Consider the following 56,222-nt stretch of genomic DNA (forward strand, 5'->3'; position numbering starts at 1 on the left):
GAGAAGAAAGATTATATTACTTGGAGCAAAGAAGACCGAGCGATTTGTCTTTGCGGCTATAATTGTTAGGGTTTATTTGTAGAGTTGTGTGTTATCAAAAGTTAAAAGCGATTATTGAAGAGAACCCTATATGAAAACTCGAGATAAACCGCTAAAGCTGCTTAGGCAGAGAGGGAAATGATGAAATTTGGCGGGGCATCATTTTATTATGTGCCCCAAATTTTATTTACATTAATTACTTCACTCTAATCTGAATATTTTATACTTCCCTCCGTTTCCTCTTACTAATCCCTTAATAGTAAAATAAAATTATTTTACTTATCTATTTTTAATAAATAAAAAAATCCGATATTACCTTTTAGAGCGTTCCTTTTCCTCTCCTCTATTTCATTTTCCCTCCTCTTTTCATAGTCTTCATTTTTATTTGTCAAAAATCAAATAAGAAAAAATGAATTAATATTAAACCAAATTTGATCATTTTTATTTTTACCGTGTTTCCTAATATGGCTAAAGACTGAACTTCATAAAGATGATCTTATTCTCTTTGTGCCTTTATAAAAAAACATAAATTGTATAACAAAACTTTGGGTTCACAAAATTTATTGTATGTTATTAAGGGATTTAATTCTTTCGCAGTAATCGAGGTATAAGATTAACTCCTCCCATGATAGAACGGAATTACCTTATTAGAATAATAATACTTCAAACTCCGGTATCCTCCAGATGCGATGAATAAAAATAAACTACATATGACTCGAGTTATTATTTAAATAAAATAATGTAGAAGATTTAAAAAAATTGCGTGGAAATTATGAGGCAAGGACTCTATATTTATAGCTAAAGGCTGGGTAAAAAGAAAAAGTGTGAAATTACTTTTCGAAAGTCTTTTTGCCTTTCTGATGCCTTTCCGAGAATGTCTTTTGCCTTTTCGGAACAAACAATCAAATACCCATTTTCGAAAAAATGAGACAGTTACATTTTATGAAAAAGGTGTAAAAAAATAATATAGGAAAAGAATCTTGGTTCAGAGCTAAATTCGAGCGAGTGACGAAAATCTCTTCATTTTCATGCCCTATACATTCTTTTCTTTTTCATATGCAGGACATAAAGGCCCTTCATTTCACATTTACAGCTTAACTCAAAAGTCATGAGATCAAATCACAGGCGAAATCAAAATTTTTAGTCTATGGATTCTATTTTTTTTTTTTTGTCACTAGGATCTGAATATATTATTTATAAATATAAAATGATTTTTTAATACAAATATAAAGTTTAAACCAAACTCATAACTTAAAGTGTGACTCCACCCTGGGTCAAACCTCAATCACTCTATAGAACCCAACACTTCATAACTAAATAATTCTAACAAATATAACTCCACTACAAAATTTCAATCGAATTTCATTTATTTGTTTTGGCGTTTGAAAAAGAAAGAGAAAGAGTGTTGAGATAAACTCTAAGTTATTTTGGACTCTTTGAAAGAGTTGCCACACCCGTGTCGGATCCTCCAAAAACACACTACTTTTGAAGAATCCGACATGCACTCGATGATATTTTAGGCGAGTTCGAGTAACTTAGAATAAAATGGAGAAGAGGCTTTGGATGAAAGAAACAAAATAACCAAAGAACTACTACAAATGTGAAACGGACGAAAATTTGAAGAAATGAAAAAAGTGTTAGATCGAGAAATTAAGAGTATTGACACGGAGGGACCACAAACGCACTTGTCAAAAAATAGCCCTCACACAACTTATTGTTGGCTGTGTCTCACCCATCATAAAAAATTTCTAGTTAATTGAGTTAAACAACATATACTCCTCTGTAACATATTACTTGTCCACTTTTTTAAAAATAAAATAAAAATCAAACTGTATAAATTTTGACCATCATTTTGAGATATATTTTTTCATATTAATATGAGATGAAGTGCAACTTTTAGTACTTTTCATATAGTTTTTGAATATACAAATTATAATTTTAAACTATTAAATTGATCTAATTTAATTTAGCTTCAAAATTAATCAACTTGACTCTCGAAAAGCAAAACAGGGCAACTAATATGGACCCAAGACTTTTGTAACCCAAAAATAAATTTTTGGAACCAAAATAACCCATTAAAAAAAAAAGAACCAAAAATAAATTTTGTGTGTAATAGGCCAAACAGTAGTTTTACACTTAAGTTCTTTTACACACAGAATCTGTGCGTAAAAGACATGAAATAAATCGACCCCTTCCTTCTTCCCCACCATTGGTCCCCCAATTAAAAAAAAAAAAATCAGTCATTAAAGGTCGCTTTCCGAGGTCCCACGCGATCAAAAACATCGTTTTCTTGTTAATTTCAAACCCAAAAGTCAATATTTTTTGTATATTGCCTGATGAACGTTTTGAATAAAGCGCAATAATTCAATTCAAAACTCAAAATCAAAGCTTCAACCTAGGTATTTTACTACGATTTTTCTATGACATTATTAACCTAAGCATTACTATTGTGTATTATTTACGGATATGGACCAAAAAAAACTTTTACTTACTTTTTTTGTGTGCAAAAGGGTTGTTTCTGCCCGTTTTTTAATTTTTTTAAATTTTTTTTTTATTTGTTTATTTGTTGTTAATTTGTTAATTGTTTATTTAGTATTTGTTAATTGTTAGATTAGTTATTTCAATTGTTAGACTAGCTAATTATTTATTTAGTTTTTGTTAAGACAATTGTTTATTTGTTAATAATTTGTTAATTATTTGATTAGTTAGTTAATTGTTTATTTATTAATTATATGCTAATTGTTAATTTTTTTGATTTTTTAATTATTAATTATTAATCTTTATATCTTTAATTTTTAATTTATTTATTTGCTAATTAGAAATTGAAAATCCTTAGGATTCAATCCTTTGTATAATTTCTCGGTAAAAGATTACATAACTAATACTACGTATTATAGATTAATTAAAAAAATAATGATTAATTTAAAATGCATAAAAAAATATACCACTTTAATCCTTACTTCATGTATTAATGATTAATTTAAAATGCCTAAAATAGATAGGACACCTCCATGGAGCTGGGCCCCTTCGACAACAGAGAGGTACTTTATCTACCGTGAGCATAGGTCCCGCATGTATGGGGGATGCGACCGCATCTCCCCAAGAGTGGTCCGTACCCGTTCGGGGAAGTCAGCATGGGATGTTCTAGAGGCTATTCCCTCACATCCTCGTGTCATAGATATACTACGTCGGGGCGGTATCTACCAGTGCATCGAGGTTGGTCGGCTTGTGCACGATAGGGCTCTAGTGACGACCATGATCGAGCGTTGGCGACCGGAGACCCATACATTTCATCTTCTCACTGGCGAGGCTACCATCACCCTGCAGGATGTCGAGGTGATTTATGGTCTACATATTAATGGACATGCATTGTATAGAGTGGAGCCTCCGCACCTATCGTATCCCCAGGAGTTAACTAGGCTCACTGGTTTCGTGCCTCATCAGATGGATATGCGTGGACGGAGTCGGGTGTTGTGGTCCTCCCTCCATGCCCACTTGCGCCTCGTACATCCGCAGCATCTGATTGGCGAGGCGACGTCTCAGGTTGATGTTGACCGACGTGCTCGCTTATATCTTCTCATCATATTCGGGGGCATCATGTTCTCGAACACGTCGGGCGCGGATATGAGCGCCGAGGTATCCGCTCTTTATCGAGGATCTAGACCCGACCGGGATGTTACGGCCGGGGGCGCCGTTGTCTCGGCTTACGTATGTACGTAGGATTTGATCGAGCCTCTACGGGAGAGGCTCGAGGTCATTGCATTTAGCCCTATTCTTCGTGTAAGATATTTAAGTGTGGGTAATAAAACACTAAATATATTTTTTCGAAACAACGATCGATAAATAATTTTTTTGATGACTATTACGATATGGGTGTGGACTAGGTTCGAGACCTTTCACCCCACAGTCGCTCAACCTTTTCGACTATGTTCCGAGGATATGCCATATGCGCAGATGGTCGCGAGGCCGTACGCAGGTACGGGAGACGTACGTGTATTCTCCCGTTTAGGGATCGGTTAGACGCGTGACGCGCCCCGAGGTATGTATAGAACATACCCGCGGCCACACATCGGGAGCACGCCACTATTCCGGGGACCCGGCGTTCGATCGACGGTGCGGTATGGCGGGCGCATACGCGCTGGGAAGTTGACGCACGGAACGCGAGGATGACGACTCGCGGCGGTAGGACACGACACTCCGATCCATGAGTACATGACGTGGTACACGCGTATCACTCGCTCCTCGATTGCCAACCCTCGACGTCGCGTCCCGACGGCCGGGGGATACGCATCGGCTCTCGAGCGTACGAGGCGCTGGTAAGTTTTATTAGTTTTAAACTTAATCCATCGTCTTATTATGTATTACTATACGAATTTATTCAATTCTTAAAATTTACAAATATATGCAGCTACGGATGACTCTGATGATACGTCATGAGAGCATTCCCCGTACGGAGTCCACCGACCCCTGGATAGTAGCATATGCAGCACGGATAGTTCAGTTTACCGACACTGGTATGACACGGGCACAGGAATGGCATCATGTCGATAAAGATGTTCCGCAGCTCGCTCCGCAGCCTCGTACCGCACGGTGTTCCGAGGAGGTGGTAGGGGATGCAGAGGTGGTCGGGCCGTCGCAGGGTCTAGTAGATGAGCACGACGATATAGCCCGTCGAGGCTCCCGTCGGCCACGGACATCCCTTCTTCATCCGTGCCGTCGACCCGCGCAGACCCGGATATACGCCGAGATGTTCCCACGTTACGATCCCGATCATCATTTCCACAGGTGCCGATTAGTGATCTACATACGGGAGACGGAGATGAGAACATAAACTTGGATATTATTTTCGATGACTACTTTCTTCGTTCTACGCTCAAAGCCTACGGCACCATCTCGCATCTCCAGCTCTGCGGGCCGCTCAGAAGCCCTCTGACATGCCATCTCAGGAGCCAGTCGACACACATGTTTGTTTTTTTACAATAAAATAATTTATTAATTAATTATTTTATTAATCTAAAATAAATTATTTACATGTATTATAGGTTCATTCTTCTCGCGCTCGTGGACCCGTCTCCTCTTGTTCGTATTGACCCATTTCCACCTCCGGCTGAACTTCGGGTAGCGCTCGGGAGACCGTTGAGGAGAACAAGGAACCCTCCGACCACCATCTCGGGAGGTCGTCGACACACGTGTTTTTTTTTTTTTTTTTACAAAGAAATAATTTATTAAATAATTGTTTATATGTTATTTCATGTTTAGTTTATGAAACATTAAATTGTTTATATGTTATTTCGTGTTCATTCTTTCTTTTGTGGTCCGGGTCTCCCTTCGATCGAGTCATCTCCCGAGGCATCTACCGAGGCTACCGGTTTCGACCGCCGTCTCCTATGAAACATATTTTCACCCGGTGGCTCGAAGAAAGGAAGAAAGGATAATCATGACATAAATCATCCTGTCGTTAAGAGGAGGAGAGAGGATCCCGATGATAGTGAGGGGTGGTGGGATTGGCCTTAGGCGTTAGGAGATTGTGTATTTGTAAATAAAATGTACATTTTATGTTAATATTATATATATTTTTGGTTTTTTTTTTTTAATGATAATTAGTTATTTTAGTATTTATTGTCGATTAATAATAACTCATGCGACGTCCTAGATTAATTAAAACCCTATAAAATATGACAATTAAACCTATAGATAACAAGTTTCCAAACTTACTTCGGAGCTGTTACACCTCGGAAAATTTTTCGTTGGTACGCAAGTGGACGAACTAGTGATGAGTGCGAGGAGTGCGAGTGTATAGTGTTTCATGGGCAATGTATGTAAACGGATGGGAACGAATAGAATAAAAAGTCTAGAAATGTGAAAAGTTGAAAGTTGGCAAAAACCGCCGCAGTCGTGAAGTCCAAATACGGACCGGTAAAGTGGAATACGGTCCGTAAAACCGGGCGATCGGAATCTGCCATGCAAGGCTTCGAGTTTCGCCGGTACCGAGAGAATGGTTAAAAACGACACGGTGGACGGACCGTAAAGTGAAATACGCCCGTAAACCATGGTCGTAAATCACCACGCATCGCCAAAGCTTCGGTTCGCTTAAGGTTAAAGACGACCACGAGGGACGGTCCGTAAAGTGAAATACGGACCGTAAACCTCCATGGACGACCACTGTTCACTTCAGCACAGATTTTTCAAGTCATTAAATATGAGGACCAAGACTTGTTTTATTTCATTTTCTACATTACACCACTTCTCTCTAGAATCTCTCTCTACATTTATTACACAAGTTTTCAAGGATATTTGAGGATCAACAACATTGAATAAGTGAATCTAGAGTAAAGGAAATCATCAAAGATCATCCAAGGCAAGAAATCCATATGGAGAAAAACTAAGGTTTTGCTCAAAGAGGGGTATTAGCAACCAAGGCTTGTTCCTAAAACATCTAAGGTAAGATTCATGATATTTATATGTTGTTTAAGGTATTTGGGAGTTGAAATACTTGGTCATTAAAAGAGAATAGCAAAATGGGTTATGAATGATGAATAGTGACGTTTTGAGACATAGTTGGAATTGAATCATAAATGTTGTTGGGTTGTGAGATAAATGTGTTATAAATGGTATTAAGAACATGAACTAGACAACTTTAGACGAATGGACAAAGTTGGGTATTATGACCATGAATATGGGTGAATTAGAAGCAAATTGAGAAACCTAGATAACGTGTATAACGTGAATGACTAATGGCCATTGTTATGATATTAATGAAGGTTAAACGCTATCATTGGAAGGAGTCGTACAAGCTAGAATAGTGTGACAAAAAGGTATGTGAGGCTAACCCTTCTTTCATAAGGCATGGTTCTTGGCCGATTTCCTAATTCCTCTATATGAATATGTTGTTTCCAAATGATTGATATACGAGCTCATAAGCTCACGATCCTTGATATGTACTTACGATTGTACTACGCACCTCATGCGACGAGGAAGCCTATAATGATGACGTTAATAATAATGATGGAAAGATGCTACGGGTTATTAGACGTATGTGTGCCTATGAAGGGCTATAATGAAACCTCAAGCCTATGGTGCCGGGTAGAGTATATGCTTATATTTATATATGTATGTATATATATATGTATAGAGTATGCATACGACGACGTAACGCGCGCACACCGCACAGTTAAGGTACGGATAAATACCCCCCCCGAGCCTTGGTAGGGCCGGTGTACGGATAACACCGAGCCTTGGTAGGGCCGGTACGGATAACATCGAGCCTTGGTAGGGCCGAGGTACGTATAACCTTGAGCCTTGGTTGGCCAAATATGTATAAAACACCGAACCTTGTACGGTCGTGTACGCTATGTATGTCTATATGTGTACGTGTTATGTATATGATATAACTATGAATATAATATGAATATGAATGTAGTAAGACTATGTATATGAACACGAATACGAGCACAAATTATGGCAACAGTACTATTATGGACTATGGATGATGACATGTGGGTACAAATACGTATGAGAAATGGAAAGTCCCTATGAAAAGCAAGTAAGTGTCATGATGATGGTATTGTTGTCTTCCTTCTACGTCCGCATATGTGTTCACCGTGCTTCTCTATATCGACGTTGATCATGCGTTCACATACTCGCACATTCTTCGCATCGGACGTCCTTGTCGCGACGCCGCGTCATGCCCGCAGGTGCATGGTGAGCACGTACTTGACCCATAGTCGTCATTCGCAGGTCGCACAACAGCCTCCATTTCTTCGAGCCGTAGCTTTTGGTACTCATTCTTTCGTGTACATAATGGGCGGGCATAGGGGTCCCCGTCCCGCCATATGATATGTCATACTTTGCAGAGGCTCGTAGTCACGTGTATGTGGATAGATGTGTCCGGCCTGTCGCCCATATTTTTGTATATCATTTTTTGCCGGCCTCGTCGGCCCATGTACGTTGTTGTGGCATGTACGCCCGTGATATGATATATGATGATTGTCGTCCAAGGACTATTATGGTGTATAAGTAGAATGCGCATGAAATGATTACGGCTCACCTAGATGTTATGTAGATGTATGCGAAGGGGTGCCGGGTGGGGGTAGCACCGGGTGCCCGTCGCGGCCCCCTAGTCGGGTCATGACAGGAGCACTTTTACAACCCCTAAAACGACGATTCAAACATATATGTATACTTGATGTAATGAGACGACATTATTGTACGCTAAAAAAAATATTAAGTTCTATATAAAATATTTATATTCCGTCATTTTAAAACGTGACTAATCTTCGGTCAAAGTACCAAAAAAAAAACTTAAAGATAACAAGTTTCCAAACTTACTTCGGAGCACTTTACAACCCCTAAAATGATGATCCAAACATATATGTATACCTGATGTAATGAGCTGACATTATTGTACGCTAAAAAAGATATTAAGTTCTATATAAAATATTTATATTCCGGTGTTTTGAAACGTGACTAATTTTCGGTCAAATTATGAAAAAAAGCTTAATTTTGAGTTTGATTTCCAAAGAATAAAAAGGTCAAAGTGCGGGGGAGGGGTTTAACCCGATTCTGCGTGAAAGTTCTTTTGATTTTTTTTTTTTTTTTTAACGGGTTAGTTTGGTTTTAAAATTTATTTTTGAGTTAGAAAAGTCTTAGGCTCCGAAAGCAATGACACTGTCCCACCCCCCACCACCCCTCTACTGCATAAACTCAAACCCCAATCTTAGGCCATTGATCTGGGTTGATACAAGGCTAAGCTTAAGGGAGGGACATTAAAGCAACGTCTCTTTTCCCAAAGAAAGGCACACACGTGCACTCCCCATTCGAAACCTGTGCCACCTTCTCATCCTTACCAACTCTAGCATACTACATTATTATAAGTTCACCAAAACACTTTGCAGCTGCATAATACCCATAATGAAAGGGTGGAGTGGTAAAGTTTTGGAGCTAGATCAGCCCGCAGCGCGCAAATACTCTTAATATGATATAATTTGCCCATTTTAAATCAAGCTAGCACAATTTTTTCAAAAAGCCTCATACTATTAAATTCCTACACCTTATTTATATATTCACTCCCAATCGTCTCAGCTAGTAATGTGGGATTTTGTGGTACACCCAATAGTAAATACTTCGTTAATTTTAACAAAAAAATTCGGGTTCAAGAATTGAGTATAAAGTAACCTTTATAATAAATGCTTTACCTTGAGATTTTTTGGAGCAATACAATTTTAATCGTACCCCAATATAATATAAACTAGCAATACATGCCCCTGAGATGCACGGGCCAAACATGTCTATTCACTTTAATTAGCTAGTCTTTAAGGTTTGTATTTTGAAAATAACTTTTAAAAACATTCTAATTGTTATTATATATAGCAACATATTATGTACCATTACTTTAGTTATAATTAAAAATGGAGTTTAAAAATTAAAAACATATGATGGAATTAAGTCTTTGAGACGGAAAGAATCGGACTTTTTTCTCATTGTCATGACAATGAAAGTTGTTCATCGATGTGAAAAAGAAAATTAGTAAGAATGTGAGGAAAAATTAATATTTTGATTCTAAATTTTTCTTTTAATTTCTTTAATATCTTATATGTATACCGACATGTTGATATCCATGTCAATTAATGTATATATTGAATTTTTTAAAAGCAAAACTAATAATTTTTTTATTAAATTACTTAAAAAATATATTATAATTTTTTATATTAACAATTATAGATAAAAAGAATTGTTACAAAGAAATCAAAATTAGAAAGATATATGTTACATCGTAAATTACTAAAATTTTAATTCCGAAATGAAACTATAAAGCAATACATTTTATAAATGTAAAGAAACAATAATCAGAAAATGCAAAGGAGAGTAAAATAAGTAAAGTATTGACATAAGAAGGAAAGCGGGGGATAAAAGTCACTCTCCCTTCACTTTTACTTATCCACGTTAACATATCCAGAGAAAGAAATTTTTCTTCTTATTATTTTACCCTTCACATTAATTACTCATTTTCAAATCATTTTCTGAGGCTATTGAGACTATACACCAATAAATACGAATATTATGATAAAATATATACTTCATTTATCAATTCTTAAAGAACGTGAAAAGTCAAAAGTGGATAAGTAAAAGTGCACGGAGGGAATAAATATGTGTCGGAGAATTAAAATTGAAGTGCATACGTGTATAAATGAGAAGAGAATAAATATTCAGTACTATGACATATATTCACGTGGGATAAAAAAGTCATTTAGTAATGTGGCTAAGTAATATGGGACGGAGGAAGTACTTCATTTATTAATTCTTAAAGAACTTGAAAAGTCAGAGTTAACAAGTATAAGTGCACGGAGGAAATAAATGTATCGGAGAATTAAAATTAAAGTGTATATGTGTATACATGAGAAGAGATAAATATTTAGTACTATGACATGGAGCACATGGCATAAGCCAAAGATCCCGGGACCCAATTGTTCGAAGAAAATTCTTGCAACTACGAAAACATGAATGTTCTTTTGGGAAAATGTATAATAATACACCTATCGAGACGAAAGCCAAAGGGATATGTCCAGTTTTTTAGTAATGTGGCCAAGTAATATGGGACGGAGAGGGTAAGATGAGAAAGATTTAATTAATTTTATCTTGGTTTTGTAAATGAACAAGTAATTTGGACATATATTTTTAGTAATGTTGAGTACTTCATTTGTTAATTCTTAAAGAACGTGAAAAGTCAAAAGTGAACAAGTAATAGTGCACGGAGGAAATAAATATGTATCAGAGAATTAAAATTAAAGTGCATAAGTGTATACATGATAAGAGAATAAATATTCAGTACTATGACATATGTCCACGTGGGATAAAAAAATAGTTTAGTAATGTGGCCAAGTAATATGAGACGGAGGGAGTACTTCATTTATTAATTCTTAAAGAACTTGAAAAGTCAAAAGTCAACAAGTAAAAGTGCACGGAGGAAATAAATGTGTCGGAGAATTAAAATTGAAGTGCATACGTGTATACATGATAAGAGAATAAATATTCAGTACTATGACATATGTCCACGTGGGATAAAAAAATTATTTAGTAATGTGGCCAAGTAATATGGGATGGAGGAAGTACTTTATTTATTAACCTTGATGAACTTGAAAAGTCAACAAGTATAAGTGCACGGAGGAAATAAATGTGTGAGAGAATTAAAATTGAAGTGCATACGTGTATCTATGAGAAGAGATAAATATTCAATACTATGACATATGTCCACGTGGGATAAAAAAGTAATTGGTTAAACTGTACAATTTATATAGCTTGTGGTACAAATTTGTATTGCTATGTTAGTCCTCTCTTCACACACACACACACACACACACATAAATAAATACATAGAATATAAATTTGTGTATTAAAATTGAACTGCATACGTCTATACATGAGAAGAGAGAATAAATATTCAAGAGAACGGAAAAAGTCAAAATCGAACAAGTAAAAGTACATGGAGGAAATAAATATGTTAGAAAATTAAAATTGAAGTGCATACGTCTAGATATGAGAAGGGAATAAATATTAAGTACTATGACATATATCCAAGTGGATTAAAAAATAGTTGAGTAAAGTGTACAAGTTATATAGCTTATGATACAAACATTAATTGCGTGTACAAGGTGTAAAGCTTTTGGTACAAGTTGGTGAAGCTATGTTAGTCCTCCTTTGGCACTTATATATAATAGAAATAACATGGAATGCTCCACGTACAATTTGTTAATGCTATGTTAGTTCTCCTTCGGCTATAGAATAGAATATAATAGAAATAGATGGGTACAACATGGAATGCTCTATGTACAATTTGTTAATGCTATGTTGGTCCTCCTTCGACACTTATATATAATAGAAATATATATAATATAATATAATAGAAATAGATGGATACAACATGGAATGCTCAATGTACAATTTGTTAATGCTATGTTGGTTCTCCTTTGACACTTATATATTACTATTTTACTATTATATATAAGAGGGAATGTGAGGACTTTTGTAGTCCTCACAATAATTTCCCAAATTTTTAAAAACTTTTTCATTAATTACTTTTATATCCTAATTTTATTTATTTAAGTCAATTTTTTTGTTTTTTGTTTTTAAAGTCACTTTTAGCTATCGAGCCAGGGACTTTTGTAGTCCTTACAATAATTTTCAAATTTTTTAAAACTTTTTAATTAATTACTTTTAGGTCCTAATCTTATTTATTTATGTCCATTTTTTTGTTTTTAAAGTCTACTTTTCAAAAGTTATCGAACCTCCTACCTCATTTTTCACGTTCTTTGATTTTCTGATTGGTGCTCGATATCCGCATTTGAGCTCCAATTAATCCAGATAATTCGTGACCGCATCGCGCCTATTCGGGGGGAACGCTTCTTCCAAAGATTTTTTTTCCATATCCATGTTCGAACCCCTAATCCCTAATTATAGAAGGCAGTCCATCCGTCGCACAAGTTAAATTACGTATTTGTCTTAAAAGTTCATTAACTATGTATAGATTATTTATTTAGAATTAAATAACTTCAGAAAATTAGGATACATAAGTTATAATGTCAAATTCTGGTTCCAAATTTGATTTGAATTAAATAATTTCATCAAAATGGAAGTTAAAATATTAAAAAGTGGAATGAAAATTTTGCTTTATATAACTACCCACTTGTGGGATTACAATGGGTATATAGTTTGTTGTTGTTATTGTACACTTGTACTAACATAAATTATATTTCTTTAGTTAAAATATCTGCTTTTATATCTTGAGTAAGCCCGGGCCTCACATAACTAGTATTATATATAAGAGCAAATGTGGGGACTTTTGTAGTCCTCACAATAATTTTCCAATTTTTTTAAAACTTTTTAATTAATTACTTTTAGGTCCTAATCTTATTTATTTAAGTCAATTTTTTTATTTTTTATTTTTAAGGTCTACTTTTCAAAAGCTATCGAACCTGGGGACTTTTGTAATCCTCACAATAATTTTCAAAATTTTTTAAAACTTTTTAATTAATTACTTTTAGGTCCTAATCTTATTTATTTAAGTCAATTTTTTTATTTTTTGTTTTTAAGGTCTACTTTTGAAAAGCTATCGAACCTCCTATCTCATTTTTTATGTTCTTTGATTTTCTAGTTGGTGCTTGATATCCGCATTTGAGCCCAATTAATCCAGATAATTCGCACTGTATCGCGCCTATTCGGGGGGAGCGCTTCCTCCAAAGATTTTTTCCATATCCATGTTCGAACCCCTAATCCCTAATTAAGAGAGGAGCAGCTCCATCCGCTGCACAAGTTAAATTATGTATTTGTCTTAAAAGTTCATTAACTATGTATAGATTATTTATTTAGAACTAAATAACTTCAGAAAATTAGGATACATAAGTTATAAATGTCAAATTCTGGCTCCACATTTGATTTGAAGTAAAATGGAAGTTAAAATATTAAAGGAGTGAAATGAAAATTTTGCTTTCGTATAATTACCCACTTGTGAGACTACAATGGGTATATGGTTGTTGTTGTTGTTGTTGTTGTACACTTGTACTAACACAAATTATATTTCTTTAGTTAAAATATCTACTTTTATATCTTGAGTAAGCCCGGGCCTCACATAACTAGTAATAGATAGAAATATCAAACACGATGAAATATAATTAAAAACAAACTATAAAGAACTTGGACCTGTATAACATTAAAATTTTACCAACAGGTTATATATTCCAATACGGAAACAACTTCAATACACTTTCTCGTAGTTTATCCCCCCTTTTGAAATTCTTTATACTTTAAATAATACATTAACGCATATTTGTTTTTTTACCTTTTTCTTTTTCTTTTTTTCCCCTCTGAATATCAAAAAGAGGCATATACCAAACCCGAGGTTTCGAAAATCTAAAAAAGAACATGAAAAAAAAAAAGGAATCTCGATGTTTGCCGGTAGCCTGTAACCCAACTCTATGCTGATGACTTGGAACGCGATACCGACTCAGCCAGTTTCCCGATTCTTTTAGCCGGTTTCTTCTCCTTCTCGGGTCGATAATCAAACCCGAGTGCGTAAGATACGTCTTCGGAGCTCCACCCAGCTTTACGAAGCGAATCCGAAAACCGATCCGCCCGCTTGATTATCTAACAATATCTTCAAAGAATCCAGATGCTGAAACTTGTACTATCTCTGATTCAGCCTCTTGATATTATCTACGTACTCGTCCGGATCAACCCGTTCAGAGTCAAATCTCGAATTTGTTATCTTTTTTGACATATAACAACATTAGGGAGATGGCGGAGGCATTGGCAATAGCAGTAGGAAAATACACATAACGTGGGTAAAGGGCCACCTGAAGCCATTGACGCACATCATATTGTGGTGAGAAGGAGTAGAGAAAAGGGTGTTCCAATTTATGCCTCTTTACTCTTCTCCTTTTTGCTTATCCCTCATTTCCCTTATTCCTAAAGGTAATATATTATACTCCCTCCCTCTGTCGCATTTCTAAAGTTACACAGTTTAATTTTGAATTAAACATATTTGAAAACTGTGTGAAAAATACATTAAGTCACAATAATTGACAATTCAAAATATCAAAAAGATATATGAGAAAAATTGCGGTGACTTGTTTGAATCTCGAAATTTGGAAAGTCAAAGTACCTTTGTTTTTAAAAGTGTAAGTTCATGTAGTGTTGGTTTCTATAATTATTTATTGTATAGGTATCTTTTGTGAAGTGTATTTTGTTTTTTTCTATTACAGGTAAACACAATCCCCTTCATTTGATTGCAATTGAGATCTGTATTTAAGCATTCTTTTGAATTCCATTTATTCGATTTCGGGTCGACCCGGTTTAAGATCAACCCCTAAAATCCCAGATCTAATTAGGTATGTAATCTTTAGTTTGTTTTGATACCCCTAATCGACATAATTTTGTCCTCTCTGAGCGGTTTATGGTATCTTTGTGTTAATTGATTGACTGCTTCTCTTTGAATGTTCTTTATAAACGTATAGATCTTTCTGTCTATATCATAAGCTATTGAGTACGGGTCTAGTTAGTACTGGTAAGACGAGATGCTTATGTAGAAATTGCTTTTGCTGAGGACTTGATTATTTATTAGGGAACAAATGTAGAAGCATAGAATTTATTGGAGGCTGCTCGTTATCAACATATATGTATACTTGATGAAAGGGCATATGTGACAGATGATTGTTTAGGTATTTTGAGGTTTTCTTTTCTTTTGGGAACCATGGGATACAGGATGTGGTGGGGTGTATACATGCTTCCTCTTTGCGCTTTTGTAGAACAAGTGCCGGTGCCTCTAGAATATAGGCTACTACTGGTTAGGCATCCGGGACAGCGTGAAGTTTCACATTGTCAGATCATATGCCCAAGTAATATGACATCTCAGGCCTTCCATTTATCTTAATTTATATTGGGTTGCTTTTCTTGAATGAGTTGTTTATGCTTTTGTTCTTTTGAGAATTTACCCTCAAGAATGCTTTAGTATTCCCATCTCTTTAACCAATCAAAAAAAGAAGAATGCTTCAGTATTCCTATTTCTTTAAGCTGAAATAGAGGTGAAGAATGGTTGATTTTACTTCCTTCCAAAAAAAAAAAAAATAGAGGTGAAGAATGGCATGCCTTTTTTTTACCTCAAAAAAGAGGAAAATGACCGCTTTCTTATTTTCACTTTGCAAAATTGCTTGAATATTTGCTCCTCCCCCTTCCTTTTCCCCCCTTAATTTGAGAAGGGTAAAAGGAAAATTTTGAATGATGCAAAATTGTTCTTGTTTATTTTCTTGCAGTGCGGGTCTGGAAGATCAGTTGCTCCCATCAAGGCTGGTTTTGTTGCTCGTGTTGGCCGTAGGAAAGCTGGGACCTGATCCGGCTTGGGGATTGTTAGGTGGACAATTTCTAATCCTAATTGGGAGTATGCTTTTGGACTTTTGTATGTTATGCTTTGTGTTTAACCTGAGGCAAACAAATGACGGTGTAACTTTGCTTATGAAGGAGAGCCCGTTTAGATTCAATTTGGTGAGATGTTTGTTGTCTCGTGTATTTCTGAAATATGGGTACACTTTGTATTTTTGGCTTACTTTCGCATGCTAGGCATGTAGCCGCATGCTAGGCATGTAGCCACATGCAAGGGCTGAAAATGGCGTGAGCCTTTCTCTGGGTAATAACTAGTATTCATTGGGAGACACCTAAGGTCACGATTTTTCACTTAGATCCCTTAATTTAGGGATGTTCCTATTGAACAGTGAATCACCTAAAACAGGCGCGTGAAAGACTCTAGTTTTGCAAATGATTTGTTTTACTGCTTCTTTTTCCTCCTCTTTCCTTCCAAACTTGCTCCACCGTACATCACCACCCTGCCACCGCAACTACAGCACCATATATCCAACCTTTTCCTCTCCTCTCATTCTCTAGCGTGGCAAATTAAATCAATAATCTATCAGCAAAAAAGGTAAAGCAAGGACATGGGACAGTTTCACCGGCCAATGGAAGGATCGAGATTGTCCAAAGAATTTGGAGTAAGCTGAGTGGAAAAGACCACAAAGCAAATGAAATTTGAGAATCTTTTAGATATCGATACGGGGGTCGAGAAAGCTGCCGTGTTTGTGCCAGCGCCGATAGAACACGCAAGCCGCGATGAGGGTAGGGGGATTTTTGTCGATTGCTTCTTGTTCTCCATAGAGGAAAGGAATTGGTAGGTCTGTGTCTTATTTTGTTTCTGTTCAAACCTTTTCAGGGCATTTCTTTAAATTAATTTTGATGCAAGACATGGGTTATCCAAAATAATCTTGTGTATAAGATTATTACTGAGGAGGAGATGGGGGAGATGGTCGGAGAAGAAAAAGAAAGAGGTGGTCGGGAGTCGATTGGATAGCTGCAAATTTTTTCCTTTTCTATTTTGTTGAAATGTTACCCTTTTTTAAAATTAAAAAAATAGGTTTTTTATTCACAATATTTTTTTTAATAATTATTTGAGTATATATGCCACATGTTTTCATTTAGTTCGTCACTTTGACACGTCATCGGCGAGTGTGTTACACATACCTTACATATTTAACTGAATGTACAAAAAGTGTGTAATTGGAATAAAATTCTGGTAGTCTAAGTGCTTAATAGGAACACCCCTAAGTTGAGGTATGTACGTGAAAGATCGTGTTAACTTTAGGTGTCTCCCAATGGATTTGGCCAGTTACTATGCTAATGAAAAAGATTTACTTTAAACGAAAGGTAATAAAGATATTTATTTTTTGCATATGCCAGTAAGCTTGTGAAGTGCAGCAGATGGCCACGAAATCTCAGTAGTGACTTGCCTCCAAAGATCATTTTGACATTGAAATTTGGATTATGAAATTGCCAAGCATAATTTTTGTTTGGGGTCAATAAAAGAGCTATGGATGAAGACAGAAAGTTGATTTCTAACGGTAATTAAATCTTTAATTTATTGTTGCGTGGACGAAATCATTGTTCAAACACATTAACAAGTAATGAAGTGACTAACCTACGCCACCCCTAATATGAGAAAGTGGTTTAGTTCATTAGTTGCACCACGCGTTTCGGGATAATTTATCCTATAGTTTGGTTTGTCGCAATAAATTGCCTACTCATTCTTCAGGTATTTTTACGTCTAGTTTAGTCGATTACAGTTAGTTTTTGGATGATATAATTGTGTTGAACCTTTACGATTGTTAATACTAGGGTTAATACATAGACAACTCCATAAATTTGCTAGCAAATTTCATCTAGATACTCAAATTAGGGTTGGTGAAATTGAGCACATAAACACTTATAAAGTTTTCCTATTAGATATTTTCGATTCTAGTTTCGAGGAATTGCGTCCACCGTTGAAAATGTTGGCTCCCATCCGGAAGGCTTTGGCGTGTCGCCATCAAATGTGGAGAATGCACGAGAGGCGATTACATAGGTTATACAGTATAATCTCAACCGATTCAATTTTTTAGTATAATTTTTTCAAAGACTAGTATTCTTTACATCTAAACTTGTAAATGGATGACATAGTTACCATATTGTCTTCACACATGCTTCCTGCAAAAGGCTAATCATATGAGCTGCTTACTGCATTGGAACCACTTTTTAAATTTTAGTTTCCTTTTCGATTACCTTGTAGATAAACCAGGCGCAGATACCAGAGTTCTACTTCCGGTTCTTTTTCAGATCTAACATGAGTGTGATTTTAAAGGGAGATATTATTAGCTTCATCAGTTGTAATCAGTATGTTGTCAACCTAAAACAGCAGCACAATAGGAATCCGCTATCTATCTAGTAATTTCTTCAAAGTACAGTTCTGCAAAGGCAATCTCTTCAAAGTTTAGTAATTAACATGTCGTAATCCAAACTTGTTGGAATTATTAATGAACTTGACAGAAATCACAGTTCACCGGAAAAGGAAAAGGTTTAGTTGATATATTGATGTTTTCCGGTGAATATACAAGATATACAAGTGTGTGTGGAAATATGAAAATGTAGAAGTATGAAAGAGAAAAGTGCAGATATGTTCACATGGGAAAGAGTGGCTGATTCAAAATTAAATTGGACACGTGGCTACACATTCAAGAACCTTCCAAGCAATTTCCACATTTACATATTAGTTTTCTTTTTTGTATATATCAAAATATAAAATCTGATATAATAATTAGTTTGTTAGAAGGTGACCAATTAGAATAGGACACTTGTACAGTTTGTTTTGCTATTTCATTCCATGTACTGCTATATAACGTGCACTGTACAGAACAATAACAACAAGGAAAATTCTTTCATCATTTGTCTTTTACATTTTACAGTTTTACATGGTATCAGAGCATTGAGATTTAATCTCAGCTCATCTTTCTTTTCCTTGTTTTTAGCTTCAATTTTTTCTTGCTGCAATGGGAGACAATGTTGAAACAGCTACTGGGACTCAAGTTCCCCTTTCAGCTGCGGATACTGGATCTAAAGAGGTCTTCAATACCTCTCACCCTTGCTTCATTTCACCATCAGATTCACCTGGGACACTGCTTGTCAATACAGTTTTTGACGGAAAAAGTTTTGGGGGTTGGAAAAGAGCTATGTGGATAGCTCTAACTGCTAAAAATAAGGCTGGTTTCATAGATGGTTCAACATCGAACCGTAACAGGAATGTATCTGCGTAATGCTTGGGGTAGAGCCAATAATATGGTAATTTCGTGGATACTAAACTCCCTATCTAGAGACATCTCTGAAAGTGTGCTCTATTATGCTAATGCTAAGGATATCTGGGAGGAATTAGAAGCCAGGTTTGGACAAAGCTCAGGAGCTAGATTGTATGACTCGGAAAAGAACTAAGCGACCTTATTCAAGGTCCAACTGATATAGCCACTTACTTTACTAAGATTAAACGACTCTGGGATGAATTAGATACTTTGGATTCGTTTATCCCTTGCTCTTGCATTTGTTCCTGCAAAGCAAAGGAGAAAAACATTAAATCTAAGCAAGATGAAAGGCTTGTTAAATTTTTAATGGGACTCAATGATTCATACTGTGGTGCTAGGGGTAACATTCTTATGATTTCACCTTTACCCACTATTTCTAATGCATATGCACTGTTAGTCCAAGAAGAAAAACAAAGAGAAGTTCACAACACACCAAAATACCCAGGAGAGTCATCTTCTTTTGTTGCTGCAAACCAGGGAAATTTCCCACAAAAACCCTTTGCTACTGATTTCAGAACACAAAAGACATATTATGACAACAAGAAATCTGGTAGCATTTGTAAGTACTGCAAGAAACCAGGTCACTCTATTGAGAAATGCTACAAACTTCATGGGTTTCCACCTAATTTCAAATTTACTAAGCAGCGAAATTTTCAGAACTCAATTCAGGGTAATGCAGTGTCTTCTAATGAGAATTCTGGGGAAGTGTTCATGTCTAATGCAGAAACAGGAGAACAAGGGAAACTTCTTTCTCCTGAGCAGTTGGCACAAGTAATGCAAATGCTTCAACATGTGAAAAATGGAGATCAAAGCACTGTTTCTGATGGTATGGCATCTGTGAATTGTGCTGGTATAACCCTTTGTCCTAGCCCTTTTTCTTTAAACTTAAAAGTTGATTCTAGAAATTATTCTAAGACTACCTGGATCATTGATTCAGGTGCAACTGAACACATGAGTTACAACAAGTCTTCCTTCTTTAATTTTAAACCTTTGCCTAAAATCATATCTGTTAGTCTACCTAATTCTCAGAAAGTTAAAGTTTCTCATATAGGGTCAGTCAAACTTTTCTCAAATCTTATCATTCACAATGTCCTTTATGTCCCCTGTTTTCATTTTAATCTTCTGTCTGTTCACAAGTTGTGCAGACAGCTTTCTAACATAGTATTTTTCACCTCTTCTCATTGTTTTATGCAGGGCCCTTCAATGAAGAGCCCAATGCTCCTTGGTGAAAGTCAGAATGGTCTTTACATCTTCAAGCATAGAATTCCAGTGGTTTCTTCTTCTACAGATTCCAGCTCTAGAGTTTCTAGTTTAGTTTCTAAGTCTGTTTTTAATTCCCAGAAGGATATTGTATCCAGTTTAGCTTCTAAGTCAGTTTTCAATTCCCAGAAGGATATTGTATCCAATTTATCTTCTAGTTCTTTTTCTGTTACTAAAAGCAGGTTGTGGCATGTAAGGTTGGGTCATATGCCCCTTTCAAACATTCAAAATATTAATGAAATTTCAGATGATGTTTGTTCTAAATTTCCTATTCCCTGCACTATTTGTCCACTAGCAAGACAACATAAGCTGCCTTTTACAAATAGCCAAATTTCCTCTAAAGGTATTTTTGATTTGATACACATTGACACTTGGGGGCCTTACCAAACACCCACCTATGATGGATATAGATATTTCTTAACCATAGTTGATGATTTTAGTAGAGGAACTTGGACATTTTTGTTATCTACTAAAAGCAATGCCTTCCCTATCCTCAAATCCTTTTTGATCATGATAGAGAGACAATTTCAGAGAAAAGTTAAAGCTATTAGGTCCGACAATGCATGGGAATTAGGATCAAGTTCTGAACATGCTAGTTTCTTAGTTTCTCAAGGCATTATTCATCAAACCTCTTGTGTGGCCACACCACAACAAAATGGTGTGGTTGAGAGGAAACATAAGCACCTTTTGGAAATCTGTAGGGCTTTGCTTTTTCAATCCCAACTGCCACATAAATTTTGGGGAGATGCTATTATGACTGCTACCTATATTATTAACAGATGCCCCACAAGACTGTTTTCTTTCTTAACACCCTATGAAAAATTATTTGGGCATCCTCCTAGTTATTCTCATTTAAGAAGTTTTGGTTGTCTTGCTTTTGCCTCTACACATTCACATGGCGGATCCAAATTAGCACTGAGCGTGCGTAACCTTGCATTTTCCTTGGTTATCCTTTTGGGAAAAAGGGGTACAAGTTATTGAGTCTAGAATCACAAAAATATCTGGTTTCTAGAAATGTGATTTTTTATGAAGATATTTATCCTTATGCTACTGCCCAGTCTAATGTTCCTATATTTCCTTTTGATGAACCCATACAATCTAATCTTCCATCTTCTTTGCCTTCTATGCCTGAGCCTTTAACTCCTACAGTTTCTACTCCTACAACTAATGCACAGCCTGATTCCCCTCTGTTACCTACCACTTCTCTACCTAATGATTCCTCACCTCTTACACCTAATTCCAATTCCAATCCCCAGAGTACACCACCTTCTTCTTCACCTAATGAGTCTTCTACTGCTCCAATCTCTCTAGTCCCTAATCCTATTATACTAAGACAATCTACCAGATCAGTGAAAACCCCTGCTTACTTAGAAGATTATATCTGTAACAGTGTTCGTCTCTCTAATGTTTCTGATGCCTGTTTTTCTTCATCTATCTCTTCTCCTCCTTTTGCATTTTCCGCACTTTCTAATGCTAATCAAGAATACATCAACAGTTTATCACAAATCAAAGAACCCTCAACTTTTTCTCAAGCTATTCTTTACCCAGGATGGCAGGATGCCATGACCAAAGAATTGGAAGCTTTGATCTCAAATGACACATGGGAAGTAGTCACTTTGCCTCCAGGAAAGCGAGCACTTCCCTCAAAGTGGGTTTATAAAGTTAAATTAAAATCAGATGGTACTGTTGAGAGGCTTAAGGCACGTTTGGTTGTGCGAGGTGATATACAACAAGCAGGAGTTGATTTTACAGAAACTTTTAGTCCTGTCGTCAAGATTACTACTATCAGATGTGTCTTGGCCATTGCAGTTAAGAAAAATTGGGGTCTCTATCAGCTTGATGTTAATAACGCGTTTCTACATGGTGAGTTAGACGAGGAAGTCTACATGAAATTTCCAGCTGGGTTACAAGTTGTTGATCCTACCCAAGTTTGTCGATTAAAGAATTTACGGGTTAAAACAAGCTTCGCGTCAATGGTATTCAAGACTAACAGCTGCTTTGAGTTTTAAAGGTTTCACACATTCCTTGAACGACTATTCCCTTTTTTACAAAGTTCATGGAACATCTGTTTCAATTTTAGCCGTCTATGTCGACGACATTTTGCTCACTGGCAACAACCCAGAAGAATTAAAGACTTTGAAATTGTTTTTAGACTCCGAATTCAAAATCAAAGACTTGGGGAACTTACATTATTTTTTGGGAATTGAGGTTATTCGTGAACCTCAAGGATTGATCCTTAATCAACGAAAATTTGTTTGAACTCCTTTCTCGAGTATGAGCTCTTCACTTGAAGCCTGCTACATCTCCTTTAGACCCAACTCAAAAATTACATCTTGACATGGGTTCTCCACTCCCAGATCCGACTGCATATCGACGTTTGATTGGTCAACTCAACTTCTTGACCCATACCAGACCCGATATCGCCTTCTCTGTACAGCACTTAAGCCAGTTTATGCAGTCTCCCCATCAAAACCATTTAAATGCTGCACATCATGTTCTTCGTTATCTACTCCTTGACCCGAGTTTGGGTCTTTTCCTTAATTCTTCTCCTTCGTTTACATTGTTGGCTTTTTGCGACTCTGATTGGGCCACTTGGATTCTCGCGGATCTGTGAGCGGATTTTACATTAGCCTTGGTGGTAGCCCCATTTCTTGGAAATCGAAAAAACAACCTTCCCTTTCGTTATCATCCGCCGAAGCTGAGTACAGATCGATGCGTCGGGTTGTTGCCGAGCTCACTTGGCTTGTCCGACTTCTTTCCGACCTAACTCTTCCACCGGATCTCCCTATTTCTCTTCATTCAGACAGCCAAGCAGCCATACATATAGCTAAAAACCCGGTCTTTCATGAACGGACGAAGCACGTTGACTTGGATTGTCACTTCGTCCGTCAACAATACCTTGCTGGCTTAATTTCCCTCTCCTTTCTTCCTTCTTCATCCCAAGTTGCAGATCTTTTTACGAAACCCCTTCATGGTACCTCTCATCGCTTTCTTTTGGGCAAATTGGGGGTTCGCCCCCCTCCAATTTGAGGGGGGGTGTTGGAATTATTAATGAACTTGACAATCACGAGTTCATAGGAAAAGGAAAAGGTTTAGTTGATATATTGATGTTTTCCGGTGAATATACAAGATATACAAGTGTGTGTGGAAATATGAAAATGTAGAAGTATGAAAGAGAAAAGTGCAGATATGTTCACATGGGAAAGAGTGGCTGATTCAAAATTAAATTGGACACGTGGCTACACATTCAAGAACCTTCCAAGCAATTTCCACATTTACATATTAGTTTTCTTTTTTGTATATATCAAAATATAAAATCTGATATAATAATTAGTTTGTTAGAAGGTGACCAATTAGAATAGGACACTTGTACGAGTTTGTTTTGCTATTTCATTCCATGTATTTGCTATATAACGTGCCTTCGTACGTAACAATAACAACAAGGAAAATTCTTTCATCATTTGTCTTTTACATTTTACAGTTTTACAAAACTCAAGATTGAACAGGTTAAGATAAGTTATGTCAATATATAAAATTTAATCAATTAAAAAATTGGGTTTAATTGAATCAAGAAAGGTTAAGCAATCGATCGAATTTAAAGACCTTTCTTCAAGCAAGTTTGGCTATTCGGGTCATAACATTTTTGTCTAAACAGAAGTGAAATACACAGGTTGATGGCAGAAAACATATTGATATAATATTATTATGTGAAGATAATTTGAAGCGTCTGACTATTGTATTAATGTGTTTTCATGATTTGTTAGTTATTCTTTTTTCGTCTTGCTTTGAATTGCTTGTAACACTCTTTCTATCATGGTAGAGGTAAAGTCTGCGTACATTCTACACTTCCTAGACCCCACTTTGTGAGATTTCATTGGGTATATTGTATAATTTGAAGCGTATAAGAAAAAAATGTTAAGTAAGGTCGCTTTTTCGCAGCTAGAGATTTTTTTAAAATTTCGAGTATTTCATATTTTTCCTTAACAATTAAAATTCGGGGAGAGGGGGAAGTGGCAATGTTATAGGATAGTCCACGACTCATTGTGCATTGTTGCCCTAATTTTTCTCCTTTCTCCTCCTCTTCCTCCATCCTTTTGAAGTTACAGAATTTTATCTTCGTCTCCGTCTCCTTCTCCTTTTCCTTCTCCTCCATTTATTTTCTTTTTAAACCCTGCGTTACAGTCTAATTTTTAGAGCAACTTCTTCATCTTTATCTTTTGTTGCTATCTAAATTAAGGTATTTTTCTAACTCATATAATATTGTATATTTATAGTAGATGTAGGATATCTGTTTGTCTTATATATCTTAATTGTTATTTTTTATTTGTGTTATTTTAATACGTATAAGATATATGTTTGTGTTATTTTAATTTGGACTTAAGATATGATTGTTAGAAGCATTATTATATAAAATGTCTGATTTGTTTAGTAGCACTTTTGAAGAAATTTGTCGTTATGTTACTGTTATTTGGTGGATTGTTATATAAAAGATCTGAATAACTAATTGTTTTTCATTGTACCTTTAATGTGATATTTATATAGCCAGAAAAGTGAAACTTAATTGATGCCTCAGTATCCAAAAAAAAAAAAGATACTTAAAATGTCATGATAATGCTTTATTATATGGGACCTAAGTGTAAGTGGGTGGACAATTATTTTATCTATACCTTATAGGTATTAATGTGGTCCACTATCAGTGGTTTCTAAATAAGGCTTATGGAAGTTAGCTTTATCTAGCAAGTGCATATTTGTTCTGCTAAAATTGGAATAATATTTTTTTTAATAGTAAGTTACTCCAAATAGCTTGATCTGGACTTTAATTTTTTTTTAATCTAAGGTATGAAGCTTCCACGGGTATGCGTACATCCGGGGCCAGAAGTGTACGATGTGTTAACACTCCAGGAGAAGCATCGATCACGGTCGCGGTGGGATGGTGCCTTGAGAGGACCGACCGGATGCCTGTTTCCACGCCGCGCGGATACCGAATTTTGGAAGCACGTGAAGCGTCATCCTCGCATCCTTGATTACTTTGGTCTGTGTGAATTTAGGGGAGTAGTAGAGGTAGGATGTGTATCATATGATTGGGCAGTCATCACTGCACTTATAGAGAGATGGAGTCCTAAGACGCACACCTTTCATCTGCGTACGGGTGAGGCGACCATCACATTACAAGATATTGAGCTCATGTTTGGCATGGTTGTTGATGGTAATCCCTTGAATGATGTTAATGCTAAAAATATAAGTATTATTGGGTGGCAACAATTAATCCATGAGCTTATTGGTTGGGCACACAGTCCGGATTGTTTTAATGGTGTTAGTAGGTTAGAACTAAATAGGGAGAAGTATTCAAAACACACTCCATTTGGCCAAAATTGCTATAACACACTTTAATGGTGTTGGACTATTTTTGTGTATTATTGAGGGTATTGTTGGGTGACGTGGACAAAAAAGTGAGTCCCTCAATATTGAATATTATTGAGTCCACGTCACCAATAATACCCTCAATAATACACAAAAAAATAGTCGGGGGGGGTCATAGGACTCCCGCAAAGTTGGAGTGTGTTATAGCAATTTCGGCCAAAGTTAGAGTGTGTTTTGAATACTTTTCCCAACTAAATAAATTAATTGAATATATTAGAGGCTTAGATGACATTACATATCAGACCCCAGAAATTGTTGTGCAACAGCGGGTTAGGTTGTACTTGCTATGGCTTTATGGCGGCACGATATTTCCGGATAAGTCCGGTGACTTACTTAATTTAGACTATTTGCTTGACATGCGTGACCTTAGAGCAATGAGTAGACAAGCTTGGGGAGCGGCTGCATTGTCATATTTGTATACTTGTTTATGCCGCGCTTCGTTGAAGAAAGCCAAGGATGTGTGTGGATTCATTTCCTTATTGCAGGTACGTGACCTTTAAAATTATATAATTTTATTTGGTTGTCCTATTTGATAGCTATAAGATTTTTATGTATTTATTTTAAATTTTTAATATAGGTTTGGGCTTGGGAGCGAATTATACCGATGCAGCCATCACCCAGGGCCCTTCATCCACACACAGCTCTTGCAAGAAAGTGGACTCATCGTAAAGCTCGCGAAAATGAGGCACGTGTTGTGCTACCCATATGTAGGGATGTATTGGACAACCTAACAGATGGTCAGGTATTTTATCATAATTATGGTTGTTAATGGCGTTTTGATATAATAGTTACGCTTATGTGTAATTTATTTATTTTATTATCATGTAATTTTATGTTCTTTCTATCGTAGTTTGTGTGGCAGCCTTATTTAGAGGCCATCATTAATGGACTCCCTGAGTGGTGTCGGCGTGGTCGAGTTAATTGGATGGCGTAGGTTCCCCTTATTTGTGGGATCTATCGAGAGTGGCACATGGTAGACCGCGTTCTCAGACAGTTCGGTAGGAAGCAACATATTCCGGGACCATGTGCTGAGATTGATCCTTCTCATTACAAACGTGACAAGCGGTATGCTATAACAGTGGAGGATCAACAAAATTTTACACAAACGGACTTTTTGTGGGAAAATCGTCGACAAAGGGTAATTCTGGCAGAGTATGAAACTCAAGACCCAGAGTCATTATCAGAGTATTTTTGTTGGTATCGACGTCACCGCGCACTTTCATAGGAAATCCGCGCATAATGTGGATAGAGGATACCAACACATGATCAGCGTGCACATGAGGCACCGATACGTACATTACATTCCATTAGATGTTTGATGTCTTTATATGTGTCTTAGACCACTATCAAATCTCGTATTTTTTTTTTTTTTTTAGGCTTTAGGACATCAAGAATCGTACAGGTTGGCTCAGGAGACTATCCAAGATCCAACCAAGTCTAATGAAGTGAAGGAAATAGCAGAGATGTTTAGCCACATTAATACAGAGTCCATGGCTGCTGCCTCTCTGGGGACGATGTTGAGTTTCGCTCCCAATTATACACCACCGGCAGAGTGTGTTGAGCCGCCTACTGTGCAAGTGCCTCGTCATCAACGTCCTAATACTCCTAATATTTTTTATTTCTGTTCGCATATATAACACATATTTAATTATTGCATGTGTTAAAATATTTATTTGAGTTAATCACTGAAATTAACTATATGCTTTAAAAATTAAAAAAATCAATAATTTTTTTTTATTAAAAACACAGCCGAATATGATTTAAATAGAGGCAACGTCTTACAAACTATTTGTAAAACTTTGGGGAGAAAAAATTAATGAAAGGTATAACGTGGACTGATCCACGTTATACAAAATTATTTGTATAACGTGGATCAGTCCACGTTATACCATTAAATAATTTTTTTTTTTTTTGTTTGTGATGTCTGACATGAAGAAAAAATTTGGGGTATAACGTGGAGGAGTCCACGTTATACCCGTTTTGGTATATATATATATATATATATATATATATATATATATATATATGAAAGGCTGCCCCTTTTATTGATTTTTTTACTCTGATTTTTACCCAGTATAGTTTCTTAAATTTGTCATGATAGGGATGCTACTTTGCTACATTTTTTTGTTCTGTTGGCTGGTAGAGATTGTGGTTGTCTGAAGCACTGGGGCTCATTGTCCAGTGCTCAGATGTTTTTTTTTTTTCTGCACTTCAAAGCTTACTTTGGTAATGAAAATCTTATTTACCAAAAAAAATAACACCACATCTATATATCATGAAGCTGTCAAGATCTAATAATTGATAGGGATGTTCACGCTTTTAAAACTAAAACCAAACGAAAATTTAACCAAACCGAATAAAAAAATTTGATTTTGTTTTGTTGGCTGGTAGTAAAAAAATAACCAAACCAAACCGATAATTATATACATAAAATTTATAATTATTTATATGTATAATATTAACTTTTCATAAATAATTAAAGATATTTTATACCTTTTAATTATTAATTTAATTTTGATCTACTGGGGCATGTCATTGTCAACAGCCCAACTCTAATAAGTCATGCTCAGATAAAAAGTAAAAATTATCTCTTTTCATTTGTCTTTCTCAATACGCAAGAAAGTTCGCAGCTTGGGCCGTAGTATTTGGTAATGATATTTGAATCTTACTAGTCGTAAAAAAAACCGAACCAAACCGACATCTATATATATTATTTTACTTCTGGTTTGGTTATATTTGTAGACATTTAAAAACCGATCTAATAATTAACCAATAACCGACCCAAACCGTATCAGGCAACTATGTAATAAAAGGATAATCAGTGGCCAAAAAGAAACATAAAAAGGTGATAAGTATGGTGATGCATGATGACATAAGGAAAGGGTAATTTCTTCCTTTTCAAATCCTATAATATTGCAACTCTGTCTCCAAAAGAACCAAGGAGGTATTAGATGTTATAAAACAATACTTTAATAAATTGTGCAAATTTAACGAACACCGTTCTTCTAAAACAATATTTACAAAAGTTCTCTTCCCAGCCAATATCCGGAGACCTGTGGAATAGTTAAAAGGATGTTGCATCCCATTATTTGCAATCAACCTTCATTATTTTACAAATCAGAATCACAATTGAGTATTGAAGAAGCCATAAAATATGCCATCAAGTGCATGCGTGAATGAATGTTAATGAGCTTCACAAGTATCTCCTATTTACAGTTGAATTTCATTGATCACTGAAAGCAACGCGACACCATAAAACCCTTTTCACATCCCCTAAACCAGTCGTGTCTGCAGATTGTATACGTACAGGGCATTCATGCAATAGCCATGAGACTATCCCTGCGTAAGGATTAAAAGGAATGAAATCAACATTGAGACGAACGATAATTTTTTTTCCTTCATTTTATTCAATCCATTGAGAATCAAGAACATTTGACTTTTTCTTTAGCAACTTTCCTACTGCTCTAATTCTCTAAAGTCTAAACTCACATTATAGCCTGCAGATACTGATCCACAGTGAGAGGTTTGGGACCACCAAACCAATTGATCATAAATATATCTTCAATCTCTAATTTGAAGATCTGGAAATTGTGACCCTTGGGCCAACCTGCCATTGGTTCAAAATAGTAAGCATAGGACGAGGGTAATACTTTTAGAATGGCAGCTCAAGAAGATGACATTTACCTTTCATCTCAGGGTGTTTTGTGAATAAAGCAGTTTGAGCAAAGCTAATTTCCTTTGGATCTCCATTAAGCACTTTCAACTAAAACAGCACAAAGACAATGTCTGATAATGTTACCAAGAATGTGGATGATATTTTTACAGTTTAGGACAAAGAAACTACAAAAGAAAGAAGCAACTATTAGTCTAGACAACAAAGCCATAAGTTTGCATATCAGCAGCTTGTTCATATGCTTACCAAGTGAATCCATCTACATCGTAATTGTTTCAATTAGCAGAACATAGAACGATAGCAAATATAGTGAAACACAGATTTTCCAATTATACATATTATGACATTTACAAGCATTGATTAGCAATTAGATCACATATTATAGTTTTTTAGTTCCCTTTTAGCAGTCTATTTCAGAATTAAATGTGTGCAACAACGTGCAAGTATTTTAAAATCCCCAGCAAAGCATAATATTGAGTTTTCAGGAAGAGTCAAAATTAAACAAAAATGTCAAAAACATGGTAAAAGTTGCCACCGCATATTCAACCTAGCATAAGGTTCAGAGAAGAGCATCAATATGTTGTACCATCCACAAATGCACAAATTAATTTTTACTGCTAAAGGGCATAGCAACTAAGCGTGTGTTCGTTATGGAGAAAAACATTTTCCAGAATATGTTTCCAATTTTCCATATTCAGTTGGCCAAAATTTCTGGAAAAAAATCTCTAGGAAAACAAGTTCTTAAAAATGAGGAAAATGACCTTCCTGGGGGAAGTAGGAAAATCAAGCTCCACAAGTGGCACTCCACGTTGATCGTGTCCACCCCACCCTCCAACAGACCTCATCTTCACCCCAATCACGTAACCAACATCCCCGCCCCCCCACCCCCCAAGTACTTGTCTAGATTATATACAACGCTTTTCGATAATATTTTTGCTTATGTAATGAACATAAGAAGTAAGTAAGAAACCCGCTTATTTTCCCTGAAAGCACTTTCCGAGAAAAAAAAAAATCATGGAAAACATTTTCCTTCGTACCAAACACACCCTAAGTGCCCATTTGGATGGGCTTATGACTTTTGACTTATAAGCTAAAAGCCATAAGTTAGGAATTTTGGCTTATGGCTTTTGGCTTATTTTTGTTGTTTTGACTTAAAAACAGGTGCTTCAAAGCACTTTTTTATTTTACCCAAACACTACAAAAGTGCTTAAAAGCTATTTTGGCTTAAAAGCACTTAAAATAAGTCAATCCAAACAGGCTCTAAATGTAGAAAAAAAGGGAACACTAAGGGGAAGCACTGAACTTTGGTGTGAAGAAAAATGGCCTGGAAGAGTGGGATTCAGAATACTCAATGAGCCGCTAAGAACTCTTGTTTAAAAGACAACTTCATCAAAAAAAAAAAAAAAAAAAACTCTTGTTTAAAGGAGAAGAGTTATTAGTGCAACCACCTTTCCCGTTAGGGTAATTTTGGCACAAGATGGGTTCTCAGGATCTTTCTTGCCACAAGTTCCAATCGCGTACTCACTGATTGTAAATGATGATCTCTCATCTTTTAATGCATTTCTAGCAGTGGGATCAAGCGTTGTTAAGTAGAAGTACGGTATGCCACGGCCTTTGTCTGGTAACCCATCACTAAATGAGACAACATTCCTGCACAATAGAGTATACTTCAAGAGACTCAAGACTATTAAAACAAGTTATGACTGGTGGAAGAACAGGATTAAATAGCATCAAATCCATAAAAGATCACATTTGACAAATCCTCCATCTCTAGTTCTAAAGTTTCTCAGGGTTCAAGAAACATAAAGTTCTATGCTGGGAGCTTCTTAAGATTTCAAAGCCTAAATCCCTTCAAAAATTGAAGAAAGAACTAATCCTCAATTAAAATTATCACCATTCAACATCCTCAATTAAAATTATCACCATTCAACTTTTTTTTATGTGGACATTTACTTTTCCTAGAGTGATTCTTGACTTGCGATCATGCAACTTTAGAACGCCATAAAAGAAATACTGTAAATTGTATGCTAGCAGTAATCATGAAACAAATACATTCCCAATACCAAATAACATGATGACAATCCTCTTGACCCCTCCCCCTCTGAAGTAACATGGGGCATTGAATTAAAAGAGCCTTTTGAGGCTTTTATTTAAGAGTCAAAACTCGAATTTTTAAAATTGGGTAGGAGGGATTCTTTTCTTAAAGACATCTCCAATCCTGCGCTTTTCCTTTTTTGTAGTGGTGTGGGAATTCTGAACATCAGGAAATACATGACTGCAGAAAAGCTTTTCAAAATAGTGTGTTTTTAGAATTTAAGACTATGAGATGAAATCGATATATCCATAAGCAGAACCTAGATGTGCAAAAGCAAAAGATATAGCTTCCGAAACAATGTCCAGAGATGTGGACTAACATACCCGAATGGCGCTCCTCCCATATCACTTGATATAGTACTGCAAAAGAAAGGTTACTATATCAGTTTCAGTTAAAATTACTTGGACTTTTACCAATCTGTTAGTATCATTTATTTTTTTCCATATACAACACCAGACTTTAAGCCAGTACTGTTAATCTGTTATAGCCAATAAGTTGACTTTAGCTGCCACAAATGACAGCATAGACAACAATCCAGCTGTCATGCAGACTTAACATGTTAATCGACAAAGGGGTGTCGAAGTTCTAGCCCCTCAAAAGGAAACAAACTTCCCAAGAAAAATGTGGCTTTACACTTAAATACTCCCTCCATCCCAAAAACAGTTGTCATGTTCCGAGAGTCAATTTGACTAATTTCGAAGCTAAATTGAATTAGATTAATTCAACATTTAAAAGTTAAAAATTAGGCTCAAAAACTATATGAAAAGCTACACCTTATAAGTTGCAATTCTTCTCATATCAATATGGTGAATTTAGTCAAAGTTTATTTAGTCTGAGTGTCGAGAAGTGAAATGCGACTAAGGATTTTAGGACAGAGGGAGTATCATTCAGTAATGACAAGATCTATCTAGGGTATGAACATTAATGAAGCTACATCTAACCAAAGCATAAACAAAATCAAGCAAATCAATCAACCAACAACACCTCGATCCCAAACTAGTTGGGGTTGACTAAAAAGAACAAACCACAGTAAAAGATTCAATCTTTCAGACAGAAAGATACCAATTCAAGAATCACACGCAAATAAATAGAAGTACAAAAACTAGAGAAAAGAAGGCAAATTCGTACTTGAGGACACCCCAAGAATTCTGAGAAACAAGCCATCGAGCAAATACAGCAACATCATCCGGCTTGGGTCTGGACATCGACAGTGAAAGAGGGCGCCCCTGAACTGATTCTTGGAAAAAAACCAAGAAGAACACTAAAGGAAGTAAAATCGAAGCTGCCCTGTTGATATTCATTTTGTTTACTGTATTCTAAGTAAAGACTCTAAAGAAAATGTATTGCTGTTAATGGATGAGAGTGTGTCTGGTATTTATACTTGCCCTACGCCAAGTACAGATAAGGATTACACTAGATTATAAGGATTTTGCAATAATGACTGCTTACTGAAAAAGCCAAACGGAAAGTGCGGTTTTTTCACAACTTTGAATCAGAACAGAGCAAAGAAGTTCCCGAGAGGAACAACATAAACGTTGGGTACACGAGAAAAAGTACATATTAGAACAGGCTGCCGGCGTCATCGGCACGTAACTATGAAGAATAACGTGAGTTTTAAAAGTACTTGTGGATTTAAAGTCCACTTAACTTTTTATTTTGAATCAAAATATAATAAAAGAGAAATTAAATTTATTTTTCAAATTTTTCCCATTTACTCAAGATAATAAATAGGTAAGAGTCTTATTAATTAGGGATAATTTAGTTAAAATATTTTTTTTCCAGAATCTAATATTGTTTTTATAGGAATAGTATTTTCTTAATGATTGTGAAAAATACTAAGTCGCACTTATTTTGAACCGGAGAGGGTACTTATTTTATTTGATCATCCGTTTTAGTACAAATATCATTTTAAAATATATTTTATTTGGTCATTTGCTATTTTATTAGGTTTGATTAATTAAGATATACGCTAAAAAGTTCACTTTACAATTAAAGCATTTCATACCAAGTGTTATTTTTGAGAATATTTTATTTGACCATCTGTAATTTTGGTTGTTTCTCATGTGCTCTATAGTTTTATTAATTTAGAGGATATACATTAAGGTCTCATTTGTTTTCATTAAGATTAATACGTTGAATCGAATGCTATTATCCGAATGATTAAGATGTTGTTCTAAACCGAACATCTGAATGATTAAGACTGTTTGTTTTTCAATATCTGAATGTGCATAATGTATTTATTTAAATATAATAAATATACAATTCAAATTAAAAAGTAACTAAATAGTAGAAAATAAATACAAATTTAATAAAATAAAATATTATATGATTAAAAAAAATGAAACATTTATGTTCACTAGTAATGGTGGAGATGTTTTGTAGTCGTGGTGGGGGCGTTGAGTGGGGGTGGAGGCGTGAGTGGGTGGTGGGTGGTTGGGGCGAGGGGTGGGTGGTGTGGGGGTGGGTGGTGTGGGATTGGTGGTGGGTGGGCGTGGTAGGGAGTGGAGGGTGGGTGGGTGGTGGGGTGGGGTTGAGGTGGATGGGTGGGGTTGGAGTCGAGAGTGGGTGGGGGTAGGGTTGGGGTTGGAGCTGGTGATAAAAAAGTTCCATACAAAAATACTTCTTAATGATATAAGACTTGGCCAAGATCTTAATGATTAAGACCTATTCGACCCAATAAGTGCTTAGATCTTAATGCAAACAACGTACTTAATGACGTTCTCCGAACCATTGATTCGGACTCCAATATGTATAAACAAATGAGGCCTAAGAAGCCCACTTTACAATTAAAGCATTTCACACCAAGCGCTATTTTTTTAGAGTGTTATTTGATCATGTTAATTTATTTATTTCTCATGTGCACTGAGGCTCGATTAATTTTTGAAACACATTAAAAATTCATTTTGTACCACATGTCATTTTGAGATCTCTAATCAAGATGAAAGAGTATTTATTATTCCCATCATAATCTTTTGTGGTCTTAATTATTTTTCCCGTCAAATTCATTTTACCAAACTAATGATGTCAAGGAATCGGGTGGGAGCTTGGAGAGCGACCGCTCAGGGTTCGGCTACGGGCGTCTTAAGGAGCCTGCTTTAGGGGGTCGACTGACCCACTATCCCTTTTGATGCAATAATCAAAACGAAACTATAAGAAAATGACAAGAAATTAAAGGATATATAATTTGACACAACTAAAGATCCAATTTAGCAACCAAAGTTCTTCCATTAACTAAGACCTCTAAATTAGGAACAATAGGAACACCAAACTCTTAGGCTGACCAAGAGGGATTTAACACTCTAATAACCAATCCTCTCAACAATGTTCACAATCAATAGCTTAAACAAGCTCTCAACTCTCAAGAGTTTTACAATAGCAATAGCAATAATCAAAATAGTCTACCTAGGGAAATAAACATACCCTTATTTATACTAGATAAAAAAGAAAGACAACTATGTTATTACAAATCTATTCTTAATGAAGTAAGGGCCTTGTTTGGTTGTCTTCCTTGAACTTGAAATCTGAAAATGTTAGCCTTTAAGTAGTAGCCTCCTTGCAAGCGCAGCCATCTTCATTCCCTTTCTCCAATCCGTCTTCCCATGCAATCTTCATCACTTGGGATCTCCGAAATGGTGTCAAGGCATGCTCACGAGTGCTCATCTTCATGCATATTCCTTGTGATCAGTGGAGCTCCTCGCCTTGATTCCACGTAGGTGACCTTGGGATAACTAGGATTGCATCATCTTTGTTAGGGTTTGCCTTGAATTTCCTATCTTATTTGAATTTTACCATGATTGTGTTTTACTTCAAAAAGAATTTCTTGATAGAAAATGTTTTCTTTGTAGAAAAGGACTCTACCATATTTATCCTTTTGTGTAGTCATTAAAAGAATTTCATTTAGGGAGAGATTATTCTCTCATAGTTTTAATGTTTATTTTTTAATATTAGGTTTCTCAATATATAGGTCACTTGACCAAATCATATTATAATATTATGTTTTTTTTTAGTATATTGTCGTTGTTGTCTGATTTATCGTTGTTCGAGTTTTGCAACGATTATCTTCCACATTATGCCACGTTATTTCAATCCCAACACCCTTAGGCCTAATTGAGCCCGAATTTTTAAGTTTGTATTAAAATTTTGGAATTTAAACACATAACAATTAAATAAATTTAAAAGGAAAATCTCGGAGACTAAAAACCTTTAATTTTATTAAGATAATTTTAAGACTTATATTTTTAATACAATTTATAAATTGTATTTCATATTTGACCTGCTTTATTATTGCTTTATATAAGCTGAGGGTCTATTGGAAATGACATCTCTATCTCCCAAGGTAGAGGTAAGGTCTATATGTGCTCTACTCTTTCAAACCCCACTATGTGGGACTAAACAGGATACGTTGATGTTGTAATTTTTATTTTGACTTTTAAACTAGCAAATTCATAGTACTACTTTTGCCATAAGTTGAGGTTTTTTTCCTCATTTTCTTCTCGTATGCCAAAGTTTCATTTTTTCGTTCTAACCTAATCTCGAAATAAGACTATTGGTTTCAAAGATGTCGTCCTCTATTAAGCGGTTGTGGTCTTCGAGTTGCAACCTTTGTTGACCAAAAGTGCTAGCTTTCCGAAGCTATACTTGGAACTTGAATACTTGTAACATTTAGGATGATTCTAAAAAGAATCGGATATTAATCTAAGTTGTCCCTCAACCATTACAAAATGTTGAATCTCCCTTCTTCATCGTTGATTTCCTACAAATAAACTTGAAGCTCGATAATTTGTGTAATAGAACGTGTTGCGGCTAGTACTTTACTTTAAATAGTAAAACGTTTTACATCAGCTGGTCTTTTAGAAGATTAAGTTGAAGAAGAAGCAGGATAGTGATATTTAATGTAACACTATCTAGTAATCTTGATAAGAACTATACAAAGTTTGAGTTTGAAATTATGTTAGCCTAAGTAGTTTCGAAACTTGTTATTTTCGATGGTTGAATGTCTAAAATTTCATAAACTGTTTGTGTAAATACTTCTAGATCCGTAATTCCACGACAAAATTTAGTACAATAGCAATTTGAGAGGGGTGAAATAGGGAAAAATAGTTTTGAATTTTTCGTAGGAGTTAAGAAAAAAAAAAAACTAAAAATTCAACGAGAACTCTAAAGAGAATAATTCAATCATCATCTTCTAACATATCTTCATTACTAGTGCGGACGTTGCATGTTATTAATTTTAAGAAACCAAAGACTGCCCAATACTAAAGCACCGCTTAAACGCCACCTCAAAATATCACCAAGTTAGACTTGTTTCAAAAACATTAGCGGCTCAGCTTTATATTTAATTCATCTCGTTAGTTACGACTTACGAATATCAATCAACACTTACATATGTTGGTGGGTTGTTTTTCGGTGATATGGATTTGTAACGGTCATCCCGATCCTCTGATGAAACAAAGAAGGAAAAATAAGGCACAATTTAAAATTAAAAAAAGAAAGAAAGAAAGAAAGAAAGATAAAAAGTACTCTAGATACCCCTGCAACTTGAGCTTGTGTAACACAATTTGTTTTTCAGAGTGTAACAAACGACAACTTTGGAGTATACACAAGTTACCAAATCTTTTCTCAGTCTTGAGAAACACAAATGTACACAATACTAGCAGTGACAAAATTAATCATAAGACATTATTTGCTCAATCCATTCAAGTTAAGGCGGATTAATTACTTGTTTTTATTGATTGAGTTCATTTTAACCCGTCTAATTCAGTTAATCTTATAGGTAGCCCAAATTAACCTATAAATAGTCTTGTCTACATATTTTATAAAAATATTTTTATTTGATAAGTTATATATAATCACAACAAAGAGAGTTTTATTATTATATATTTTACAAAATTATAAAAAACAAATAAAAAAATTAAAACTTAATAAAAATTAAATTAATAGAATTATAAATTTAGTAAGAATTGAATGTGTTGAATTATATTCATTATTTAATTTATTTTATCACAATTTATTTCAATTTAAATAACTTTTAAACGGATTAATAACCCGTCAATTTGACATCCCCGAGCAATACTATTATGAAATACAAGTCCAACTAAAGCTGCGCAGACTAATTCCTGAATTGGCGGCCACACCCTCCCCTGATCAAAATTAAAGAACCTTCCCTTCAACATATAATAAACACATACAATTTTTTCTTCAGATCTAAACAATAATAGACAAAAGTCAACAACAATGGGATTATTCAACTACACCGTCGCCGGTGGTGGTTTCATACTCATCGGCGCGTGGGAATCACTCGCTTCCACCTCAACTGCCCTCAAAAACTCATCACAGCCGTCCACGTCACAAAACCCATCTACAGATAAACATACCCAAGATTCTGTTTTTTCTTCATCTATCACCTTTGTATTAATCTTGATCCTTTCTTTCCTTTCCGTTCTTGATTCTTTGTTATCCTTTTTTGATGCAATTAACTCTAAAGACAACGTTGGTTCTGTTCTTCAATTACAGGTTATAGCCATTTCTCTTTTATTCTTTCTTTATTCGGTTTTAGGCCTTATGACCTGTTTAAAAAAATCGTTTCTTTTACCTACTCCGATCCTTAATTTGGTTTGTCTTTTTGCTTTTGCTGAGGAATTTTTGTTGTTTTATCTTCAAAGAAAAGATCCAAGTGGAGTTGAGAATCGTTACTATGATCTATTACTTGTACCTATTACTATTTGTGCATTTTGTTCATTTCTTGAATTGAAAAATCCCAAATCGAGTTATACTAGATTAGGACGTGGGATTGGGTTGATATTACAAGGAATGTGGATTTTACAAATGGGGTTTGCTTTTTTCTCTGATTTGGTTGCACAAGGATGTGCTTTACATGAAAAAAGTAGAGGAAATTATACGGTTAAGTGTAAAGGTCATCAAGAATATCATCGAGGCCGAGCTATTGCTACCCTTCAGTTCAATTGCCACCTTGCTCTTCTTGTAACTGTGATCTCTTTTGTGTACTCAATTGTGTGTAAAAAGAATGGTATTAGTCGCGAACATATGAGGTATAGACCTATTGGAGCGGAAATGCAACATTTGGAAATGGATAATCAAGCTCATTTTACGTTGGACTCTGATGAAGATGATAATGAGAATGGGATAAAAGAAGAGATGAATGTTGAAATGCAAAGGGCTATCGTGCCAGTTCCTGAATCAGAAACTAATGGCTATCATACCGGTCCTTGAGGTAATCCACGGTTAGAATTTTTTGTTACTAGGTATAAAGATCTATTCTTTGCAGAAGTAGTTACGCTTTAGAGGTTGTATAAAGGATTTGAGAAAGGAAAAAAAAAAAAGTTTCAGTCTTTTTTTGTTTGATGATTCTAGTTGAAATTGCAGTGTTGTGTTAGAAATTTATATTTTCCTTTGTTGTATGTCTGCGGATGACTTGCTCTTTGATACTAATGATGAATCAACTTTTCTTATGAAAAGAAGCTTTACTACATTTTCCATTTCATAGTTCATTCTCTATATTTGGACTTTTAAATTGTAAACCTTTCTTTGAAAATTTTAGAGTTCAGGCTGTTGAGTTTCATCTTTGCCTAGACTCTACACATTTCACTCATAAGTAAAGTTCTTAGAAGTTATGCACTTCCTATTAGCGTACCTAATTGACCATGCTGTAGATAAGCTAGAGAGGATTTGGTTTAATGGACATGATATATCCATTGTATCTGGCGTTTCTGACAACTATGTTACTAAAAAATAAAGATACCTTGCGTAAAATGTATGCACAGTCATATATCTATTTAAAACATGGTCACAATGTGAGTTAATGCTTGCATTAATGTTTTCCCGTGAACATCCTCTCTATGGGTTTTTCTAAAATTGCTTTTCAGAGATTTGAACATACCAGTTCTTGAAGAGTCTGGAAAAAGGAGAATGAGATCATTTGGTAATGATGCTTTGGGTTATATTTATAAAAAGGGAGGAAAAAAAAAAAGAAGAAAGAAAAGATAATGATGCTTTTGGTTACACTGCGATAGCTGCATGAATATAATGTGGTGATAATCAGGAGCGGACCCATGTATTAGTTTTTGGTGCTCGAGCACCATACCCTAGGTAGACAAAAAATATTGAATTTGGTATAAAATAATAAATAGCACCCAGGAAGCAATATTAGATCTTGGTGCTCCGGTTAAAATGTTGTAGGCTTTAGGCTAAGTCATGGAGGAATCGAGTTCGAATCCTACTCAAAGCAATATATTTTTTGTTGATTTTAAGGTGAGCACCCAGGATCGTTGAATCCTGGGTCCGCCACTGGTGATATTTTGATAAAGATCTCTTAAACTGCTAGTTTGAATGCCATACTTTCTGATCTGGGAATATCTTTATTTTCGTGATAAAACAGTTTATATTCTTTGACCTGACACATGAAACAGAGGTTATGACTAGGCTGCACATTAGTTCTGCTACACCAGCTGCACTACCTCTTAGTTAACCAGCACAAATGGTGAACGCTTCACCAATTAGATATAGGTAAAAGGCAACATGAAGAATGAGACCCTATCACCATGCTCTGAATTACAAGAATTGGTTGAAATTCAACTTAATGTATTTTTTATGAACTATTGCCTTGATCTTGGTTTTTTTGATCAGGATATCAAAGGTAACCTTCATCCTGTTACACATGTCATCTTATCACATTAATGGGTAGGCCGTTATTCTGTGACAGTTTTCCTCAAAAAGTATATCTGTATGATCATTAAGGAAAAGAAAGGTCAAATACTTTTAGAGGCTTTAGATGATTTTAGTACTCCAGTGCATCTGGGCGAGAGAGATTGGAGTTGCAGACTTTTACTTTTCATTCAGCGGTTTTACTTCGATGATGACCAAATACCTAAGAGAGCTTGATTATCCTAAAAACTTGAGGAAATCCAATTGATTTTCGAGAGTATTCAATGGGGTTATCTTACACTGTGGATGTGAATTCATCGACAAGTTAATATTTCTCATTGTAGGGTGATGCTAACTATTGACACATTTTGAATCCTCATGTTCTTTAGATCTTTGATTGTTTGCATGATGTTTCTTCTAGTCAAATACTTTTAGAGGCTTTAGATGATTTTAGTACTCTAGTGCATCTGGGCAAGAGAGATTGGAGTTGCAGACTTTTACTTTTCATTCAGCGGTTTTACTTCGATGATGACCAAATACCTAAGAGAGCTTGATTATCCTAAAAACTTGCGCAAATCCAATTGATTTTCGAGAGTATTCAATGGGGTTATCTTACACTGTGGATGTGAATTCATCGACAAGTTAATATTTCTCGTTGTAGGGTGATGCTAACTACTGACACATTTCCAATCCTCATGTTCTTTAGATCTTTGATTGTTTGCATGATGTTTCTTCTAATACCAACTACCAATTTGTATCCGTTTTGTTCAGAGCACCTCAGTTAGACTTCAATGATGGCAATGGAGCTTTCCACATCTACTGAATTTGAACTTTACTACTAATCTATGCAAACTCTGGCAGCTACTAGGTAAAGAAACTTCTGTAAGCTTTTCAAATGTCACATGCTTATTCATTTGCTGGCTATCGTTTGGTTTATTGTTGGCGTCAAGAGTTTCCTAGTGCATATAGTTAAGTTCAGTAAAGAACTAGATACTCATTCTTTCATAAATGATCTCTGCAAGATGTGTATTTTAATCTGAATATACTAGCAAAACATTTTGGTTTGCAGCATCTCCTAAACTTTGAAATGCTGGTCGTTCAAGAATACAAATGACCAGCACCCAGCTTAAAGACGTTGATAACCCTGAAATATCGAGTATCGAATCTTAACTTTTGTAAATAGTTTCCCCGTATTTTGACGAAGTATTCTGATGGTTTAGTTTGAATTATGCCCTCATTGACCTATCAACGAACTTATTTCCAATTCAATCCGCTGAGACATGGACTGGTTTAACTTAGAATATAGTCATGGTGGATTGATAAAGTGACAAATAAATTTGGACGATGGAAGAAAATTTATCCTGTTTCTAACCGATTGTGATAAAAAAATTTGGAGGAGGAGCTCATCGCCAGTTTGCAAGGATATCCATGGCTCGTCATCTCTAAGATACCTCATTACAACCAATAAACATACATTTTGGAATGGATCAAAAGTAGAGTGTTTTTATTCGTTTGTAAACTTAAAGCGGATGCAACAAACTAAATAGGAATTCAAAGTTTATCTTCCTTATATACAGTGTTGACTATATACAAGTGCAGAACCTTCAATTTCTACTAGAAATGAATGTTCACTCACATCGCAAAATATAGCATTCGACAATAACAAGCTATCAGTCACTACAACACTCTAACTAACTGTCCTGCTCCTATAAAATCGACAGAAAATCATAAACATCAAGAAACTGGCAGCACTTGACAAGGCCAGAAACCAGTAGTAGTTATCTAAACGGGCCTTTCTCATGTCATCGGCGAACCAATTCTGCTTTTCCCCTATTGAACTTGTCAAATGTTCAATCACGGTTATAAGGAATGAGCTGAAGAAACTACCACACCCGAATACACTAGTATAAAGGGCTATACCTAAAGTTCTCATATTTATTGGAACTTCAGAATAAAAGAACTCTTGCATACCAACAACTGTGAATATATCTGAAATTCCCAAGAGAATGTATTGAGGCAGCAACCAGAATATGCTCATTGGCACATCTTCTAAAGTTGAAGTCCCCATATTTCTGGCAATATCTAGTCTTTTTCTTTCGGTAACAGCTGCAATTATCATTGCTATTACTGAAAGGAACATACCTATTCCCATTCTCTGCATCACAGTGATACCTTTCTCATTGCGTGTCAAAACACGAATGAAGGGGATAAAGAACGTGTCGTACAGAGGCATGAGAAGGATTATAGATATGGTGATTGAACTTTGAAGAGCAGCTGGTGGAATTCGGAAGTTGCTTCCAATGTTTCTCTTCATTGTCATACCTTGTTTAGTGAAAAATGTTGCAGGTTGTTGAAAAATCACAGCAAACATCAGAAGCATAGTCCATACTGGCAGTAGAGGTAGTATTACTTTTAAAATTTTGACTACCCCATTCTCTGATTTTTTATCGGCACCCTCGATGCTGCCTGAATCTTGTTGGCAGAGTGGTGTATTTTCAAGTCTATGAACAAAAAAATAAGCCATAATTAGCACTACGGGCCAAGAAATTTATTTGTTTTGCTTTTATTAAGTGATACACAATCACAACGTCCAAAAAAAGCTAGACTGATTTAACATGTTATGAGTTAGCTATCATTTTTACGAAATTACAGATACGTTAGAAGTGAATTGATTGTCTGAAATATTTTAAACTCTTCTACAACAGCTTTAAAGAAACACTTACTCGATCTCAACAGCCTTTGACTTATTGGTATCTGGTACAGCGATCTCACCACAGGTCAATCTTGACGTAGCCGCTCTAATAGATTTAACTATATCACCCAGTGACTTGATATGAATAATTTCGCCATCTCTGTTGTGTGTATAAAATCGGTTTCCAAATCTGAAGACTATAACCGATACTATCATGGCAATAGAGGGAATGGCGAAACCTAATCCCCATCCTAATGTATCCTGTATGTACGACATGACAGAAACTCCAAGTAGACTGCCACAACAAATGCCAAAATACCACCACTGGAAAAATGTGCTCTTCTTCTTGGTGCTCTGGTCATTTTTTGTACATGGCAATTCCTCTTCGTCATCAAATTGGTCCGCTGCAAAAGCTTGTAAGGACGGGTTGTAACCCGCTTGGCCTAGTGAAATTAAATGCAGAGACCATTGTAAGGATGACGAGAAACCCGATTTGTCCGCAGAAGTCCATGGCCAGTGTAATGCTAATGATGTCAAAGCTAAAAGACCCTGATTGTTTAATTGTCAAAGAGAGTTATTGTCAGTATATCTCCTTTTCAATGAGGCAATACTATTAATCTGCTCTTCATATTAGTAACATATTTCGATTGAAACTTCTTTACTATTTGTTAATGTTATATGTATTTCCTTTTCAATGAGACAATAAAAATGTACTATTTAGAAGACAAAACAACTCTTTCACGACAAACAACTGTTTATAACCGTAATTATTCTCATAAACCAAAACAGAACAGTGGCAAATCTTTGTGCACTGAGCAGACATAACAAATGCGCCACAAAAGAAGTGACACCTAAATCAGCAATAACGTAAGTAAGTGAGTCGACAATGAAAAAAACTGTTATACATACTTTAAATAGAAGTTGTTAAAGCTGCATTCATTACGTGCAAGATTTATGTTATAATGCAATGTTATTGCGCTCTACAGATTAAAAAAAAAAAAAAGGTGGTTAATGACTCAAGGTTCCACGTACATGGTCCACCGTGGCTGTTGCTAATGATCTCCGTGTAGATAATCCACCAACCAAAATCAAATATGTAAAAATCAGTATGTATCTTTTTTCCCTCCCCGATAGTGGCAAAAAGTCATCTTTATTAGATCAAGAGTTTTTTTCCCATTTTGATAAAAAATTAAATCTACCGTGTCTTTTTTAAATTGACATAGCCACTAGATCCTAATAAATGAATATACTACATTAGGAAATAGTCGGGATAACATTAAGGGCTCGTTTGATTTGCTAACAGAATCGCGGGATTATTATCCCACATCCTAATACCTAGATTTTGATATAAAATGTATACTGATATTAGCTAATACCCATAACCAAATATGGGATGAATATAATCTCAAAATTTATATCGAGATTAATATTCTTATCCCTAAAACCAAACGACCCGAGTACGATTTGTTCAAAAAATTCGTGCCTATGGGATTGTTTTGAAATTTTCAAAACTCCACAGACATGCAAAAGAACTAAAAACTCTAATAAGCTTGCAACCTAAGAACTGCCTTAGCAGCTATACTAAAACTAAGCTTCCTTCATGTGAAAAGGATTCAACAATTTGGACTTACACAAGATTTTGTTTCGACTCTATCCGCAGAGTATAATTTTCTAACCAGCACAAAGGATTCACTAAACCACCTCTGAGCAGTAGCTCCTCAAATTGTGTATAGAAAGTTAAAGAGATGAACTGAAAATTTGAAAAGGAACTTACGGCAAAATATAAAGAAGAAGAAGCCAACACAGTGGTGTAACGATCCAAATAAGAATCAGCTAGTGGAGCAACCAGCAGTGGCAGCATAGACGTAATACCACACCAATTGTTAACCATCTTTGCCGCAGCTGAATTGCTCATTTTAACCACATCTGTTAAATATGTCACCAAGTTTGACGCCACTCCTTTGAATGCAAATCTCTCCATTCCCGCTATCACTGCCAAATTAAAATCACAATCCACACGTCCATGTAAATATTTTTATCTTTGGAGATTACAGAATACTTTAACTACGCCTCAGTTCTTCATTTAAGCTCAACTCATATCATCATACTGAAGATTATTGAGTTAAAACTACCTAGGAATGAATTACTGAATATAAAATCAAAGGGGTGGGGGTGGGGGATAATTTTACCTATGAGGAGAATACATGGTTTGTTGAGCTTTCTTCGACTTTGTCCCCCAGCCATGAAGGGAGATTCAGAAAGAAAGGATTAATGAAAATGAGAAACGTTGGAGAAGATAACAAGGCTTCTTAATTATATGTTGCTGCTGCTTGCATTTGCTCTCAGTATTTCAGTCACTACACAAAACCAACAAACGAATTAGTGTTAATATAAGGCCGTACTTTAAAGATCTTATATTTGGATTGGCTAGCTAGCTCCATCTCAACAAGGCAATTAACAAATTATATAGTGATTTAAAGTAGCAAAAAGATGTTGAGTCTTTTTCAGCAAGTAAGATAGCTTTTAGTGAGACATATAATTTAACACAGGACAATCACCAAAAGCACTCAAGAGATAAATGATATAGCATACGAAACAAATGTTACTAAATGATTTCTTACTTTAGTCTTGGCAGACAATTTGTCGCACCTAATGTCCATAAGAGGTGCGAATAAACAATTGTGAAAATGTAAACTTGTAAAGTAATATACTCTGCATACAAACTGAGGTTAAGATGATAAGGTTATAGGCCCTCTATCTTTAATTAGAAATTTCAGATTGGAGCTTTGAATTTGGAGTCATCTTTAATAAAAGAAATATTTTACCCTGAAGTAAACTTTTCGATACAAATTTGATTAATCAAACCCTAAAACAAATTAATATCAAATTAAATCAGCTAAACTATTTAAAGAAAATCAACTTTTCTGAAAGGCTTAAAAATGGAACACTAGACTATCACTAAAAATTCTTTTAGGCAAAGTTAGTGATAAATGATTTGAAGTCTAAAAGGCTAATAATGCAGCATTCCACGTTTTCAGTTGGCAGTGTCGTCACGTCGGTTTAATCTTAGATATACTTTTATTATGTCTTCATGCAAAAAAGCTCTTAACAATTCTGATGACTCCAAAGCGTATGTTAGTTTCATTCATGATGTATTTGATGTTGCACTATAATGCTTACTGTTGCTCGACATATGGCAGTTGCAACCACTTGGATTACCTCAGAACCTGCCAGGTTTTAGCTTCGGAAATATAATATTTTACCACTTCTGTCAATTGGATAAGCAGAGAAAATCATTACAGTTTCATTTCAAAAATTGGCAAAGCCCACTGCAATAATCAAATACTCCTAGTTTTATTATTTAAGTTAAACAGGAAAAGTGACTACTGTAACTTCGAGTTTAACGGAATTTGGCGGCTTGTTTCAAATAAATTATGACTTTTAATCCTAAGAAGTTCTTTTTTCTTAAATTTAAAAAACAAGAAAAGCTTCTCTTTTGAAGACAACGTTCAAAAAAAAGCTTGGCGCTTTGCAGGGAATTATTACTTACTGTAAAATCTTTCTAAAAAAAAAAAAAATTCGAACAAACTTTCCCGGAAGGATTTATTTTTCTCTCTTTGGCATAAGCGTTAGGCATTGAACGGGAGAAATAGATTTTTGGCTCTTTACACCATTTTTTTTTTTTTTTTAGTTTTATGACCTTTTTATAAGAGATCTTCATTTTTTTACACATAAGAGATACTCCCTCTGTTTTAATTTGTTTGAACCCATTTGATTGGGCACGATATTTAAGAAAGAGGGAAGACTTTTGAAACTTGTGGTTTAAAATAAGCCTTGAAAATTTGTGTGGCTGTAAATCATTCATAAAGTAAATTTGTTTCCAAATTAGGAAAGAATTAGCCATTCATTTTAGACGGACTAAAAAGAAAATAGGTTCAAACAAATTGAAACAGAGGGAGTATGAAAAAGACATTTTCTTCTACTCAAATTGTAAGATGCCAAGAGATCTTATTTCCTCTCGAACTAAATACCTTGACTAATTTTTTTTTGGATACATGCTACTTTAGTTTTTGCCCCCGTAGGTATCTCCGTCTACTAAGACTTGACAAAAGAAAAATAAAGAACTTTTAAAAATCCTTTTCTATGTTTAATTACCTAAAACTAATTTTCTTTAAGATTTGCAATATTACGCTTATCTTTTTGTTTTATTTTCTTATAATAATTATTTTAAGTTATTTATTACTAATAATTGTAATTTCAATCTTATCAATTTGCTATACTTATCATCCTTACACTCTTCAATTAACTACTTAAATTACATTGGAGTAAGAAGGCATAAAATATTAGGAGTTCAATAAGAATCTTTGAGATGGATGTAGAATAGGGTCCCAGTTTATTTGGGAAGGAATAGTGAGGTTGTTTTTCAATCAGTATGTCAATGTATGCTGGCAATATGCAGGGAAACTTTCACGCACGCACTACGAACTTTTTAAGAATAGACATGAGCTTTCTATAGGCATGAGAAGTTTGATTTTTCATAAAAGCAACCTCCGGAGCCTATATGGGCATTGATGTTGATGAATGCACTGAGTAAATTTCTATAGGAATGAGAGAGAAAAATTTTGTTGACAAGAGAGCCGCATCCTTCACTTCCTAGGAGAAGGGGTCAAAAAAAAAATTGTTGGGAAAGAAGCAGTGACAAAGTTAAATTTTTTATTAATTAGATTCAAGATATAAATACATAAACACAGAGTAGCTTAGAGGATTTAAAATCTACTATGTATACTCTTGTACCCCTAGCTCCACCTAGTTAGGAAACAAAAAGAGCACGGGGCTTATCTAGTTTTTTCTTTCTATCTATTCCAAAGGAATCTAATTAGTAAATTAAGAAAGTGTGGGAAAAGGCAATTTAATAAGATTATGATTATTTTTCATTAAATCATAAATGATTTAGAAGAATTAGTCATCAATGATAATAATTATGTCACAATCCCAAATAAGTGTGAGTTGCTCACATTATCAGTTCCAATGACCCAAATATGTAAAATTTAGTCAATTTGATGATGAATCCTCGTAATACAATTAAAAAAGTTATGAATCTAATATCGTAAATCAAAATAAAATTAGTGAAGTCATAGTTAAGTGAAGCTCTATGAGTAGTCCCTTCTATAAAAGTTTCTTAAGTAGGAAAACTACCACTACAGCCACTTTAGTAGCACCGTTACGCCCAAACTTTGATTGTGTGCCATAGATGCTGAAAGAGATACCAAAACCACGCAAGGCATCAAGTAGTAAAATGTGTAGCTTGTGAGTTGTTAATGTTCAATGGAAGGAACTGATAATTAAGCATTAGTCCTATTCAACTACATATGCATTCCAGGCAGTAGGCATTCGAATTTAACTCACTATTTAGGTCATCGTTTTGCTCGAATTCTTTAAAAGTATTATCAAATTCATGTTAAATTCTTCAAAAATGCAAATTATACTCTAGCATTTGTCAATCAAGCTAAGTAACATCTAAACACATGAATATTTAATTAACATTATAAATAAAAAAATCAAGTCAAAATTACAAGGTTAGGATTTATGTGATGACGAATTTGACCTTCAGATCCGTATTCATGTCGAATACCCTCATTCTTATCTTATGATCTGATAGTAAATCAAAATCTAAATATTAAAATTAAAATTAGCTTAGGTAAGGTCAACTAATGAATTCTTTTAAAATCATTCATCATGCTCCAGTCAGACATATTTCCAATACTTATAATTAAGAATTAATGAGTCCACTAATAGTACTCCAGGTCACTCCATATTTTTATCCACATCATCAGCTAATCTAAGTGATGCAAGATCCTTTTTGGAACAAAAGAGGAGAGTGTTGACATAAAGTTGCTACAATGACAACATGGAAACTAAAGGAAAAGGTTATCATCTCCAATACAAAACACAACATATGAGTTTCAAGTATTTTATTTTGCTTGATCAAAAGGACAATAATGTTAGTGCTGGATGATCAAAGTAAATTGTTCCAATTGGCAGTGAGGTGGTGGTTTAGTGATATGGAATTCACTTCATCTCTCCTTTTGACTCCACCACTATTTCTTTGGCTCCTGGCATGGTGCAATTAGAAACTCCCTTAAGCTAGTTAACTTTAAGACCAAACGTTTATCTTCCGAATATTCCCTACTAGCAAATCAGTTGAAGCCTAACGTCTAGCCATCTGAATTGTCACGCCATTCAACGGCGTAGGCAAGATTATCACGATAAATACCTACCACACTGACTATTCATACCTACCACACTGACTATTCACACCAAATTATGTTAAATATTGTTAATTTATCATAATTAAAAGTGAATTTAATGATCTGAAATTGTATTTTTTATTTCATTTTCATATTGAAAAATAATAAGTATGAGAGGTGTTAAAGCTTTTTATCATCGGCGACCACATTCGAGTCTGAGCTCGAGCGAATTCAACTTAGCTTTGTTACTGTACTTAGATTTTAGCATCGCAGAGAGATAACTTTACATTATCTAGGATTATCTAGGCACCCTCGAAGGAGGGGTCCTGTGAACTTCTTCTCATAGATCAAGCCACAGTACTAGTCCGACAACACAAAAGCAGAATTCTCTAAAAGCCAAGGTCGCGAGTGGCCAAGAAGGCTCACTTGGAGACTTGGGTTCTCGACATAAAAAATGAAGGTTGTTGATTAACCATGATTAAGTCCTTAAAATCTATGTGCAAAGACATATTATTCATCTATTGGCTTAGTGTAAACAGAGACGAATTTAGGTATAATTTTTGGGTCACGTGAACACATGGGCACTCGACTAAACTCGATATATTATGTGTATAATTCTGAAAATATATCTAATATTAACTGAAGGAACACATGGTCAAATTAGGCTGAGGGGAGCACTGGTTAGGGGTTGTGTTTATTCCCTGAAGTTCTCGGGATTGAACCCGAGCTCTTGCACGTTTTATGCTTTTTTTTCTTTTCACTAAAGCAGCTTTTTAACTTTCCTTTTTATATTATTCTAAATCCTTTTTCTTCTATAATTCTAATTACCCAAAAGTAAAAAAAAACATGTTTCTTTTTTTATATTACATCTAATGACCCTTTTCCCCCCTTTATTTCTAATTACCCAAGTCCCAAAAGACAAAAGAAATCAAAAAACCCTATAGGCGCTAAGCTGCACCGAACCAAAGGCAAAAGAAATCAAAAAATGTCGTAGCTGATGGTGAACCCATCCTCTTAAAATACTGGATTCTCCTCTGGGTATAAATATTGGGTGCGAGTAAGTTACGTTTTTATCGATTATCTCCAAGGAGTTCTATCATATGCTATATGCATGTAAGAAAATATTTTAACTTCATATGATTTTCTAAACCCCTTCCACCCATTTAGCTCCACCACTAATGCCAATGCCATATATTAACCATTTCTACCCTTTAGCTCCGCCATTACGCCAGTGCCATATATGCATCTTTTTCACGATATATAGAGTTGTATTACTTTTTAGTATTTGTAAGTTGTAACCACATCTATCTCCCCATCACGAATCACTCCAAATTTAGAGTATAGTGAAACACCAAATTGAACATCGTACGTTTCTTAAAAAGATACGGATATAAAGAAGATGCACCAAAGTAAGAAAATGAATAAATTAATGGGTGGACCATCAATTATTTTATTTACTTTAATTAATAGCAGTAACGAAGAATGGTAGTGATTGCTAAGTCAGTACTCATTTATGTAAGCAATACGTACCTGCTTTAAACTGTGATCACGTAGAAAGGGGCATGTATGCTCGTCATATTTACTCAATTATGAATCTACGATTAAAAATAAGGAGGAGGAAGTAATATCATTTTCTTTTATGAATTATATACCTCTGCAAAAAAATACAAATGACGAGTAAGAGTTTTAGCCGTTACCATTAGTTGCTTCTTCTTTTTTTCCAAGCAATTTTGAAGCTGAGTGAGATCATATTCATGGAACCCGTGATATGAAGAAGAATGTGTAAGATTGAGATTGAGAAAAAAGAGAGTAATTTTGGGATCAAGTTACCTAAGAAATTCTGTTAGCGCTTATTAAGGGGTTTTCGAATTATTCTCACTCTTTTAATTCCAAAAAATTGCAGACCGTTCACTAGTATTTTTGGGAACTGCTCACTTTTAAAATCCTGAATGACCCCTCCACTTCCATCAATTCTGAGTGGATTGTAACAAGGGTAAAAAAATATCCGTGTTTGCCCCAAAATAATAAATGCAAATGCACGTAGACTTTTATCATTTAATCGGAGTTAATTAACAAACATCTTCATCTCATTAGATCATTTGACTATAATTAATATACATAATTTGGTGTAAATATTGGGTTCAAATAAGTATTGAGTCCCTTTGGGGACTATCTGATAAAAGAAGATGATAAAACAAAAAAAACAGGGGACTTCTTCTAAAAGTATCAAAAGTTTTCCCTGCTTAAACTTCCCAATTTTGGAGGAGCTTTGGACCCGCTCACTCAGCTATGTAGTTTTGTTTTTTGGGAAGAGTTTTAAGTTTTATATATTGACGGTTTAAAAAGTACCTACATAATCTTCACATTTTATTGTAAATGTAAGTAAATTTTTATACGGTTTAATTTAAATTATACACACAATAGTGTGAAGATTTTTTACATTGTCAATAAATTTTAACCTGTAATAGCAGGTTAGTTATCATTTTTATCATATTATCAATTAATTACTTAATAAGCGACTTAATTGTGTAAATGGTTATTTTTTACACACAGCTAAATTGATTTTTTTGCAACATACGTTAATTGGTTGATAATAATGATAACTTAACTTGCAATCAATGTTGAACTACATTAATAGGCCAAGAAAACTTTATATATTTTAATTGCCAGCTTAATATAGTATACTTATTTTTAAAAGTTAAAACAGCATAACAAGATCCTCTTAGCAGTTCATGAATAACAGGGAAAAAGGAATTTATTTTTGAATTCCGTCTAATATAGAGATGCGTATTTGACGAGAACTAATCTCAGAATTTAATGTCTTTATTTTTTAGCCCTTATTCTGCGTACTCGTTTAATGATGCGCTAATATTTCAGTTCCCATTTATATACATGACATCAAGTTTATGAAAGGCTAGAACGTAATGAGAAACACAACAATTTCCAGCCCAGCATACGGCCAGTTGACTGCTTTATAAAACAAGTGTGTTTCGGAAAGACATCATTTGCACAATCTGTGAAGCATTGTCATCATTATTAGCTTAATAACAAAAACATGTACCATATTCTAATAACAACCTCAACTTCTACACTATCAGAACCAAAAATTACCTAAGCATTCTAATCCCGCCTACTTTAACATCTTCTGACTTCTGGGTAGAGAACCATGTGCTTGGATTAGTGATATGGAATATATACTTTATCTCTTCTTTTGACTCCACTTTTTTATTTGGCTCTTTGTATAGTGCTTGGTAACTCCCTTAAGCTAATTTACTTTAAGACCAAAGGTCGATTAATCTTACGAATAAATATATTCTCTACTACCCAATCCCTTGAAGCCTAACAACGTCAAAGTCATCTGAATTCTCACGCCAATGCCCATATATGCACTATTTCTACAAAGCCTCTTTATTGCTAGATAGAGTTACAACTTTTTATTATGTACAAGTGCATCTCTCTATCTTTCATTAAACATATATATATACTACTCAAAGAGGTCTAAATCTAACCTAGGTTAAAATTCAATCAAAAATATTAAATGACTTAGTTTCATCGTTCAAATTTTGGTGGACAAAGTTAGTAAGTATTTATCTTTGAGAAGATAGAAGGTACCCTATAGAATTAATCTATGTGCATGTAAACTGGCCCGAATATCACGATTATAAAAAGAATATAACTCTATCAATCACAATAGTCAATAGAGGTGCTTTTAAAAAATGAAGCATGGTCCAAAATCAGAGTAATGAAAACCAAATTGAACATTGTACTTTTCCTAAAGAGGTGTGGATATAAAGCAGATGCACTAAAATAAAAAAAAATTGAATCAATGGGTAGTAGTGCGCTAAGAGTTCTAAATTTGTACGGCTTAATAGTGCTGACTTAACATGTTGAAACCATAATTATGTAATGCTTACGCACCTGTTTTAAACTTTAATCACACAAAGAAGGCGGAAATGCAATGCGCCAATTAGATGCTCCAATTAAATGCTTGATCATCGGTAAATTACTCGATGATTATAAATCTACAATTAAAATGAGACAAGAACAGAGATGTCAATGAAATTACTTTTCTTTACGAATGAACAAAGTAGAGTTTCAGCCGTTACCATTTTAATTGTTCCTCGTGGGATTTGCTAAGCTGTTTAATTGAAGCTGTGTGACATCATATTCATGGACACTGATATGCAGAGATAAATATGCAATTGAAAAAAGGCTAAGATTCAGATTGAGAAAAGGAAAAAAAAAAAAAAAGAAAAAAAAAAGATTGATTACGATTGGGATTAAAGTAAAACATTCTGTTACCGCTTTTTAAGGGTTTTTTTGGAATTCTTCAAACTCTCTTTATAGTTCCCAGAAAACAGGGAGTACTTTTAAAATATCAAAATTTTTGCTCCTTAAAAAGTTAAAACTTGCCAATTTTTGAAGAGCATTGGACTCGTTCGCTCCACCATGGAGGTACCATTTTGAGAATAAGCATCATGAGGCCACTAATGCATTCGATAAAATTTATGCTCGGGAAAAAAAATCATTTTTTTTTGTGATATTATTGGACGATGAGTTTATGATACATTAATAATTGTAATTTAAGACCACGTAATTTAAACTGAACTAATTGCTTATGGCAAGTATTTTCCTGATTCAAATGAGGAGCAAAACACGGTCATAAAGTTGCCCAAAAATAGTAGACGTAGATGAATCTATAATGTCGACATCAACCTCATTAGAAATTATGAGAGAGAATGATCAAAATGGGGGATTAATGTATGAGCTTAAGTTTCATTTAATCCTTCCAGTAAAAAATACAGAAAAGGGTAAAAAATGCCCTTAAAATATGCGAAATGAACAAAAATGTGCTCTTCATAGTTTGGTCTAAGAATGCCCTTAAACTATACGAAATTAAATAAAAATGCCCCTATTAGTACTTAATTGGGTCAAAAATGTCATTTTCCTAATAAACATATTATTTCTTTCTTTTTAAACACATTATTTTTATAAAAATATTATTTATAAAGAAACCTTTGCTTGTTTCTTTTCTTTTAAAATCTCTTTACCTAATAAAAAAGTGGGAGACAATTATTTTTCTTCTTAATCTCATTTTAGCAATTAAAATAAAATTACCCCATGTACATTTTTAACTGAAAATATCTATCATATATATATAAGATCATGGTAACCACATCATTAATTTTCATTTAGAAAACGATAAAAAAAAAATTCCTAATAAAATAGAAAATATTTTAAGTTTTTAATTTTTTCCGAATTGAAGTAGGATAAGCATTTGTTGATGTAATCTTTGATTTTAAAGTTAAAATGAAAAAGGGTCAACAATAACTCTAGCGATGATATAGTAAAGATATTTTGTGATTTGAAGCAATGTAATAAATTTTCTTGTTTTATGGCATTATGATTGTTGTATTTAACTTTAAAACTAAGGATTATATCAGCAAATGTTTATCCTACTTCAGCTCAAATAAGATTGATAAATAAAAATATTTTCTATTTTATTAGGAAAAAGAATTCTATCATTATATAGATGAAAATTAGTGATAAGGTTACTATGATCTTATATATATGATATATATTATCAGTTAACAAAGTAAATGAGGTATTTTATTTAATTGATAAAATGAGATTATGAAGAGAAAAAGTTATCTCCCACTTTTTTAATTAGGTAAAGAGATTTTAAAAGAAAAGAAACAAGAAAAGGTTTCTTTAAAAATAATATTTTATAAAAATAACGTGTTTAAAAAGAAAAGAAACAATATGTTTACTAAGAAAATGACATTTTTTACTCAATTAAGTAATAATGGGGGCATTTTTGTTCAATTTCATATAATTTGAGGGCATTCTTGGATCAAACTATAAACTAAGGACATTTTTGTTCATTTCGATAGTTTAAGGGCATTTTTAACCCTTTTCTGGTAAAAACATGACGGAAATGGGCTTTAATCTAATTCAAAAGGTGATCAATTGGTCATAAGCCATATAAGTAAAGTCAATCGTTATTTTTGTTGTCAAAATAATTGAGGCCATCGGTATGTGAACTTCACGTGAGCTATCAAGCTACACAATAAAGGTACCTTCTTGTATAGTTACGTTCAATCCGAATTCAGAACCAACATCAAAATTCCTAACTCTAACTTGAAAGAGCCATGAGAAAACTTTTGCGGGATAGGGCTCGAGTAAAATTACAATTTATGGTGAATATATTTAATGGAATATTGATAGAAGCGTAGAATGTCTTTCATTGGGCACTTGGGCTAGTCGGTATGGAGAAAGATAGGAATTTTCTTGGTTGTAGCTTCTCTTAAGACATATTTATTAATAATAACTACCCTTTAAATTATTTATAAATAGTAACTAAAGTACTTTTTAAAATTACTGCACATAGCTATATCAGCAACTTCTAGTTACTAGGCCAAATACACACGTAAAACACTCCCCCCTATCCCCAAATCCCACGTTTAACGGTTATTCAATTAATTCGTCAGATTCTCTCTCCAGCCACTTTAATCCTTGCCTTTTTTTTCTCCACTACCTTCCTTCACGTTTCACCACGTTCTAACCATTGTTGCGAAAATTGGGGAAGTTGTATTTGGATAGGTTTTTACATTCTATTGGTGTATTTTTGTTCAGAATAATTTCATATTTTCGAAGATTTTGAAGCGTATTCAACTTACAATCCTTTCCTTTTTCTTCTCCAATACCTTCCTTCAAGATTCTTCATCTTCAAATCATTGTTGCGAAAATTGGGGAAAGTTATATTTGGGTAAGTATTTTACATTCTATTAGTGTATTTTGTTCATGATTACTTCATATTTTCCAGATTTTGAAGCGTATTCAACTTCTATTTGTTTAGGTTTTCGAGGAATTAAAAACACCCGTTAATGGCGAACGGAGCAACACCTAATAGGGTTACTCGAGGTATACCATTTAC

The 56,222-nt window shown here is 34.7% G+C and overlaps 6 protein-coding genes across 8 annotated transcripts in view; 3 read left to right on the plus strand and 3 right to left on the minus strand.

Moving 5' to 3' along the window:
- LOC132047160 (E2F transcription factor-like E2FF) overlaps positions 1–205 on the minus strand; it is a 55,455-nt gene extending 55,250 nt beyond the window's left edge. The window contains exon 1 of the mRNA XM_059438078.1: positions 75–205. Within this exon, the coding sequence (XP_059294061.1) occupies positions 75–76 (2 nt within the window). The 5' untranslated portion in view covers positions 77–205. The remainder of the gene's footprint in view (positions 1–74) is intronic.
- Positions 206–19,541: 19,336 nt separating this feature from the next.
- On the plus strand, positions 19,542–22,504 carry LOC132047909 (uncharacterized). Its single transcript, XM_059438882.1, has 4 exons — positions 19,542–20,085; positions 20,173–20,287; positions 20,381–20,677; positions 21,508–22,504. Exons 1-4 carry the CDS (start codon positions 19,542–19,544, stop codon positions 22,502–22,504), a joined length of 1,953 nt encoding a protein of 650 aa, XP_059294865.1.
- A 3,607-nt stretch (positions 22,505–26,111) lies between these two features.
- LOC132048385 (serine/threonine-protein phosphatase 7 long form homolog) lies at positions 26,112–27,120 on the plus strand. Of its 2 annotated transcripts, none has more exons than XM_059439290.1 (3): positions 26,112–26,401; positions 26,494–26,658; positions 26,767–27,120. In XM_059439290.1, the coding sequence occupies exons 1-3, from the start codon at positions 26,273–26,275 to the stop codon at positions 26,848–26,850; spliced, it is 378 nt and encodes a 125-aa protein (XP_059295273.1). In that variant the 5' UTR covers positions 26,112–26,272; the 3' UTR covers positions 26,851–27,120. The 2 variants fall into 2 exon arrangements, with proteins under 2 accessions (XP_059295273.1, XP_059295274.1); XM_059439291.1 differs by having other exon boundaries at positions 26,779–27,120.
- Positions 27,121–28,868: 1,748 nt separating this feature from the next.
- LOC132047161 (uncharacterized) lies at positions 28,869–33,285 on the minus strand. The gene is made up of 6 exons (XM_059438081.1): positions 32,813–33,285; positions 32,008–32,043; positions 31,038–31,239; positions 29,601–29,679; positions 29,406–29,523; positions 28,869–29,255 (listed from the first exon to the last, which is right to left on the minus strand). Exons 1-6 carry the CDS (start codon positions 32,983–32,985, stop codon positions 29,231–29,233), a joined length of 633 nt encoding a protein of 210 aa, XP_059294064.1. The 5' UTR covers positions 32,986–33,285; the 3' UTR covers positions 28,869–29,230.
- A 4,497-nt stretch (positions 33,286–37,782) lies between these two features.
- LOC132047163 (uncharacterized) lies at positions 37,783–39,173 on the plus strand. Its single transcript, XM_059438084.1, has one exon. It carries the CDS (start codon positions 37,919–37,921, stop codon positions 38,912–38,914), a length of 996 nt encoding a protein of 331 aa, XP_059294067.1. The 5' UTR covers positions 37,783–37,918; the 3' UTR covers positions 38,915–39,173.
- A 2,655-nt stretch (positions 39,174–41,828) lies between these two features.
- LOC132047162 (protein NRT1/ PTR FAMILY 5.8-like) lies at positions 41,829–53,486 on the minus strand. 2 transcript variants are annotated; one of them, XM_059438082.1, is made up of 6 exons: positions 53,392–53,486; positions 53,204–53,307; positions 45,227–45,394; positions 44,812–45,029; positions 43,069–43,586; positions 41,829–42,846 (listed from the first exon to the last, which is right to left on the minus strand). In XM_059438082.1, the coding sequence occupies exons 3-6, from the start codon at positions 45,279–45,281 to the stop codon at positions 42,033–42,035; spliced, it is 1,605 nt and encodes a 534-aa protein (XP_059294065.1). In that variant the 5' UTR covers positions 45,282–45,394; positions 53,204–53,307; positions 53,392–53,486; the 3' UTR covers positions 41,829–42,032. The 2 variants fall into 2 exon arrangements, with proteins under 2 accessions (XP_059294065.1, XP_059294066.1); XM_059438083.1 differs by lacking the exons at positions 53,204–53,307; positions 53,392–53,486 and adding an exon at positions 45,659–45,793.
- Between the last annotated feature and the right edge of the window lie 2,736 nt (positions 53,487–56,222).

This window comes from Lycium ferocissimum, chromosome 2, assembly GCF_029784015.1.
Source record: "Lycium ferocissimum isolate CSIRO_LF1 chromosome 2, AGI_CSIRO_Lferr_CH_V1, whole genome shotgun sequence".
NCBI classification, from domain to species: domain Eukaryota; kingdom Viridiplantae; phylum Streptophyta; class Magnoliopsida; order Solanales; family Solanaceae; genus Lycium; species Lycium ferocissimum.

Excerpts from the sequence above, each read along its gene's own strand:
- LOC132047909 (XM_059438882.1), top strand. The coding sequence starts at position 19,542 with ATGGGACTCAATGATTCATACTGTGGTGCTAGGGGTAACATTCTTATG. Across the intron at positions 20,288-20,380 it reads GTTAAAGTTTCTCATATAGG|ACAGCTTTCTAACATAGTAT; the intron begins GTCAGTCAAACT and ends CAAGTTGTGCAG. Across the intron at positions 20,678-21,507 it reads TTTTCTGTTACTAAAAGCAG|AAATGTGATTTTTTATGAAG; the intron begins GTTGTGGCATGT and ends TCTGGTTTCTAG.
- LOC132048385 (XM_059439290.1), top strand. The coding sequence starts at position 26,273 with ATGCGTGACCTTAGAGCAATGAGTAGACAAGCTTGGGGAGCGGCTGCA. Across the intron at positions 26,402-26,493 it reads GATTCATTTCCTTATTGCAG|GTTTGGGCTTGGGAGCGAAT; the intron begins GTACGTGACCTT and ends TTTTTAATATAG. Across the intron at positions 26,659-26,766 it reads ACAACCTAACAGATGGTCAG|TTTGTGTGGCAGCCTTATTT; the intron begins GTATTTTATCAT and ends TTTCTATCGTAG.
- LOC132047161 (XM_059438081.1), bottom strand. The coding sequence starts at position 32,985 with ATGAATATCAACAGGGCAGCTTCGATTTTACTTCCTTTAGTGTTCTTC. Across the intron at positions 31,240-32,007 it reads ATGGGAGGAGCGCCATTCGG|GAATGTTGTCTCATTTAGTG; the intron begins GTATGTTAGTCC and ends TCTATTGTGCAG. Across the intron at positions 29,256-29,405 it reads CAGTATCTGCAGGCTATAAT|GGATAGTCTCATGGCTATTG; the intron begins GTGAGTTTAGAC and ends ATCCTTACGCAG.
- LOC132047163 (XM_059438084.1), top strand. The coding sequence starts at position 37,919 with ATGGGATTATTCAACTACACCGTCGCCGGTGGTGGTTTCATACTCATC.
- LOC132047162 (XM_059438082.1), bottom strand. The coding sequence starts at position 45,281 with ATGGCTGGGGGACAAAGTCGAAGAAAGCTCAACAAACCATGTATTCTC. Across the intron at positions 45,030-45,226 it reads ACCATGTATTCTCCTCATAG|TGATAGCGGGAATGGAGAGA; the intron begins GTAAAATTATCC and ends TTAATTTGGCAG. Across the intron at positions 43,587-44,811 it reads CTTCTTCTTTATATTTTGCC|GGTCTTTTAGCTTTGACATC; the intron begins GTAAGTTCCTTT and ends TTAAACAATCAG.